This window comes from Dipteris shenzhenensis, chromosome 10 (genome assembly GCF_047967505.1).
Source record: "Dipteris shenzhenensis isolate YYH24624 ecotype China chromosome 10, Dip_SZ_1.0, whole genome shotgun sequence".
NCBI lineage: Eukaryota > Viridiplantae > Streptophyta > Polypodiopsida > Gleicheniales > Dipteridaceae > Dipteris > Dipteris shenzhenensis.
In genome coordinates, this window is record NC_141605.1 from 23,119,354 (window position 1) to 23,191,442 (window position 72,089).

The following is a 72,089-nucleotide window of genomic DNA, read 5'->3' on the forward strand; positions in this document are numbered from 1 at the left end:
CATTGGCCATTCCAATTGTATGAGACCACACAATTGGTAGGTTGACTCTCCCCTACGACTTGAATAACCTCCCTTTATCAATTAGACATATGCTTGATGTTGTCTCTTATTAGGTCCAACTCCGTTTGGATTTAGCAACATGATCTCGCAACCACTCCTAGTAATGAGTACCTTCACTTTGGAGTCTTCTTGCTCTTTAAGGGTTAAAGTGGCTATGGGCTTGCCCTCCTTTTGAACATCACTCAAGAAAACATCGGGGGGAGAGAGAGAGAGAGAGAGTCTCCAAACCCTTTTCACACTTTCAAATGTGAGTTGCTTTAAAAAAGATAAGAGATTCTTAAGCCCTCCTTTTGAACATCTCAGAGCATCACTCAAGAAAACACCAAAGAAAAGACTCAATTGCCACAAGAATAATCGTCTAGGATGAGAGAGAGAGAGAGAGAGAGTCTCAAACCACTTTCCTCCAATGCTCAAAACAAGAAAAAGGGGAGAGAAGGTGCTCTCCACACTTTTTGAATGTGAGTAGCTTTAAAAAAGATAAGAGATTCTTTATCTTTTGAGGTGCAAGTTGCATGAGGAGGACCAACATTGTAGTTGTAATCAAATACAAGGTGATAACCAACCACAAGCACACAAAATTCTAAGAACATCTTTGAAGTGGACTTAGATAAATGCATCCCTCAAACCAACCTTCAGTCAAAGTGATTGCCACATCGAGGGTTGAATCATAACTAACTTTTCAAATAGATGCCATCTTATTTCTTAACAACCAAATGGCAAACAATCCACAAGCTCTCACAACCAGTCAGGGTCTAATGAATGCAATCCATGACTAAAAATAGCCCTCCCTTGATCTTCCAAGTTAAAAATTGTGAATTACTATGGTAGATTTCTCCAACCTCATGACAATCCTCTTATAGCATGTGACCGAAGGAGCCCTTAGCTACCCTCTGTGTGTGTTAGGTACTATTCATCTTATGACTAAGGCATCCACCAAGCATTTTGTACATAACAAAATTTCTCATATAGACTACAATTCTCCTTGGCCATTGGTTGACATTCCAATTGTATGCAACCACAATTGGTAGGTCGACTCCCCCCTACAAGTTCAATAATTAAATAGATGTTGCCTCTTATTAGGTCTAGTTTCAGGGTTTTGGAATACCCTATACCCAACTAGGTGTGGGCGCGTGATGGTCTCAATCGTTAGTCATAACTTGATTAAGGGGATTGCATGACCCAAGGCAAAGAACCTTATTGACACAGAAAGACATTCATTTTATGCAAAATGCAATGGCACAGTGCCCACTCACGCAAAATAAATAAACAAATGAAGATAAACAAATGTATATTTGTCCCCTCCGTAGTTGTGTACAACTGTATGCACAATCCTGCATCGAATGAATTGCTGATGAAGCTCTCAGCATGAATGTCCTAGAATGATAATGTTGATGAAAACCATAGGAGCAACTACATATGCAATCACCCTATGAGACTTAGAAGATGTCGAGCTGAAAAAAGTCACAAATGTCTAATAGGGGACCTCAAATTTTAGCAATTTAACAATTCAGAGATGAATTTACACAAATTTCATAAAATCCCCAAATTTACATGTTACACGGTTCAATTTTGATTCAGGAAAAAGGGAAACAGAGTTAGCTCATGAGAATTTGTGAGGAGAAACGAAAAGAGGGGCAAATTAAGGAAGAGATAAGCTATAGGTCGGCGTTTGGAGCTTCAGGAACAAGCAGACTGCCTCAGGAGCATTGATGAGGCTGAAGCAGATGTGGAGTTGATTAGCGGCACATCAATAGGGTAGTGTCGAAAAGTGTTTAGTATAGTTGGGCAGCTCAGGAATCAGTGAGCATGGTGGGTGAGCTACATGAGTAGTAGTTGCAGCTGGTCGGCGCTGTTGCAAAAGCGAGATAGAAACAACGGAGTAGGGAGAGCTCATAATGTCTATGTACGAGTTCTAGGAGCATGGGTTGAACAGCTCGGGCTATTACATGAAAATGCATAGTGAAGAGGAGAGAAAAGTGCACGTAGCCCTGCAGTATCTTGAACTCAGAAACATCAAGTGTGTGCATGCGATGTGCATGTGTGCGTGTGTGCATGCATGTGTGTGTGTGTGTGTGTGTGTGTGTGTGTGTGTGTGTGTATGTAAATAAGGTGACCCCCTCAGGGCCCCAACCCCTTTTTAAGTACCAACCTTCAATTAGTGATGACTAAACCCAAACTCTCTCAAAGAAGATGAGTTTTAACCAATTAGATAGGTTGGTTAAGCCATTGAACTATTCCTAAGAGAGGAAATGTTTGGATTTCACCCTTTTCTCGATAACATCCCATCCTTGTTACCGGGTGCACATAAATTCAACCCTAAGCTAATAATTGTTAATTCAATTCATGCAGCTTACATGTATTATTTATGAATATGAAAAAAAATTATTTATTCATAAGCCCAGTTTTTGTTAAGATTTCATAATCATAATCATACACATGTTCTTATTGATTAGTACATATTCAAATGGCAATAGTCCATGTACATGATAACTCAAACACAGTCATAATTTCTTCCTTAACATAAATATTCAGAAAATGGCTTATAGTTATTCATAAGTAAAGATTACATGAATGGATTCAAGCTGCAAAACATAGCAAAATCCTCATGAAAAGCATGCAATGCTATAATTACTCATGGTACATGTTATGGGTCCCTTGAGGAGACTTTATTTACTTGCTCGAAGGACACATCTTCTTAGAACCCTTGAATGGCCATCAAGGCAGCATTGATCCTTATCAATTTTTAGTATGATACCAATGAATTATTCATGTATCTTGCTTGATTTCTCATCCCACCATCCATTGGGGAAATCCATGGAAAAAATATATCTAACTAAGGGAAAGAACTTCCATAGCATCTAGATAATCATTTAGAACTGAAGGCAGTTTCAACATGCCAATAACATGAAAATTGAAAACATATGGAAGCATTCTCAACCTACCTATAAAAAGAGAGGAAAGGATCTCAACCAAGAAGAAATTGCAACTAAACTCAATGTTATAACAAGATGTTTGTCACAACATAACTTACAACACTCAATATAGGGTAACGTAAGAAAGCACACAAAAAAAAAACCTGAGGAAGGCACCAACCAAGAGATGTGTTCACATATTTACCATTTCCAAGTCATGGAGGAGGCAAAGAGACACTAGAAATAGGGGTGACTTTGAACAAGGAGCTCTCCTCCACTTCTAGGCACTTGCCAATCTCCAAATGTACCTCCAACATGTAGTCTCATGGTGAAAAAAAGGCATCACCATGAAGAAGAGGTTGTGGGGTGTATGTGTGCTTGTGGAATCCCATAGAAATGTGATGGGAAGGGACACCTACAAGCATGCAAGAGGGGTGAAATAGGAGGTTTTATTTCTTTTTTTCAAAAGATAGGAGGTTTTTTTTCTAGCAGCATTTAGGTTCGTTGGCATGGGCTTAATATCCTCTAAATCAATGGGGATTTCCTTCTTTTATGCGCAAATTTTTGTTGGAGTGTAACTTATTTAGTTCCTTAATTAGACTACAATCATGGGGAAGAGGGGTGAAATAGCAGGTTCCCTCTCTTTTAGCATAGTGTATCAGCATGGGTGGAAAGTCAATAGGGATTGCCTTCTTGTATAGGTGAATTTTGGTTGAAATCTAGCTTAGTTAGTTCCTTCTTTAGTACAATAGTTGGGAGCCCAAAATTGGTTGCACATGGTTTTGGTGCCCATGGTTTAGAACATGGATTTGTAAAAACATGGTTTCAAAGTAACTGAAGTGACTTGGTTATATCCAACTAGCTATTATTCTTATTCGATTGCACCCAATTGGTAGTTATTCTTGTCCAATTATATACCAATTCTATTCCAATTGGTAATTATTCTTGTCCAATTATATCCCAATTGGTAGTTATTCTTATCCAATTACATCCCAAGTTGGTTACATCCCAACAGTTTTTATTCTTATCCAATTACATCGCAATTGGTAGTTAGTCTATCCCATTGGATGACTTACCAATATAGGACACCAATTTGGCAAACTAGTTAGCTCATCTTTCTAGTTAGCACACAAGTTGATAGCCCACAATTTGGTGGTCAAAGCCACTACTTCCCATGGTTTTGATAGAAACAATTCATGGTTTTTTCTCATAGCTTTGATAGAAAAAATTCATGGTTTTGGCTGATGGTTTGATAAGCTATGGTTTTGGTTCATGGTTTTGGTAAGGGGTACATAGATTTGGCAATCCATGGTTTTCCATGTAATCAAACTGGATGGACTTAGTTTTGATATAACCAACCTAGATGAACTTAAGATTTTAGCCAAGTTAGATGGACTTAGTACCTAAACTAGTTGAACCTAGTTCCCTTGTAATTATTAAACTAATGGAACATAGTTTCCAAGATAAAGTTTGCCCTAGTCGAAGGGTCTAGTCTTCACGTCATAAACTAAGGGTTTTTCTTCAACTTGCCCTTATCCATATGCATATAATTATCAAGGTTCCCATTTCTCATAAGTGTTTCCATTTGCAATCTAGGTTATTAATTTCTCCCAAAGTCGTGGCACATGTTTAGTGTAGCATCAAACATATTCCTTCTAGCCTTTGGCCAAGATTCAAGTTAATATCCTTTGTGAGCCTATAGCTCTTAATACAATCAAAACTATTTGGGCATTGCAAAGTTGCTTGGTTGTGTCTCAACCTCAACCTCCAAGCAACCATTCTAGTTGTTAGTAGAGGTGAATGGGTTAAAAAGGGATCATTAATGTCCTCTACTTTTAACTGCAACTCCACCTTTAGGTATATGGCTATGTAGCATTGAAAGGGAGGTCCTATATGAGGGGAAAAAATTCCCAACCAAAATTTGGACACCTAAGTAGTGAGGTGGCCCAACTTAGTAAAGTGAGTGGCCCAAAGCCCAAATGCTTCAATTCATCTCCACACGGTCTCACTCAACAAAGTCTCAAAACCCAAACTTTTAAAGACTTTGGGTCTTTCATAACTTGTGCAATAGTATAGACACCCAAAGCCCAAATTCTTTGATTAATCATACACCCTCTCACTCAACAAAGTACTAAAACCTAAACTTTAAAGACTTTGGATCTATGTAGCATAGACACCCACCCTAAAGAGGCAAGTGGCCCAAAGCCTGAAATATCTGAAACCCTCTCACTCAACCAATTCCCAAAACCCAAACTTTCAAAATATGTTAGTAGGTAAGTGGCCCAAATCGCAAATTCTTTAATTCATTTGATCGATGGTTCGATGTCTATTTTTTTAGTTTCATCTTTGATGATGTCATATAGTGCATCAAGGATGACAACCTTTCCTCATGTCATATAGTGCATCAAGGATGACAACCTTTCCTCATCAAGGATGACAACCTTTCCTCAGGCTATGATTAAAAGGTGCAAAATAGTACACAGTTGGAAGAATGACACGCATCAAAATTGAAACAAGGAAAGTAATTGTAGATACCCATAACCTAAATCATAACCATAAAAGAATGCAAGCATGAATGCTTAGAAGTTGAGGAAGCATCTATTGTAGACATTGAAAACAAGCTATTAGCAATGAACATTCTGGCAATATTGGCCATGAGTAGTAACACAAGTGTTGCCAATGGATGTAGAGGAGCCAAAATTGGCATTTCCAAAGGTGTTCACCACAGATGGAGAGAGAGAAATCAAAGAGGAGCTTATGCATTGCATTAGCCAAATCAACGGCAATGGTTGTTTCATTGTGGGGCTAGCTACCATCAAAGAAGTCAATGTGGGTTCATAAGAAGAACCAAAGTGGATATAGATCAATGGGGAACTACTTGACAAATTTGCCGAGTAAGCCTAGAAAAGCTTTTTGCAATACAAATGTGTCTACACACAAACCTAAAGGACCTTGATTCAACATCAAATTACCGGGATGCCAAATGTGAAGCCAATTCTAACTAAGCAAACTTGGTCGAAACTAAAATTGATCATCTACAAAGAGTAGGATTCATCTATTTGGTAGACCAAAGCCAACGATTGTTTCCCATCATTACCCCAAAACAATGGAAAGATAAAGGGGTGTATTGGACTATAGGAAACTGAATAATCAAACCATCAAAGAATCTTTACTGACAACACCCTAAATAAAGTGGTTGGGCATGAGATATATTCATTCATGAACACATACAAAGTGTACAATCAAATCAAGCTAGCCAAATAAGACAAAGAAAAGGCCATCTTCATCCACAAATTAGAGGCATACTCAAGCAAGGTAATGCCATTCGAGTTGAAGAATGCATGAACCATGTTTTAAAGGTACATGATGGAAACCTTTTAGGATCGTATTGATGAAATCCTAGCCATTTCCTACATGAATTTTCAATGTACAAGTAGCAATACAAAGTCAACACACTTATAGTGCATTAAGTTATAAAGCCAACGCACATAGAGCACCTGAATAAGGTGTTTTAAAATGTAGGTAGACCCAAATCTCCCTTAAATTTTTGTCTTTTTAGAAGTTTTGTTGGAGTAAACTATTTTAAGTGAAGGGGTAGAGAAATCAAAGATTGATGCCATTCAAAAAATGATGAGCCAAGAAATTTTACAAAAGTTCTCATTCCTAGAATTCCTCAGAAAGGCCAAACCCCTACATCAGCTTATGAGAAAAGAAACAAAGTTTGGATGGGACAACTAATGTGCCATACCATTTTAGAGTCTGCAAGAGATGCCAATGAGGGCATAAATACTTCAAAAGTCAAGCTAGACTAAATTTTGCATGTGCATGTCGATGCATCATGATTGGCACTTGGATCAATTCTAGCTAAAGCTGGAGGGAACATGGATTTCCCCATCTTCTATGCAAACTAAATGTTCTCAATGGCAAAAAATGAATTATTCCACCACAAAAAGGGAGCCCTGGTGTACAATGTTCCAAAGTTTTCAGCACTATTCACGAGGTAATCCATTCTTACTCTTTGTATCTATTCGATCAACAAAACAACCACAAAACTAAGACTGATTAGATGGATGCTTCTATTGTAAGAGTTAAATTTCAAGATCATTTGAAAACTTGGTTCATCCCACTATGGAGTAGATTATTTATCTCACACCAAAGGCAAAAGATCTAACAAGGAGATGGATGTTGATCTACCTAATGTGTCGATGAATGAAGACAAGCATGAAGAAATCTTGTAGTACCTCTCCATAACCACATTCCCTAGGGATACATAAAGAGACAAAAGGCAAATGTTTGCACTCAAATCTCGGATATATGCATTGATCATTGGACACATCTATAGGAAAGGCAAGGATATAATCCTCCAAAGATGTGCCTTTCTGCTTGAGAGGGAGATAATAATGGTTGAAGCACACCTAGTGATAAAAGGTCATTTCTCAACTAACATCACAAGCAAAAAGATGTTAGATACCAAATTATGGTAGAGGATGATGGATGCAAACATAGCAAGGCATTATAAAAGGTATGGCATATCCCAATGAGTGAGCATGCCAAAGTTTTAAGATTAGATGTCACTTAATCCCGTACTCATAAGAACCCTTCCAAAACATAGGATTTGATTTCATAAGTGCATCCAAGGTTGCCACGGTCAGGAGGAAATAAGTTCAAATGCTTATTGGCAACTAAATACATCACCAAATGGGCCAAAGAAACAGCCTTTGGGCATAACACGATACAAAGTACGAAAAGGATCTTATAAAAGAATATCATATGAAAATATTGGAATTATGTCAAATCAAAGAATACAATTCACCAACTTAGTAATACAAATCATGAAATAGGAATTGATGATTTAGTATAACACATCAACTACTTACCACCCAAGGTTGAATGGTCAAGTAGATGCCACAAATAAAGTACTTTGAACCATTCTTTACAAGATAGTTACAAACACCAAATGAATAGGAACATAAGCTCCTTATAAGCTACAAAGCATGTTATGGGCCTATTGCATAGCCTTTAAGGTCATCATGAGGCCCCATTGTAACATTGGAATTTATCATGCCCAACTTAAGGGTAGTAGTACAACATGAATGGTCACGGGAAAGGTCTTTAGGAAAGATATGGAGGAGCCCAGCTTACGGGTAGCAGTACAACATGAATGGTAAAGGGAAAGGTCTTTAGGAAAGATATTGATGAATTAACAAAGATTGACAAAATGCAACTAAGGGAAACCTGGTTGCAAAGCATAATCCAAAAGACGAGGAAGGCATGGTGTGACTTCCATGTTAAAAAATGGAACTTTATGGAGGGCATGCTCATTTTTCTTTTGTGTGCCGAGTTGGGATTGAAGAAACAAAAACTTAATCGATTATGGCTCAGGCTAGATCAAACACTATTATAATAATGGGACAATAACTTTTGAAGACATAAAATGAAAGGAATTGCCAAACCCAATCAATGGCATGAAGATCGAGGAATTTTGGCCCAAGGAGAATTCATTAGAGAAGGCACCCATGATAATCAATTAAATGGGCAAAGTTGGCAGTTGTTGGTTGTTTAACATCAAATCAAGGTGAACAAAATAAAGGGTTTTGATCACGAAAGAGAGAAGCACCAAATCTACCGAAAATACTTAAGATCTAGAAGCATTAAAATCCACCATGCCATGAATGTAATCCCATGATAAAGAAGATGTTGGGTTAGCTTGTAGCTAAGGTGGTTTGAGAGTAGTGCTATTTGATGGAGTTGGCAAGTCCATAGAGCTAGGATTGTGCCTTGGAGCCAAATAGGCCCAAGATGGTTGTAAAAGAATGAGGAAAGAGAGTGGTATAAAGGGAATAGGGTTGGCCCTCCTTTCAAAAGGTGACATGTATAAAAGGCCAAGTGGTTGACTTTGGTCTTCAGTGTTGGATGCACAAATTTGGAATACAAGGCTCTCCCTCTTCTCTTCCAAGAGTGCTTTTGGGTGCTCAATAGCGCCTCTGTGTTTTACACTCCATCCCCATTCATTCTCCTCTTCTCCTCCCCTTCTCCCTCTCTTCTCCCATCTCCCCTTTCCCTCTTTCTCTTGTGGAAATACATTGCAACAATATGGGAGCCGCTTGAGTGACAATTGCAGATGGATCGTGCTTTGCATTATTCTCACAAGGAGTAGCTTAGAGTGGAGGCTCCATCAGCATTCCTTCAAGATCCCCACAACACATGAGTCACCATTGAGACTACACAGGAGTGAATTAGTGCATGGGTTGAGAAGGGATTAGTGGAGGTATGGGAGGATTAGTGTGCTTGGTGTGTGGGGTGGTTAAAAAGAGAGTATACAAGGGGAGATTTCACGGAGGATACATACAAAAATAATTCATAGTTGGGGAAGTATACATTTGTGTGTGTGTGTAAAGAAATAAGTGTCTATGTGTGAGATACATTTACTAATCAAAATTATTGTGTGTGCATGTATGTGTGTGTGTGTGTGTGTGCATGCACACACACATGCGTGCCTATGTGTGTGAGTACAAATAGTCCAAAAATCTAAGATCTAAGTTATCATCCAACTTACTACAAAGCTTATTTTTCAAGTAACCTAGAGCACTAAAACACCTTTGATCCTCAACCAAGCCAAGAATAATTGATTGACATAAATTTGTAAGCTTTAAGTACACATAAATGTTATCTTGTAGGAATGTAATATGGGAGAGCTCACTCCAAAGTCGAACCATGGAACCTTGCATTTGAACATTTTCTAGTGAATTACTTTGCTGGTGCATGACTTATTATCCAAAAAGTGAAAACTAAGGGAAAGCTATGAATAAAACTTTTCAAAATCCAACAAACCATTTTATTTTATATTGTCCATGTCGATGTCCTTTCCAAAGTGTTTTTTGAGAGCATCCAAATGATTTTTTAAACGATGTTCTTTAATAGTTTCACAAGGTCTATTGACCCAAAAATGTGGGAATATGATTGTAAATTCTTCCATTAGGTTATTTCATGGGAACCTACTTCTGATCTCATCCACCACTGCACTTGCAACTTCACTAAGGGTAATGGCAGAGGATGTCCAGCTCATTACTTCAGGAGAAAATGGCATGGAGTTGTACATATGAATAAATCAGAAAGAGGAGGCTACTTGCTCTGTTTTGTAGAAATTTACATCAATCAATTAGGTTATTTCATGGGAACCTACTTCTGATCTCATCCACCACTGCACTTGCAACTTCACTAAGGGTAATGCCAGAGGAAGAGAAGGGATGTTCAGCTCATTACTTGAGGAGAAATGGTGTGGAGTTGTACATATGAATAGATTAGAAAGAGGAGGCGACTTGCTCTGTTTTGCAAAAATTTACATCAATCAACAGAAGGGCAAATGCCCAGTAAATGGGGCGGCACACTTCTAGAGAAAAATCAACTAGAAATTTAGCAAGAAGTGTTGCTCCTCAGAGCAAATTGAAGGCTCAGTAAAAATGGTGTCTTTGACAGAGTGCCAACAGCCTTATGTGAAGCCTTATAAGAAGCTTTGATTCCCCTTAATCTAGTCAATCCTAGTGGCTAATAGGTAGCATAAAATTGATGGATTGTTCAATTGAATGACAAACTCCTCTGCTGCAAATGGTGGATTTGAAAGATTTGGACATTGATCATGTTCCATCTCAATTTTTCTCTCAAGCATTTATATCACCATAGCCAGCAAGCAATGTGATGCAACAAATACCAAATTCTTCAAGCGAGAGAGAAGCCAAGATGAGTGTGAATTGTGATGGTCTCCCTATAGTCTTCATCTCCATACAATCAAGCAAAAGTGGTAGTCTACTCTTGTGCCACAAATAACAACAAAATAGGAGCTCTTTCTCCTTTAAGAATGGATAGAAAGTTGATAAGCTTTCCCTTGCATTGTGATGCTGCAACTCCATGGTGAATATTAAGCACCCCTTCACCCCCATGAAGTGGTTTACAAACCACCCAGCCCCTCTCAAGTCTGCCCAGTAACTGGGTTTTTCTACTCGCCCCTAGCGGCTTATGCAGCAACTAAGTTTTCCCTCTAAAACTTCCCACTGCATGGATTGGTTCTAATTGAGAGATAGCATTCACATGATTGAGACAATGGCGCGTAGACTCCTTGATGTGATAGGCACATACAATGTTGCCATTGAAGAGCACATTCCCACCCGATGCCTACATAGCATAGATGTTACATTTTCTCTCCGCCATCATGGTTCCCGTGCAATGCCCCCTAAAAGCTTGGAGCCAAAATGTGTTATTTTCATGCCCTATTGGAGACACAAAATCTCTCTTACTACAAGAGCATCCGAGTGCTCTTTGATAATAATCTCTTTTGATTTTATCATGTAGCATTGTGCATCCCATTCTAGCCAATCATAGCAATCAGTTTTGTTTTGTAGGATTTGTGTAGGGAGGGGTCCCCATCACTCTAACGAATGAGTGCTCAAGCGGACAAACAATGGGGTGGGGATAACTCACTACTCACTACTCTTCGCCGTTGCCCACTTCTCTTCATCACTGACATTAGCTATTGCTCAAGCGGACAAACAATGGGGTGGGAACAACTCACTACTCTTCGTCAACATTAGCTATTGCCCACCACTGCCTACTATGTGGGCAGTGAGTAGGAACACCCTCTTATAAGCTGGATGGCCTTACCTTCTCACACTCACACACATTCATGGACAAGGTCACACAATATCTAACACACACTCTAAACACACAATCTTTCATGTGTGTGTGTGTGTACACACACACACACACACACACACATGTGCTAACAATGACATTATTGTTTGATAATGATTCACTATAAAGTGCACTGTAGTCCCCATACCACTAAACTAGATGGAAATGAGGATGATCGATTGTGGTCGGCCAAAGTCTATCATTACGTAAAATTCATGGAGCCTCAAAAGTATGCCTCTCGACTATTAACCGACCAATTCTAAGCGCCATATGGGAGTAAGACCTAGCTCTACCCCAACTCAGTCCATGGATTCAAGACTATATATACAACTCCACCCATCTTGTTGATTGTTTCCAGGCAGTCGTGTACTTAGTGTGTACTTCTCGGCCACCATCCTAAGAGCCAGGAAGGGCATGGGATTCATATGATTAATCATACGTGATTTTTTATGAGAATGCTTACATGAAGGTGTTTCAATGTTAGAAGGTGAACCGACTGAGTCAGCTTGGGCATGAAATGCCTATAAAAGGTTCCCATGCATAGCTGATATCTCATAGAGGTCTTTTGCCTTTTGAGCTAGTGCGCTATTCTCATAGCTACCAATGTGCTTCTATTTGCTGTCCTAGCCATAGCTGCCTCCCATACGTGATGATCGAGTGGTCGCTAGATTTGGAGAACTAAGCGGCTGATAATACTTTCCATAAGCTTAGGATCTTCAAGCACGTCACAAAGGACAAGACTCTAGAAGGCAGTTCCCATAGTCAAGGCGATACCCGTATTCATAATAGCATGCTATGACCTGATCGTGCTATTGCAAATGTTCCATGACCTGCCAAACATTTCTCACGGGAGTACTTTCAACGTTTGAAGCTATGTAGAGACACGATGAGTACACTATTGCAAATTTGTATGTCTCTTATCCTTATTTATGCATTATGTAAATGGATCATGATGTTATACTACAACTTAGGTGAATAATTTGTAGCCACTTACTTATGTCCTAATCTCCTCACTAAGATACGGCTAGCTTGGAGAAATATTAGGTTGCGTGATAGCAACTCGATAGTCCATGTGATGGTTTGTCTTCTTGAAGGAGTATTTGGAAGAGCTTGCAAGTGCTAGAGGAAGGGTCAAGTATAAAAGGCACATGGAATCAGCTATACATGCTAAATGAGAGCTTGATTTATAGGAATACTTAATTTCAAAATGATGAAAACATTTTTAGTATGTGTATAAAATGAATGAATGACGTCTTGCCATTCACTTGGAATTTTTTAACTCCTATACCATGAACAATCATAGAAAGAAGACTTGAGTTTCTACTAGGCCCTCTAAGGTGACAATCAAGCCTTGCACCAAAACTAAGAGGATTGCCCTAGCACTTCTAGTGTTTGAGGTATGATCATCTTTCTATCTACATGCAAGACATGGCATGGTTTGGCATATTCCATGCTACATGGGTTTATGATGAAAAACTATTTTTAGGGAGGATACACAAGGTATACCCCATATTTATGGAGCATTTGGAGGCTCGTGAATCTAATACAAAAGTGTCACATGAGGCACCACCCACCAAGATGGTCGAGACTTTCTAGCTTTTATAATATATGATATTGCGACATCAATAACAGTGGAGCTGTGCTTTGAAGCCTGTAGTCCCACATTAAAAGTGCTTGTTCTAACATGACTTTTTCTGGATGGATGTAGGTGAGTGGAGCTCCTTCAATGTCATGTGTTATTTTGGTAATGCAAAGTCCAATTCTAAATATAAAGAACCTTCTTCTAAACTTTATCTTGTGGCTTCTCATCTTCAAAGGATTGAAATGGATTATGTTTGTCTTGAAATGTCTGAAAACACACACACACACACACACACATATGTATGTATGTATGTATACATGTATGTATGTATGTATGTATGTATGTATGTATACATATATGTGTATATATATATAAAGCTAATATTTGTTTGTCTCTCTCTCTTCTCTATGTATGTATGTATGTATCTATCTATCTAGAGAGAGAGAGAGAGAGAGAGCTAAAATTATGGTAATCCTCTATTTTTTTTTTCAACTTTAATGATTTTCCCTTCTCTCTCTCTCTCTACACACACACACGCACGCACGCACGCACGCGCGCGCGCGCGCACACACACACACACACACACACACACATGTGTGTGCATGCATGCATCACTACATACAAATCCCTTTATAAATATTTCTAATGAAACTGATGGGCATCAATATAAGCATCCATATTAAGCATCAAAATAGCCATCAAATAAGCATCGATATGATTAATCTAAGATAAAACCTACTACAAACTTGCAAAATATTTCATGCCTCATTTTGATAAGATACATTCTAATGTCTTATAGTCTATTGCATGGAATTGTTTATAAAACCTTTAGTATACAAGAAGCTTGATTTAAACCATAGTGTAATCCATGAATGCATGAACTTTCGAAAGACAAGTATAGAATTACAAAATTGTGTTGCATCGTTAGTTATGTGAATAATTAGATAAATGTTATGCATGATCCTTTCATCATGTGCTAAGTCTTTGATATCCTCCACATCAAAGATTATATCCTCTAGATATAGGTCTAAATAATTATCGAAAGAACTAAAACTGTAATTATCTTTTGGAGATTGTATAGCCACTAGTCGATGAAAAAGGGAGGAGGAGCATTGGAAGTGCTTACTTAATCTATTAGTATCCTTTGGAGTAGTGTATAGTTACTGGCACATGCAAAAGGGGAGGAGCATTGGAATTGCTTGCTTCCATGGCATCTATTACGACATTTTTCATCTCTTCCTTAACATCCTCATCTTGAATGACACGTCGCTTCCTTGGTGGAACTTGAGTAAAATACCATTGCTTTGCATCCAAGCCATCCATTGAAGATTAACTCGAGAACAAATTATTAAGCTCATCGAGAATTAAAATATCTACACATGAACATTCATTATTAGGTGCATCAACAATCATCATATCTACACATAAACAATCATTATTAGATGTATCAACAATATCAATGGTCCAAACCATGCAATAAGAACAATACAAAAAATGTACATACCTATTTGCAATGATGATATAGCACAAATGCATTTGTAACCCGATCACCCCAAAATTCGGTTGAGTCAATGGAAAAAATCCATTCAAATATTTTCTCACGGTTGATTGAGCCCCTTTACATGCAACTTTGAACCTTTCACATCCAAGGTAGACATGTTGAATTTTCACAACCTCACTTTCCACTGTATGTATCCCTTGCACTAGCAAGACCCTCTTAGGATAAGTTTCCCATGACTCCATAATCAAGTATGTTATGCTTCACATCAGCCTTCTTTATGAAAAAGTGATGCCATGTGACTACATTGCATTGACAAAATTGCCCGCCCATTGTTTGAATCATTCATCCAGAACCGAGCTGCCAAGGCTAGAAGTGAGCATTTGATATCCTAAATATGAAATCAAAAGGGAAAATAGTATTTCAAAGAGATCAATGTTATTTCCAATATCTCATCAAGGGAACCATAAAAGGAGGAGAGTACCACTACTTACATGAAGATCACAACCCTTGGTAATTTCTTGTTCCCTACTAATTACAATCTCTCCGCTCTGATAGGCCTTTGTAATTGCGTCTTGAAGCCATTCAGTTTTGTGTTTGCTTTGGCAATAGACATAAATCTTTGAATACCTAACCCCCTTTATTGATTCTTCTAAAATATCTTCTGTCTTCTTGTTTTCATTTTGCCTCTTTATATCCTTCCATCCATTTCTCCATTCCCTCATAGTTATAGAGACAAAATGTGTTTAACTCCAATGCAATGCTCATCTTTCTTTGCATCCCTTTCCCTTGTGCTGTATTTCCTTCAACCCTTGGATCATCCCTATCATCCCAAAATCAAGGTACTAAGGGATTCCATTGCATGAGAAACTTTGAGACATAAAATGTGATTTATGGCCTACCTTGTAAGTGTATCTTTCCTTCCCTTTTCATATATCTTTATGTACTTTTTTCTCATGTATCTTACCATCTAATGTTTTGTGTGTATAGAAGCATGTGGCAAGCCGAGACTGCACCCCTAGCTTCCCATGTTCAGCCTGATGATGAGGACGATGAGTCTAGACTTAGAGGAAGGAGGACCACAATAGTGGCTCCAACAGTGAGTAGCAAGGATGGCATGCTACTTGATTTGTAAAAGAAGGCAACCCTTCCATTATGAACCTACTTTATTACACGTTTGTAAAGTTACCACCCTAAATATATTGTTTTATGTATATGTATACTCTAGCTAGTGCTGCATGTCACTTGAATAAGGCTCTTATGTTGATGATGTGGTACATTAACCTTCCACATGTCCTTTGTTAGGAGGTATGCCACATGGTCTTACGCAGCATTGGTCTATGGCTATGGAGAAGGTGATAGGGGAGTGGGAACTCCCTTGCCTATTGTGCACCAGCTTGAACTAGTTAAGGTAGAGAATGAGAAAGGAGAGGTGGAACTCAAAGAGGAGACCAAGATGAGGTAATGTGCATTTTGTGACACAATGGAGTGGTAAGGATGGCATAGATAGTAAGAAGATGATGAAGGAGTTCGAGATTATGTAGTTGGCTTTGTCTATGGTGGGCTAAAACTATGAAGGAGGTCATGATTATGCACTTGGCTGTGTGCTACAACTTGTTATGGAGTTGTCATCATGGGGCTAGCACTTTTGTGATGTAGCTCTCAATGTTGATGGAGCTACATGTACTTGAAGTGTCCTTACGGACCTATAATTGAGGTCACGGAACTGAGGAGTGGGGCTATTGTTGCAAACTACATTGCTAGTGTTGTTTTTTTTGAAGGAGCTATCAATGTGCAATAGATAGATATAGATATAGATATACATACATACATACATGCATGCATGCATGCATGCATACACACACATGCACACACGCACGCACACACACACACACGTACATACATGTGTGTGTGTGTGTGTGTGTATATATATATATATATATATATATAGAGAGAGAGAGAGAGAGAGATGTGTGTGTGTGTGTGTTTAACTAGCACCACCATACATGCTTTTCCTCCAACTAGATTCTTATTAATACCTTGAAGTTTGGACTCCTAAACACTTGCTAAAAAAAGTAAGCTTCACCACCCTTCTTGCAATAAAACAATTAGTGGCCTAACATTCCTAATCACCTGCATGTAGTTTTATCCTTGTCATAGCATCATCTTAGATTCCACGACAGCATAATTGTTGATGACAACACTGTGTTTCTTGGCTCCTCCCCTCCATACCCTATGTTATTGCATGAGGGCTTTTAAGTATCTCTAAAGAAGTTGAAATGATTCCCTTTTCTACTACTCGAATTTCTAGCCACCCTCTTGATGTGCTTGGGAACAGTTCTTGCAAGATGATTTCATTCAACCCACTTGTGTCCTTAAGAGGCTTCTTTTGAGCTTTATCTTCGAGCACCCTTTCTTTTTGACTAGCCTTTAAGAGAACTTCATTAGCAGAGCCATGAATAAGCATCCACCTAGGTGAGGTAGCAACATCATCCACCCCGAGTCTTTGCACACATGCAATCCCCTCCTCCGATTGCATTTTCTCCTTGATATTCCCCCTTCTCAAATGTCCATAAACCTCCATTGCCTCCTTACCCAATTTAATTGCAACATGTTTCTCTTTCTTGCGTTGTCCATCCCTCTAATTGTGACTATATGAGGGAAGCTTCCACCTTTGTTGCCACTCCCTTGGCCCTCTAAAATGGGGTAGCCACCATCTCACTAGGCACCACACATGCATCACTTTGCTTAGGATCGTGCATAGCCATGCCATCGCCCTTCTTAACATGCATGCTGACCACATATGCATGTACCTCTTGTGGCACCTTTGTTGGACAATTACGAGCAAAATGTGGCCACTCCTTGCACTCAAAGCACATATTAGGAGAGGCACCAAACCAATATTGTTGGGTATAGACCAGCCCCTTTGAAAACTTAATATCCATATAGTCATATGGGGCTTCTTGGGCCCAATCCCAGAGGATCCAACCTATTTTAACCCCAAAGAGGGACTTCACAGAAGGGGGAATGTGCAACAACTTGCGCAATGCACATGCAAGGTATTCCAGAGAGTCCTCAAGCTACAATGGAAGATTTTGAAACGTAACCGAAATAGGCACTCATGAAATAGAAACTTATCAATATTGATGGATGGGCTTCAGGGATGATCAGCACAGTTGTATCAACAAGCATAAAAGAATGCCCCACAAGCTCATTTGTAAATAATCTCAGACAAGCATCACAACAAATAAACCCCTTTACCAACAAAGTGAGCTTCATATGCAATAGGGACCCCAAATTGGTGAAAAATGCTATTAGAGCATGAGAGATGGGGGAAGGGGGGGGCATGGGAAGGGATAAAAGAAGGGGAGGGATAAATTGCCACATGTCCCTTTTGGACTTCTCTGCACTGCCTTGCGGCCCCTCGTCGCTCTTCGCCTTCACCGTGCTTGACATATGCCCCGAAGCCCGATCCTCACTAGCCCTGTTGGTCGATTTCTGTTGCCTCAAAATGAAGCACACCCTCATAATCCTTCTGGTTGCACAATGCTTCATTTCGGTTGCCCTTGTAATAGACACTTCCTTGATTTTTGGAGCCTACAACAAGCTCGAAACTCCATCAGACAGTCCCTTTTGGGGTCATTTGGGGTCCCTGCTTTGTCAACTGAAGAAAGAAGGAGCAGGGACATGAGCCACCAGGGGGAGGGAGGAAAGAATTAGCAAGGAGGGAGATAGAATAGGGGTAAAGAGCAAGGGATGGGAGAGGAGAGAGATAAGCCACATGGGAGAGGGGATGAGGCAAGGGCAGATGAGCTGCCAGAGAGGGGCAGTCCATTAGTTGGAGAAAGTTTTCAAGGTCTGTGAGGTGGATGGGCTTACCGATATGTTGCAGTCTCACACCGGTAGAGTTGCAGCAGATGGTGAAAGACGTGGATTCTGGTGGCGATGGCTTTGTAAATCTTGCCTTAGGTTAACATGACCCCTTTATCCTTTAATTTTTTTGCATAACCCCTTTAGCCTTAGCTCTTAATATGATTGGTTTTTGGAGTGGAGGGGAGCTAGATAGGGACCCTTAGTTGATGATCCAATGTAGTTTTTAAATGTGGAGACAATTGAGACACAAAATTACAAACCGGATGGAACAAATCCATGGAAATTCGATGCTTGACTACAAAAATCATGAAGTTTTGAGATTAGTAGACCTATTAGGGTTAGCTAGAAATGCAAATGTTATATTTGTGAAATGGCAACTCACATTCAATATTCTAGTAGCCTTTCAAGCTCTTCAAACGAGGGCCCCCGCTAGTGCAAAACAGATAATGCCCCCCCTGTCACGAGGGCAAAGTTTCCCTAACTCTTTTTTTTTTTTCTCTTTTCTCTTTTCCTTTGCTCCCCAGTTTGGTCCCCTACCGGGATCCCAAAGTACCTGCTTGACCTCTAGATTTGCAGCTGCCTTACTGATGGGAATCCACCTGACTGACTGTCCTTCACCTTCCCAAGGTTCCCTGATCCTTCAGATGCTCAAAGGAATCGACTAGAACTCCTTCCGAGAGCTACGGCTTTGGAGAACCGCTCCTTCGCATAATGCTTGCCGAAGCGTCGCGTAGCAAAAGTAATGCCCGAGGCTTACTCTGGAAACTCAGGACAAGAGGGTGAACATGACTGTGAAGTCTGTTTCCAAAAGCCCTTTGTCTGGTTAGTTGGGACTTACTAAATTTAGCCGAGACTAAACTGTCCAAACCGCCAAAATGAACTGGCCCTGCCTCTAGACTTAGCAGACTGTGCCAAAAGATTAGGCCACCTGTCGGGACTCGAACTCAGGACCTCCAAGGAACTACATGCAGAACCTCTCATTGAGCTAGCCAAGTGGGCTTGTCTTAGTTAGTGTAACTAAAATCACCCACTTATACATATCATGTACTTTCTTCCACGCGCGCGTCCGAAATATCTGCACAGCCGCACGGGGTATTCGAACCCTCGACCTTCATGGACATACTCGAAGGGCCAACCACCGAGCCAATTGTTCGTTGATGTAACTAGGCGAGGCCACCAAGTTATATCCTCTGCTTACCTGAACGTGGGCGGGGCCAAAATGTCCGCGCTCCACCGCGCTCGGGAATTGAACACAAAATCGTCGGGAAAGGAACCGCAATGCCTATCGTTGGGCTAGCCACAGGGTCTTGTCTTGGTTGGTGTAACAAAGTGGGGTCTCTTGGTTATATTGTGTACTCTGGAGACTAGCAAAAAGGGGTCGGCCCCCTCGTCGACTCACGCTCTGCACCCCCCTTGACCGGACTCGAACCCGCGACCTCTGTGAAGATGAACGAAATACATCACGGCCCTGCTATCACCAGGGCTGTGGCCTTGCTTGTGACTCAATCCTATCCATATGATTTTATAGCAGACTTGGGTCGTTGGAGCTATGGCGACCTCCCCGCCACCATGCACACGTCGAAGGGCCGATCTCTGGCGTCGCATGTCTTCTACAGGTAGGTGGGTATTCGCATGGGAGAGGGTGATGGCAATGGTGCGCTCGAACGACCAGGACGAAGCTCCTCATCCTTTCCGTCTGGTTCTGTCGAAGGAATCCGTCGATGGACGAGAAGTCCGTCGGGTTGGTGCTTGCAAGCCGCAGCATGGCTATGATCACGGGCCCGGCCCTGTGATCTCAATGGTGGGGCACCTCTCTGTACTCAAGGGCTTGATCAAAGGAGCTGTGGAGTGCCTGTATGAAGCTTCCCAAGCTTTGGCGAGACGGAATTGCAGTTCCGTCCGATTCCGTCCGTCGATGGTGGGATCTCAGACGATCCCTTCTCTGTCGTCCGCGCTTCGCGGGCTCTACTGCTTTGTAGGGGCGATATTGAGGAGGGTCTTTTGATCCTCACGAGCCTCTAGATCGAACGGGTCCCTACAGAGGCTGCACTGCTCTCTGCATCGGCCGCACGATCTTTTGAGCGAACACCTCGATGAAGATTGTGCCTTCCATGAGCTACCGATCGATCTGCCCTTTGGTAGGCTTCTTCCTTAGGCCAAGGGGAAGCCCTGGCTCGAAGATGAGCTTCAAATGTGCCTGCATACTCAGAACTTAACGAACGAGAGGGGAACGATGCTTGTCATCTATCTACCTCAACTTTTAGAGCAAAACAACAACGAATGTTATGTATTCAAAAAGAAGAGGCTCTGTGGTCAAAACACCACAGGGTAAAGATTACATGGAGGCATCTCGTAGATGCAGAAGAAAATCCTCACACTCTCTCAGGATTACAGCAGGAGCTCGCAGCTCACGTATTCTCCCTAGCTCCCCCTGGATTTCGAATCCTTGTGTGTGTAAGTTGTTTGATTTTTGGAGGGAGTATCCCCCTTGGTTCCAACGTTCAGCTGCCTTCATTAAGGCTTCATTCCTCATTTGGTACTTTCCTCCCAACAGATACTTTGAAGGGCCAATCAATTCAAATATTCCCATTTGAATTGAGCCCTTTAGAGCCATAGTTGGGAGTCCAACCTTACCATGGGCTGCTCCCCTTGGTTAGGTCCTAGGGATGTTAAAGGGTTGCTCCCCCTTGACCCAAAAGAGGGCAAGGACTTCCTCCTTGCTGTTGATGTCGAATCCGAAGGTGATGAGGAGGGGCTAACTGAGACTCGTCCCTTGTCAATGGGCCACCTGTTACAGCCTCCCCCCCAACAAGCTTCTCAAGCTTAGGTTTAACCTTTTCCATAGGAACTTTATAGCAAAAAGAGTGTTTACAACCCAACTCCTTCCACCCTTTTCATTCTGCCTCCTTCTGATCTCAACTTAAAATTTTTGCATGCAAGAGGACTTAGTTTCCTTGTGTTCTAGAGTCCCGAATTCTTCCATTAAAGAAATGGTTCACATTATCTACCTATGTACAAAGGCAGACTTGACTCGATTGCCCCCTTCTTCTCTTCTACCCCCAAAACCACCACAACCCCCCTCTCCTTCTAATCAAGACCCTGAGACATTATGGCCTTTGCCAAGCATTCCTTGAAAATATCATTGAGTTCATGATGGCAGTTAGCACTCATTGCAATAGTATGAGCCTCCCCTACAGCCCTGTACAACACCCTTCTCTCCTATGCTTAGAACTCTTTGAGCATAATATCTCATATATTCTTGCCCCATCTTAATACACACTAGTAGGAAGCCCATTTGTTATTGTGGGACAACACGATTGTACTTGATGTGGCAAGTGGAGTTTCTAGCAATTGTGGAGGATGTACAAAAGCACAGAATGGTCTTGGATTATAATTTACATGGTAGAGGAGAGTATCACTATTGGCTTGTTAGCCTAGTGGTCAAATTTTGGTGGGTGGCAGGCGACCACATGGCAAGCACTGTGGTCGCCTTCTTTGCACTGGTCCTTGTGCACAGCTAAATCGCCACATGGCAGTTGTGTGTTCATTCATCTCTTCTCCCACTTTCTAAGCAACTTGCAATCTCTTCATTTTTTATACACCTCATTTTTGGGAGCTTTTTGAATGTGACATGTGTAGAGAGAAAGCTTTAGTTCTAGAGAGAGAACAATGCCAATTATATAAGTACAGATATCTCTCTTATAGTAAAAGAAAGACATGCTCATGAAAACCAAAAATCTTGGTTACTTTATTTACATTCTCCGTTGCAATGTTTCTTCTATAACATGGATACTCACCTTTATCCTATCATTGAATTTTGAAGTATAGTATTAGGCTCCTTGGTGGCATACTTTGCATCTTGTGCCCAATATTTCAAGGTGGGGAAACTTGAGATGTTGCATCCTTTAGGTCTCTCCTTAGATGTTTCTTCCATGACAGCGATACTCACCTTTATGCTATCATTGAATCTTGAAATTTTGACGGCTACTTGGTGGCATACTCTGCATCTTGCACCTAGTCATATTCCAAGCCAAACAAACCGAAGGTGTTGCATCATCCTAGGAAAACCTCAGATGGTGCAAGGTTGTTCCATGACAAGGATACTCACCCTAATGCTATCATTGAATCTACAAATGTAGTAGGCTAAAGGGTGGCATACTCTGCATCTTACACCCACCTTTATGCTATCATGAAATCTCGAAATGTGATAGGTTACTTGGTGGAATATTGTGCATCTGTGCACGCAATGGTCATATTATTCCAAGCCGAGAAAACTTGAGATGTACATGGATGACCGAACAGACGAGAAGTAAATGGTAGGTGCATGAGAGTGAGGCTCATTCTAGCCATGGTTAGAGATGTTGAGGGTGGGAGGCAAGGCAAAGGTACATGAATGAGAAAGAAAGGAAGGGGGAGAGGGTTATGAATCCACCGAAAGAAATTTGGATAGAGGATAGTTTTCATGGAGCGGTTCAAGATTGAAAAGAGAGCAAGACCTTAAATGGGTTGGTCGCCACGGCAACGTTAGTGAAAGGGCTAAAAATTTGAAGTCGTGCTACCAACAAGCAAAGCTTGGAATTTGATAGTACGAGCGTACTATACGTGCAGGCCAAATCTAAGTAAAGACTTTTCTTCTTATTCTTCTTCACAATTTTTGCAAAGGATCGTGATTCGTCTCCCCACCTAAATTAATATCAACATCTTTCCAGCCTGGTCCTCTGGTCCCATTGCCAATTTCGGTTCCCACCCACCCTCTCCATAATTCCAATTACCTCTCCTCCCTTTCATTCCTTATCACATGCTCCTGCTTTGCTTTCATCTACTTTGTCCACTCCAACTACCTCTCGGCTTTGCTGATTCCACTCCCGATAAGATAAAGGTGGATCATGAGCCAATTTTGCAGCCTTGCGTCTCTGAAGAAACTTTCACGCTGTACAGGAATGCCACTTTGAACTGTTGCGCGGTAAAGTTTGATGTATTAAAAGGAATAATTACAATTCACCTTCCCGTGTGGAGGTACTATCTTAAACCCACAGCCTTGACAACGCACTACAAGCTTCATGTAATGGAGGCTGAATTTCATTACTGCAGCCTCCATGTTTGTCTGTTCTTCCAGACGTTTTCGATCACTACTAAGTCTAAACTCACTGATTGATCTTGCTTCCATACTAAGATCCATATTGATCGTGGATCCGTCCTCCAATTATCAGCGATTGCTTTGATCCGTTGCCTAAGCTTTGTCGATAGGCATTAGGTGAAAATCAACCCCAACGCAAGCTTTGTCGGTAGGAATTACGTGAAAACCAACCCCACTGCAAGCTTTGTATGATCATGTACAGCCTTAGACTTCTTTGACTAAGTCCAGCTCTGATCTACATAAAGTTAGGTGAAGACCACCTCAAGCACATCGCCCCCACAATCAATTAGATTACGACGTAAGAACCTTATCAAACAACTACGTTAAATCCAGCCGAACAAGGAACAGAGAAAGCCGAATCCGAAGCAAAATCGATTGCTATGTTATTTTGCTCGATTGCATCACCTAAAAAACCAGACAGTGCCTACAGCTTTGTTGATTCCACATTCGGTGTAAATACCAGCCCACAGAAATAGTTTAATATACATGAGAATGAAAACGAAACTAGGCCCTCTGCCTCGGTTTTGTCGACTCCAGCTATGCACATCACAATAATTGGATGATAGATGGACCCGGAGCCCAACACGGTGAGCACCCACTGTTTGTTGGTGTGTTGATGAATCTACCTTCATCTTCACAATTACGATGCGCTGCCGGCACAAGTAAATGTGTAGATGCCAAGCTCCACCACCTCCATGGGTGCCAACTACAGAAAACACCTGTTGTCAGCGCACGATCAGCTGGAGGACCACAATCCTCAACAGGGACCGGGCAATGGGAGGGGCTGGTTGGCAGTTGTAAGTTGTAAACTTGCGATGAACTTGTGCTTTTCTACAAACATCGATGATCGCAGTTGGCAGTTGACATGAATCCGGAGACTCCTGCAGGCTCTTTTAATAGTAGAATATGGGAGCTACATGCAGCTCCCGACTCCCCAGCAAACATCCACCAGTGGCCATACTCCGTCCCTCTTTATGCGTGCATCCCACGAGCAATGGATTATGGATTCACAGCTGGGAGGCTGATGCCAGGGGCCTAACAGTTCAACTGTGAGCTCTTCCACCAACATATTGTAGCTGGCACTCCTCAAATCCTGCGTTCTCCATAGCCTGGATATGCCTCGTCATACCTTGTCACGTTCGTAGCCTTCCATCTTCTTCTCCTGCCGATCTCCTGCCTCCTCTTCTTGCTTCATCCCTTCACTCCCTCCTCCAGCCTTCAATCTTCTTCTTAACCATCTCCCCTCCCTGTCTCCTCTTCCTCCCCTTGTACCCTTCCCAAGAGCTGCTTTGCTCCTCTCCCACCCCGCACTCTGCTTGGCAGTGCTTGCGTACTCCACCTGCCCGTGCTCCCTGTACCTTACCTGTCTTGCACATTGCTCTCTTCGTATCTTGTGTGGAGCACGCTCATATCCAGCGAGCCCACCTTCGTATCTTCCTCTCTTAAAATTGCTGCCCGTATCTTGTCTGGTGCACGCTGTTGTGCTGGTATCCTAAGAGCCCAGTTGCTTAACTTCCTCCCGCGAGTGCCCTCTCGTGACCTGCCTCTACTCCCTTCTAATTCTTTGTCCAAGAGGGCAAGCTTAGTGGTTAACCAAGATGGCATTCCGACGCTCCTCGCGCATTCGGCAGTCCCCTCTCCCTGTTAGAAGTACTCGTTTTACTGCATTCTCTCCGGGTCACCGTGCTTGCTCTGATCATTTAAGCGCCCAAGCCAACGAAAGATGACCGCCCATATAGACAGGTTCCTGCAGTCTGCCTGCCTCAAGTTATCGAGGCATGGGTTCCTCGCGCAATTCTGCCTGTCATTATATTTGTTAAGCCCGTTGTCTTAACTGGTAACGAATGACTCCGAAGGCGACCAATTCTCAGGCTTTTGCATTTGGATCAATCAAAGATGCTGAGTACGTCCGACCCTTCCTGCCGTGCTGAATTCGAACTGCAGATGCCAGGCATGCCGATCGCGAAAAGCATGACGCAGAACATGGTAACATGCGTGTATCAAACTAAGCTGGCAGGATTGTGCCGACATGTGACGGTCACTTGGGTGAAAAACGTAATGGGTCAAGGCCTCTGTGTGACAGTGGACGATCCATCTTGCCAGTACACTTGCAAGGTCCAAATGAAGCCTTGGTACTTCTGGAGAAAGCAGGGAGTGAAAAGTTTTGAGGTTTGTGGCAGCAAGGTGGAGGTGTTCTGGGATCTGTCATCTGCGAAGTACGTGTGCGGACCGGAGCCTCAGCAAGGATTCTATGTGGCGGTTGTGTCCAACGAGGAGGTGGTCCTGCTGCTGGGGGACAAATGCAAGGAGGCCTACAAGAAATCGAAGGCCAAACCGTCCATGATCGAGGCGACTCTAGTGTCACGGAAGGAGCATGTTTTTGGGAAGAAATACTTCTCCACCAAAGCCCAGTTTGATGAGTCAGGCAAAGCTCATGATATCGTGATCGAATGTCAGACGAATGCTCCCAAAGAGCCTTATCTGTCCATCAGGGTAGACAGGCAGCTCGTGGTGCAGGTGAAGAGATTGGCGTGGAAATTCAGGGGAAACCAGACGCTGTTCGTGGATGGAGTACCGGTGGAAGTTTTCTGGGATGTGCACAATTGGCTCTTCAAGCCGGGTGTAGGCAATGGCATTTTCATTTTCCAGACGTGCGTTGCCTCGGAGAAGCCTCTCGGCAGCAAGGATACTGCAGATGTACTGAAATGGTCTGGAGATCTTAACGGGAGGATTTCTGTGATGAAATTGGCTGGATCTCGCAGTGTGAAATCTGCCAAGGAAATGACAAGCTTCAAGGGGTTCTCCCTGATGCTACATGCATGGAAGAGCGAGTAGGATGCCGGATTGGCAAAGACCGTCCGCCCTCTGTGTACATATCGCTGTCTTGAGAGTATTATCTCCTTGTTTGCTGTACGCGTCTACTTGCTCCATTGCCATTCATTAGAGCTCCCTCTTTCTCAGGGAGTCTCTTCTAATGAATAAGTTGTTTCCTTCGACAATACAATTTTGGCAAATCGACTGACAGCTCGAGAGAATAACCCTCCTCATACTGTCTCAGCTGCTGTCAAAGCAGCAGACGGACTGCCATTTCTATGATGGAGGGGAAGCTGATTCAGCTAGCAACGTTGCCTGTTTTTCCTTTTAGCTTGGTTTTTGATTGTCCGATCACCGATCACTGGTTTCAAACCACAATATTCAAGGTGGTGTGTAGTGCCATCGGAGGCTTCTATCCTCCTTCTCCCTTTGTAAAGTGTTTACGCATTGTTTAATTGTCAACAGATCTGACATAGAGGGACGACGAGGGGACGACACCCACAATCACAACTTGTAAGCTTATGAAATGCCCGTTCTACATTGAAGTAAATGTTGCCTTCCTGCAGGTAAAACCATTGTTGTTACCGCTTTGGATGGTATATGCGTAACTGTGCTATCATTTTTGATACGCAAGCGCATTTATACGCAGTGCTCATACAGTTTCTTGGGGTGGAAGGGGCTCGTTATGCTGCAAAAATGCAGGCAGAGATGGCCAATCCCCGATTACTATATCGCTTTGTGTGTGTTCAATGGGCTTTGCAATCCCGTGTATGTTGAAGAATTGAGTTTGATACCTGCAACAAGGATTTTGTGCAACGATTATATAAGGTCCCTCGTTTGAGCATGACACGAGGTCTTCGCACCGTGCATTTGGTGCTTACTTGTGAGAAATAGGAAACATCAACATATTAGTGAAGAATAGGGGAATGGGCCGGAAGAGCACTTTCCTCCTAAGGTCCCATTCTAAGCACTTTCCTCCCCATCAAGTGCTTCTCTTGTCCATTCTCCCACATGTAGGACTTTGAGGGAGGGTTTCAATGCTTACCTTGGGTGAAATTTTTAATTATGGATGATGATTTAGGTACTAGGTATGTCCACATCTCTTCTCTTATCTCCTGTGTGCCACGTGGCCCCCCTCGTCTTACAGGAGAGAATTCTACCGGTTTGGAATGTAGGCGTGCCTCCAACAACGAAATTATTGGAGAGAATTCAAATGCACGTGCCAAGCTAGAGTACAGACCTCGAAAGAGGAAGAAAGAGAGCAGCAATTCAGAGATAGGGAGAAGAAGAAGCAGTCGAAAGAGAGAGAGAAGGAACAACAAATTTCGTTGGGAACAACATATGTGAGTGCAGCAGGTGTGACACCTTCTCACACAATTTTGTACTCCAATGGTTTTCACTTCTCTCCTGTTGCATTGAGCCAACGGACCGCTTGCATGCAACGAAAGCTTTTGACGCTTGGATAGGTAGAAGTTGCTAGAGATATTACGACACTTCAAGATGATCGATGCCGTGCATATAAGGATTCCTTACAAACGATGTGACGGGAGTTCATGAGTGGCCTGGAAGAGGTTAGAAAGGGTAGAGGAGAGTCGTTCGCAGAGGAAGTGCAACCTGATGTGAGTAGTGAGAGACGCTATGCGTGGGAGCGTGCAGAGGCGGTGCTTCACCAATCAACATACATTTCTCCACCACCACCATCAAGTCTTCTGGGTTGAAGGTGACGGTGCAACGGCTCACATCCCTTCCCCATGAGTCTCTGGGCTAAGTCCCAATTGTCTGGGCAAAGGGCTCCAACTGTGTAGTTCATGTACTCCTCTGAGTACTAAGCTATGATAGCAGGCGTGATCAACAGGAGAGACCATATTCTCCTCTCCGGTGGCAGGATTTCTATCGAGGGGAAGCTGCTTCACCGCAAAGTACGCAGTAAGCTCGGGGCTGTGAGACGTTCCTCAGCTGAAGCTATTTACAAATGCGCCTCCCTCAGCCGTAGGTTGCTGTTTGGTTGAGCTTGGATTTGGACGCGGGTGTCAAGCACCTCCTACCATCCAGCTCCCCGTTTTGGAGTCGAAAACCCCAAAGTAACGGAGATCACCGTAACTCGGAACCTATAAAAGCGAATCCCAAACATGAGAAACTAGCTGTCCATCCAATGATGGCAACAAATGGATGAAGCTCAACTGGACTTCCAAAGGGAATGAGAAAAAATGAAGATGGCCCAGGTAGCACTCAAAAAAGCAATCGAAGTAGCCAATTCCAAGACTGCAGCTGCTAAAACGGAGGCTCAACGTTTGAAATCCTTGCTCATGCCCTGCAAGATGTCACGCCTGACGTCGCCTGCACATTTCATGGAAAACAACCTGAATGGTACAGAAGGGAGGCCTCCAAGAGAGCTGTCCAGGTATTGTCTGCAGGGAGAAAGCCTCTCCCCAGCACAAGCAATTGGATGCCGATGTGTTGTGTCACAACACCAAGTACCTCCCTCGCTTCACTGAGTCTATTGTGCAGTCTGTTTCGCAGACTTGAGGAGAGCTCCTAATCCACCATGCAGCCAAAGATAAACGGTGGTGGACAACGTAGGTAAACATTTGAGGAGCTGAATGGAATTGTGTGAGACGACAACTGTAGCTGCACAATCTCAAGAGTCGCAGCAGAATAAAGCCAATATTGTTGCCGTTTTTTACAAATGCCTCATAGATCAATGAACCAACCTCAAACGTGATCGAAAAGAGATTTGATTAGACCACAAGTTCAAAAAATCAAGGGCTTCCAATTGCATGAGAGAGGCTCTCCAAGATCGTCAAGCATCAGGTTATCAGCCTGCAACAATCAGATCCTTTGAAAGAGGAGTACGATGGTGAAGAATTCCTAGGATCCTTACGGTGATTTTGTAGCATCGATCAAGGAGATGATTATGGCCAACAATTTGAGAGCTTACACGGAGTCCGAGGATCTCTTTCGTTGTTACCTTGAGCTCAATGCTCTAATGAACTCAATGCTCCAAAGCATCCTTATTGTCAAGACTTCAAATTTGCTTGCATGCATGGATTCTCTATATCTCTAAAGGAGAGGGGGGCCATGTGGCGCATGGGGGAGAACGCTTCCTTGCTCGCTAAGGCACTCCACATGGCATCTCCATGCAAAGGAGTCTGTTACGCTTTGGAATCTAGGAGCAACAAAATTATGGTTTGGAATGTAGGCGTGCCTGCGACAATGAAATTGTAGGAGAGAATTGAAATGCATGCTTCAAGCTAGAGTACAGACTCCCAAAAGAGGAAGAAAGAGAGCAACAATCCAGAGATCGGGAGAAGAAGAAGCAGTTGAAAGAGAAGGAGAAGGAACAACAAATTTCATTGAGAACAGCATACGTGAGTGCAGCAGGTGCAACACCTTGTTGGTATATGTGCAATGCCCACCTTTCATATGTAACCACCAATGTTCCATAGTGCTCTTTTGTAAGGCCCCCATTATGAGGAGAAGCCATGGTGTGAGCAGGACATTGGTAGGATCCTAGTTTTGACACTATATGAGGTCTCATGGTGACCGTTGAGATGGTAGAAGGATCAATGTACTCTTGGGGGTTCGGGGGCAATGCCCCCAATCTTGGGGTCTGGAGGCAACGCCCCCAACAGTGGGGTCCGAGGCCTACGTTGCATGCGCACGATCATTCACATGTGAATTTGCCCTCACATGCGTGATTGATGGTCGATGGTCAATGGTCTTTGGCCAATGGTGAAAGTCAAGCAACATGTGCCACCGTCCTCACACTTAGTCACACACTGTGCTAAGTCAATATGCCTGTGCCACCACCAGCCCACCATTGTGGTGAAATTGGTCTACTACAAGGGCTATATACGGAGGCCACTTCTCAAGCCTCAGCATCGAATGCCAATACCCCTACCTCCAGTCCTTCTCCATCCAGAGTCTGTCTAGATTGCCATCGAAGCTCTACTGGAGAGCAGACAGGTGGACAGCCCCATCAGTTGTATTTGATACGAAATTTTTATTCAGCTCTATTTTGTCTATCATCTTGTTATTGTCCTATCGTTGTTGTCAAACGATCTCTCCGCTGCATGTATTTCTACACTTCTCACATGATTTTTATACTCCAAAGGTTTTCATTTCTCTCCTGCTGCATTGAGCTAGCAGACCGCTTGCATGCAACGAAAGCATTTGACACTTAGGTAGGTAGAAGTTGCTAGACATATTACGACACTTCAAGCTGATCTATGCCCTCCATATAAGGATTCCTAGCACACGATGTGGCAACACTAAGGAAAAAAGGAGTGGAGTTCACGACAGGCCTCAAAGAGGTTAGACAGATTAGAGGAGAGTCATTCGCAGAGGAAGTGCAACCTGATGTGAGTAGTGAGAGACGCGATGCATGGGAGCATGCAGAGGCGGTGCTTATCATTCAAAGGAAGCATGAGTTCACCAATCAATAGACATTTCTCCACCACCACCATCAAGTCTTTTGGGTTGAAGATGATGGCACAACGGCTCACATCCCTTCCCCATGAGTCTCTGGGCTAAGTCCCAATTGTTGGGGCAAAGTCCAGCTGTGTAGTTCTCCTCTAGGAGTACTAAGCTATGAAAGCAAGTGTGGCAAACAAGAGAGACCATATTCTCCTCTCCAATGGCAGGATTTCTCCTCTCCGATGGCAGGATTTCTACCTAGGGGGAGCCGCTTCACTGCATAGTACACAGTAAGCTCGGGGCTGTGAGGTGTTCCTCCACTGAAGCTATTTACAAATGCGCCTCCCTCAGCTGCAGGTTGTTGCTTGGTTGAGCTTGGATTTGGACGCAAGTGTCAAGCACCTCCTACCATCTTGCTCCCCATTTTGGAGTCAAAAACCCCAAAGTAACAGAGATCACCCTAACTCGGAACCTGTAAAAGCGAATCCCAAACATGAGAAACTAGCTATCCATCCAAGGATGACAACAAATGCATGAAGCTCAACGAGACTTCCAAAGGGAATGAGAAAAAATGAAGATGGCCCAGGTAGCAGGCAAAAGAGAAATTGAAGTAGCCAATTCCAAGACTACAGCCTGCTAAAGCCAGAGGCCCACCATTTGAAATCCTTGCTCATGCCTTGCAAGATGTCACACCTGACGTCACCTGCACATTTCATGGAAAACAACCTAAATGGTACAGAAGGGCGGCCTCCAAGAGAGCTGTCCAAGTATTGTCTGTAGGGAGAAAGCCTCTCCCCAGCACAAGCAATTGGATGCCAATGTGTTGTGTCACAACACCAAGTACTTCCCTCATGGCATTCCCATGTGGCCCCTATATCCACCTTCTAAAATGGAATATATTTTTAAGCAACATAGATGATGTGGTGTGGGTTGACCTAAGTGGAGTTGGCTTAATGCTACAAGCTATGTGTTCGATACTTTTTTGCCAACTATACTCCATTGAGGTTGAGTTATAAACTGAGTTAGGATTTCCTTTAAGGTGTCCATGTTGGATCATGAGTTAAGGTTTCTTTTAACTAATAAAGAGAGAGAGAGAGAGAGAGAGAGAGAGAGAGAGAGAGAGAGAGAGAGAGAGATTTCTTGAAAAAAAATCTTTGCATGTTGTATTGTAGGGACTCCCATCCGATTCATCTCATTACACGAGGTTGGTCCTCCTTTGTGTGTGTGTGTGTGTGTGTGTGTGTGTGTGTGTGAAACAGAGCATGTGTGCACAAATGCACATGTACACATATACAGAGATATATAGAGCTATATGTGTGTGTGTGTATATATATATATATATAGATAGATAGAAGAGAGAGAGAGAGAGAGAGAGAGAGAGAGAGAGAGAGAGAGAGAGAGGAGGAATGAGACGTATATAGTTGTGTTTATTATAGGAGATGGTCGGACGTGCTTCAAATTCAGTACATTGTGAGAGGGCAAGAAGATTGCACTTAACACATAGGGCACACTATGATTTTGCAAGACAAAGAACCATGTGCGAAATACAAGCTAATGGGATTCAAAATTTAAGTGGAAGGATGCAATTGGATGCAACTAGGGCTCAAAGGCATTGCCATGCAAGATAGCACAGTTTCGCCAACATTGCTATAGTTTTCCATGGTGCAATGGGTTGCCTCTCTATTCTACGTCAATTTCCTGTATGAGATGATATAGGGCACCCATCTATGCTTCCATTGGTATTTTGTGCTCCTACTATTCACTCACTTGGACCTATGAACTAGTTATGTAGTTTTTGTTATGCCCAATTATGGAAACAAGAAACAAGAACATATATGCAACAAGCAGTGGGAAAACATTGTTGTGATGATTGGCATGTGTCATTGTTGCCTTTACAAGAACCACTTGAGATTTTGAAAGTTTTATTGCATGGGAATGACGCTACAAGCAGATCATTCAAGAAAAACATAAGAGCATAAAATAGTGTGATGGCTTTTGTCTCATTATGTGCCCAAATTGATGGGATGTTTTCTAGGGATAGAGGTGTACATAACTTTTGGGTCCATGGTAGTGTGTATCATCATGTGGGTAGTTTGCTACCTAATGATACTAGGTAGGAGATTCCACGTTTCACACAGTTATATGTATATGACATAGAGCATGAGTTGCAGAACCGCTTGGATGGGATGCCTGGTTTGGATCCAATGATTTTGGAATCCTTGCAGAGAATGATACATGCATGCAATCCTTATGCCAACACATTGGTAGCTATGGGGAAAATGCTAAGAAGAAATCCACATGCAGACTTAAGGATGGTTATTTGTGAGAGTCGTGCAACCTCCAGACAATATTTGGTTCCCACGGCTAGTGAGGTTGCCGCTATCATGCAAGGACAAGGGAATCATCTTGATGTTGGTAATAGGGACATCCAGAGTTTAAGCCGCAATGGCCGAGAACATCTAACTTGCATCAATCATACATGCCGCTCATGTGTGTTCTTTTGTTTCCTCTAGGGGAGGATGGATGGCATGTATGTATCCCATATGATGATGATCCTGGTCATCACGGGGTACAAAGACAGAAGTACATGATGCAAAGGCAATACTACACTTATCGTTTGCAAGTGAGGTCGGATACAATGCGTGCCTTCTGCACAGGGGAAGATTACTACTGCAGTACATGGTTGATGCATACAGTAGTATGAAGGAATCGAGATTGCTATGGATACGTAATAATCAAGCATGTTGGCAAGTAGAAGTTTACCAAGGATTGATGGGCATGGTAAATGCAGTTGATGGGGCAAACACCTTATTTGGATCTACTGCAGGGCGCATGGTTGTGTTGCCATCTTCTTTTACGGGAGGACCCCGATATATGTGTCGGTTGTATCAAGATGCTATGGAAATTGTACGGAAAAGGGGTAAACCATATTTGTTCAATTACATTCACTTGCAATCCATAATGGCCTAAAATATCTGAAGCATGGCTACCTGGCCAGAGTCCACAAGACCGCCCCGATTTTACCGCTCATGTGTTTCATGAAAAGCACAAGGATATGATGAAATCATTAACAAGGGATGACTTGTTTGGTAAGGTAGTTGGGTACATTTCTGTGATTGAGTTTCAGAAGAGAGGCCTGCCACACTCGCACATATTGCTGATTCTAGAAAGTGCCTTCAAACCAGTAGAGACTACACACTATGACAGATTGGTATGTGCAGAGCTACCTGATGTAGCTTTGTTTCTTGAGTTGCATGATGTCATTAGTTAGTGTAATGTTCGTGGTCCATATGGGGCATTGAATCCCTTTGCTGTTTGCATGATTGATGGTAAATGTTGTCATCATTACCCATGTGCCTTCTGTCAATGTACTATGGTGGGAAATGATGGTTATCCTGTCTACATGCATCGGGATGATGGTTAAAAGATACAGGTGAAACATGGTGTGGTAGACAACTGATGGATTGTGCCATTTAATCCTTTTCTTTCCATGAAATAAAAGATGTTGGCATGAAATGGATTTATAAGGTGAAATACCATTCAGATGGCACAGTTGAGAAATACAAAGCCCGTTTGGTTGCCAAGAGATATGCACAAGAGGAAGGGATAGATTATGAGGAGACTTTTGCTCCAGTGGCCAAGATGATATATAAGGTGAAATACCATTCAGATGGCACAGTTGAGAAATACAAAGCCCGTTTAGTTGCCAAGGGATATGCACAAGAGGAAGGGATAGATTATGAGGAGACTTTTGCTCCAGTGGCTAAGATTACCACCATTCATTCTGTCATCTCTCTTGCTGCATTTTATGGTTGGTCAGTGTACCAGATGGATGTCAAGACCGCTTTCCTCAATGGAGATCTTAAAGAGGAGGTCTATGTATATCAGCCCCAAGGTTTTGAGGTGAAGGGACAAGAGCACAATGTATGTAAGCTCAGGAAAGCTCTATATGGGCTGAAGCAAGCACCTCGTGCATGGTATCAAAAGATACATCAGTTTTTGTTGTCCCAGGGCTTCGTCAACACTCATACAGAGCCAAATCTATATCTTCTGCAGGAAAAATCAGAATTGGTCATGTTGGTACTATATGTGGATGACATCATACTCACTGGCAATGATTTGCAACAAATTACAGCAATGCAGTCCGCTTTATGTCAACTTTGACATGACAGATTTGGGCCTATTGCACTATTGTCTTGGCATTGAATTTTCATGATGGGATTTCTATGGCACAGACAAAGTATTCGAAGGGGTTGTTGCAAAATTTTAAAATGGAGAATTGTAAGCCTGTGGCTACTCCATTGGAAAAGGGACTCAAGCTGAGTAAGCATGATGCTGCTGAAAAGTTTGATGGCACTTTGTACAGGCAGTTGGTTGGCAGTTTGATATATCTATGCTCCACATGGCCTGATATTGCCTACGCCACAGGGCTTTTGAGCCAGTTTGTCCCACAATCACACATTGGAATGCAGCAAAGAGGGTTCTCAGATATGTCCATGGCACTCTCTCTCTTGGCTTGCATTATGCTTCAGATTGTGATCTAAGCTGAGTGGTTTCACTAACTCAGATTGGTCAAGGGACATTGACGACAGACGGTCCACTACTGGCTATTGCTTCTCATTGGGTTCAGCCTGTATCTCATGGCTCAATAAGAAGCAAGAGCAAGTCTCTCTTTCCTCCAGTGAAGCAGAGTACAAAGCTGCAAATTCAGCCACGACGGAGTTAATGTGGTTAAGGAAGCTTTTGCATGACTTGCATCATGCACAGGATGGCGAAGCAAACTTTATCTTCTATGATAGCTAGAGTTGCATTGCCATAGCCAACAATTCTGTCTTTCATGCTCGCATGAAAGACATTGAAAATCATTATCATTATGTACAGGATCGTATTTCTGACGGCTTCATTGATCTCATCTATTGTCCATCTGAGGACAATGTGGCGGATATCTTCACCAAAGCCCTGTCAACAGATCTTTTCTTATGACGTCGGTGTGGCTTGGGGATCAGAGACATTCTCATAATGTCAAGGGGGGTGTGAAGTGATTCACAATGACATTGTTCTCATGTACTCCCTTAGGTTGCATATCCATCTAGATGAATTTGTGCAACCATGGTACTTTAGGTACTACAGGGTACACCTGAAATGTTTCCAGGGTACTTTGAGCCATATCTTTGAGGGGGGATTTGTAAGAGATTACAAAGATATGGTGTTGTAAGCATAAAGTCAACCCTATGGTTGACTAGTAGTACTTGGGTACTATATATACAAAGTACTTGTATTGTTTCATCTGAACATTTCTATTGGAGCTTTCTTGTGTGTGCACTCTTGCTCACTTGTGTTCACAACCTGTCGCCACTTTGTTCCTATAGACACATGCATGGACAGACACTCGCAATGCATAGAAAATGAGAGGTGGAGGGAAAAGTAGACAAGGTAGAATCAGGAGATGGACAGCACAATGCAAATGGCCTACAATGTACATTTACCATTATCAACACGTCTTATATGCAAATGACATGTGGATGGGGTTGCTTACCTTGTCCCCTACCCATTACCACTATACCCACACACTAACTTACGCATGTATACAACAATCTTGAGATCATAATACTACCTATTTCGTACTCTCCCTTCAATTGAAATTCTCATATGTTCTTGTATCTATAGTACATAGGAGCTCTTTGAACTTCTCAAACTTCAACTATGGCAATGCCTTAGTGAATAGGGGGTGCCAATTAATCTTTTAACAGATATTCGATATGTTTAATTTAGTTTTATGGTCATGAGGTGTTCTCTTTGGCATGTATTGTTTAGATATAAAAGTTAATGCTGAGTTGTTACTTTAAGGTACCTTGAAGTTTCATCAATTCCAATGATGCACACATGGATTTACGATGAGATGATTGACCAAGCCTGTTGGATAATTAATTTTTCTCTAGTTAGCATCCAACAACTTAGTTGCAAAATGCTTGTCAATGTAGTAGCACATTAAACTATTCAGCTTAACCATGTTAAAGGTGTTATGATTTGCTTCAATTAAAGTGTTGGTAGGTTTGCATTACATAAGTCACGTATATTGCCGCACATAGCCTTGGCTTCCGTTTAATGGCTACTTATTAATTTCTCAAGCTCCGGCAAAAGATTGCCATAGTAAATGGGTAGCTCGGGCATAGTCGGCTTTGGCAGCTGGCATACTCTATAGCAAGAATCAACCTACGCTTGGTCATGAAAATATTATGCTATCGTTGAGCACGCTCCTCAATCAAAGAGTTGAACACCCTTATTGCTTGGTCATATACCAAGACTACTGACTGCAATGTCTGGATGCGTAGAATGGCTGGAGCAGACATCTCTATTTCTTTAGTTTGTCGATACACCCGGTAGCAAATGGACATCCCCGAACAAGACGCAAAACTTCCATGGTTGGAACTGCACTTGGGACATCCTCGGATGGCAAAATGGGCTCAGCCTCAACTATTGCATCCCTATTTCTATTGTCTTGTCAAAAAGAGGACCTGCACTGCCGCATCTTCAAAGCTGTAGTCGGTCTAAGTAGCCCACTTGGTGCTCTATGCTCGGCCTACTGATTGTAGCATCAGGAGTGCTTTCGCCAAGATCCCTTCTGTCGCCTTTGTTTGCAAGGCACCTTCCCCCTTCAATGGAGTGTTGTCTTGAGATGCCCAAGTTCCCACTCATATTGGGGAGAGGCTGTGCACACTAGCCTCTAGCCATTTGCGCTATCATTGTCTGGTTTTTGTGAGCGAGGTAGCTTATTTGGATGCTCATCAGGTACTTGAAAAGGATGAATTTAGAGATAGCTGACTGTATCTCTCTAGCCTAGCCTTTAGTCATGTATTATCCTCCTTCAGTGCTTGACCCTCCATGGCAGCCTTCCTTAGGCATCCGTTTTCTTGCTCCAAGGCTTTGAGTTGAGCTCGATGTACCTACTCCTCCCGATCTTCTGAGGCCTTTATTTCAGGCACTGTAGGGCATGCTGTAGGTTTATGTTCTTCCCGAAAATGGTTATAACATTTTCTTAGGCCTTGCTCAAGATTGCCTTTAGCCTGTCCACTTTGCATTGCAGGTTACCAAAGTCCGCTTTAGCTAATTGTGAGCCTGCTACAATTGCGAATCAACTTGTCATACACCACGGTTTCATCCTCGAGTTGCTACTGCAGTGACTTGCACTTTGCTGATAGATCCTCCTCGTGATGTAGGTTGGTAGTCTGCTCCTCAAAAAACCTCGTTACGTCCTCCCACGGGGTAATTCATTTGTAAAAATAGGTTCTGCTCCAGTACCTAGGGAGGGCTCCACTGATGGGCCAAAAACTTCAAGGCCTATGCTGCATGCACCATGTTTTTTACTGATTAGCCAAAAACTTCAAGGCATGTCCTGCATGCACCATGTTTTCCTTGAGTACCTGCCACTGGTTTTCGATGGCAGCTCGATCTTGAAGATCATTCTTTGCGAGGAGGGGGTCTAAGGGAAAGGGTTCCACTTGGATGAGGCTCTAAAGAGGTAAAGGAGGTAGAGGCAGAGTAAGTGGGTCTAGTGATCAACGAGCCACCTTCTTGTTGCTCGGCCTTTTGCGAAGGCGCGACATCACTAGCTCAAACTTCCCTCTGCTCCTGGGGCGTGATTTCACTATCCTCTAATGTCCTCTCACCCTCCTCCATTTCATTGTCCTCGGAGGTGCCTTGCTTGATGTTCCCCTTTGGATTATCCTTCTTTGGTCCCTCGGAGGTACCCTTAGCACAATTCCCCTCTGGGTTATCCTATTTTGGCTCGGAGGTGCCCTCAACATTGTTCCCCTCTGGCCCTTGGGTCTTTCCTCCTTCCTGTCACCTAGTGACCGACTCTTCCTGCTCTTGCTCATCCCCGGCCTGCTCCTTTGGTACCTCCTGCTCAGTTTCCTTGTCAGCTTTTCTTCCAGATCACCTAGCCCTTGCTCATCCTCAGCCTGGCCCTTCTGACTGCTTGGTTTCAATTCATCATTATGCGCTCTCGATGGCCCGGCTCCAAATTAGTGGCCTTACCAACATGGCCCTATAGCTCATTGGTATGAATTAGTGGTATCCTCATCCTGACTTCCCAACATCAAGGGTCTCTTTATCACTTGTTATGTCTTTGTCACCTTGTGACCATTGAGCTGTCTAGATGACATTGTTTGTCATACAATATTTCTTGTCATACCACCTTTTGCACTCTTCATCACACATGCCAGCCACCTTTACAGGGGGATGTCAATCGGTGCATTCTTCATCTCCCTTCCACTCTAAGGCAAGACACAACCTTTACTCTTTAGATGCTATGAAATCAATTCAACTGCCGACATGACCACGCGATTGTTTATACAGTAGTTGTTACAACCCCTTGTGACAAGTATTTCAATTTTCCTCTGGCATACAGAGACTTCTTTTAAATTGAATCTAACATTAATCCACTTGATTTGTCGTTTGTTTTAAAGCATTATATTACAAATCTCAAGAAGATTTATACTTCAAGCTCAATAAATCCCAAGGACGATTCTTGTCCATCCTAGATATGAATAAAATGTGAATAGGATTCTATATGTAACCCTTGTCTCTAATTGTCTTTTTCTCAACCACAAATGTGACATAAATGTTTGAGTATATATCGGTGATACAAGAAGCTTTTAGCATCTTTCTAACTTGAAGCCCTTAAGGGAACGATGTGTCTTGTAGGTGCATGGAAAAGTGTAGGTGGGCTATGTCACCATACCCAACACATATTATACAATGAGGGAATAAAAAGCAACACTACAAACACCATGATTGAAAATGAATACACTTAAATGATGTGCATACCTTATATGGAAAGGATAATGGTGCGCTCTGCATTATTAAGCACCTAAACACATTTTGGCCCTTGTATCTTTTTAGTTCTTCACTATGACTTAATACCCTTGTATATCAAATTTGCATTAGAAAATAGATCTTATATTGAAGCATAGGTTTGCAAGTCCTTTTACAAGGTGAAAAAAATAAATGCGATGTTGGTTAAGCCAAAAAAATCAGAGAGAGGACTATCTGTGTCGTTTATAATTTTACAATTCAATTGTGTGTGGCCCTGTCATAAGTATGAACCATGAAATGCATGAAACAAAATCTGCAAATATGTAATCCTCACAGAGTAAAAACCAAGGAGAAACCAAGCATTGTATGACTCTCCTTATGACAAGTAAATGATCCAAATGTGAAAATATACAAAGTTGATATAAATACATGTGTTCCATAGAAGTAATATGAGGCTTTCACCCTACTACATGGAATCGTCCCAATTATTTAGTAATGTTGATAATTAATCTAAAAAGGTATTTTGCAATATTCTAGTGGTTTCAATGGAAAACCTTAAAGCTTTGTATAATCTAGTTTCATGGAAATAATCTCCATTTAGTTGATCCTTCTTAGAATGAATATATGGGAGCATTTTGTGGACATGTGCATGTGTCTATAAAGAAAAACCACTTATATATAGCTACAAAAGACATTTTGGTAAGGATGACGGATGCTACTTTGCAATTTTCATATAAATAAGCCTTTTTGCAATACAATGGACCATCATTTTTTTGGCAAAGGTTGGTATCAAGTTTGTGTTATCCTACATTTTGCATGCATTTCCAATCTGAAGTACTTGTATTTAGAAGCATTGTTTGTTGCATGAGCAAACACTTATCTGTTTATCCTCAACATTGATTCAACATTCCCTGACCTTCAACTTCACTTGCTTTTCTTTAATATACCTAGCCTTTATATAAGCCAGGTGAAGGCAACACTCTCCAATGCTTATTGTCTTATTAAGTTCCATTGAGTACAACATTTTAAGCATCTTCTATATGTTTCACAACTCAACATAGTGATACCCCCATCACCCTTATCACATGCAACACTTTATGATTATGATGTAACTTCAAGTAGCCCTTGAACTCCTTATGCATGTTTGATACGCCTTGCCTATCCCAATTTATTCATAAACTCCACATTCTTTGATTGACACTCTTGTCCTTTGAGCACTCTCTCTTCTTCTATCTAACAATGGCTTGGCTCAACCTTAAACATGCAATGTTCCTCGTCTCGACACCAGATGGTGATGTACCATGTAGAGATGTGGACCGAGTTTGCAGTGGGTCTACTGGGCTCGGGTTAGTGCTTGAAGCTGGTTCTCGAACACTTTGTCAAAGATGTTGAACCAGTCTACCATCACCTGGTCCTCCACTACAGTGACCACTTGGGCCACATACTGCCTTGACACATACGTTGCACCTTCTTCAATCTGATGACATGGATAGTGTGGGGGTTAAAGGTCACTGTGCCTTTACCCCAGTTATGTACAATACTCAAACACATATATAAATGAATGAAAAAGAAGATTAGGGTATTCCGCACCCACCAAAAACTTGTGTGGCTCTCTGTTTCTCTCTCTCCCTCTTCTGTTTTGCTTCTGTTGAGAGCACTCTCAACTGGTATCAGAGCCCGGGTGATCTAGCTGAGCGTGCGTGAATGCCTGGAAGCTCAGCAGCTCTTTGGGAGGAAGGAGAAGCTCTGTGGGAAGCTTTGTGGGTGATTTTACTTGCATCCGAGTGCGTAGAGACCTTGAAGGAACCTTTGGAAAAGTCACTTTGGTTTCGTGAAGTGGTTTTGAGAGCCTGTTAAGTGTTTTCAAAGAAAAAGTCGTTTTTTTAGATTTTCCCTGTTCCGTTCGACGACAGAGACTCTGTATTGACTTGTAGAGGCAACCATTGCCTGCTTTTGGTGTCCATTTCACTTCAGGAGCTTGGAAACACCTTCATTCTTGAATTTGGGATCATTTCATTGGATCTCCGACTCACTTTGTTAGTTTCAAAGTTTTTTCTTCCCAGGTGTTGGAACTCAAGTTTGGAGTAACCATTTGCAGATCTGTCAGTTCCGGTGGACTCAGGAGGTCCTAAAACTTCTATGTTACCTATCATTCGCACTCCGGTGGAGTTTACAAATAGTTCAATTTTCAAAAACGTTTTTTAATCTATGTGTTGGACCTAGTGATTGGGACCACGTTTTCCAAAATCGTCTATCCCATTGCATTTCGGATGCCTAAAGACCCCTACCTGTCAGTTCTTGCATGATTTGATGGAGTATTTTTAGAGTTATAGATCTCTGTATATTTGATTTCATCTCTCTGTTATGCATTTTTCATTCTAAGGTTTTGAAATCTTAGATTTATGCCACATGGCAGTGGATAAGTGTTGACTCCCATTTCTCACTCATTGGTTGGGATTTTGGAGTTCCAGTGGAAGAGAGATATTTGCAGATTGTCTTACTAAGTCCAATTATGCAATGGCACCCATGTTTTGAGGCATCTCAGGTTCTACTTTCAATAGCGGTCATTGCCATGGGACCATGATTTCTTGAGCATACCTTATGCAAATCACTCTAGTTGCAGTTTGAGCCATGTGCGCTCATTCGTGGTGTGCATTAGGTTGCAGTGGGTGATTTATAGGCCATTTGGATGCATTGCAATCCTTATTGGATGCACTGATAGGCCCAAATTGCCTTGTGGGATGCTATTTTTTATGGACGCTTTGCACATGGATCCTATTTTATGCTGAGGGACAGCCATTTGACACATTGCAGGTGATGCATTGATAGTGTTATGCTCTCTTGGATGAGATATTGTTGATGCATATGCCCATGGACGATGTTTATGCTTGAGCCATTTGGCACTTATTGGCATTTTGGTTTGCCATTACAGTTGGCATTTTCTTTTTGGCCTAATTTGCTCATATGGATGCATAGTACATGCACATGAGTCAGGTGTATCTTTTGATGCTTTGAGCTTTGAGTTTTGGTAATATTTCACTCCATTGTGGCATACACATTTGGGTGCACCTGATATTTGGTGTGATTCTCTCTTGCAGGCACTAGCATTTGGGATTTTGCTTTATTTGCATCATGGCATCCTCTTCCATGTCTAAAAAGGAGTTTTTCAGCATTAAAAAGTTTGATGGGACAAACTTTTCTTTGTGGAAAGAACAAATAAGGGATGTGCTTATTTAAAAGAAGCAGATAAAACCCTTGCAAGGGATTGCAGCTAAGCCTGTAGCTATGTCCACAAATGAATGGAATGAGTTGGATGCATTGGCAAAGTCTACCATTAGACTTCATCTTGGGGAGACAGTTTATTTCACAGTAGTCACTGAAAAGACTACGGAAGCTTTATGGAAAAAGCTATGTGCTACGTATGAGAAAGAGACTGCCTTAAACAAAGTCTATCTCATGAAGCGATTGTTTGAGCTGCACATGGAGGGAGTATCCATAGCTTTGCACTTGAATGAATTTAGTATCATTTTCAGTTAACTTCAAGCTCAAAAGCTAAATTTCGATGCAGAAATGAGGGCAATATTTCTCTTATGCTCATTACCATCCTCATGGGATACTTTCCGTACTACTATCAATAACTCTGCACCTTGTGGAGTATTGAACTTTGATGATGTGGTTGGTAGCTTGTTGGTCAAGGAGATTAGACGGATTCAATGGAAGGCAACAAGCAGGATGCAGCCTTAAATGTGCAAAGGGGCAAATCACAGTCCAGGGTGAAGTTTCAAGAAAGAGGGAAGTCCTGTAGCAGGTCCAAGGCACAGAACATTGAGTGTCACTATTGTGGCAAGAAGGGCCACATGAAAAAGGATTGCTACAAGGTTAAAAGAGAGCAAAAGGATAAGAAAAAGAATGCAAATTGGGGTGCAAATCAGAAGGAAGAGAGTCCAGGGGAGAACAAAGGAAAAGTGAAGATCAAGGAGATCAATGCAGTCACACATGATAGTGACAATGACATTTTCTTCATGTCTAGTTTATCTGCAGAGTTGCTTACCACTTCAGATGATGCATATTCCTAGGATTGGATTTTGGATTCTAGTGCTTCATTTCATGTTACTCGCCATAGGGAATGGTTCTCCAATTATGACACTGGAAAGACAGGTTGTGTGCATCTTGAAAATGACTATGCATGTGACATAGTGGGAGTAGGCAGTGGGAGTAGGCGACATAAAGTTTTCTTTTGTAATTGGGTCTGCATTTATTTTGAAAAATGTGAGACATGTGCCCAAGCTGACCAAGAGTCTCATTTCAATGGGTCAGCTAGATGATGTTCGTTTTCAAACCATCTTTGGTTCTGGGAGATGGAAAATTCAGAAGGGCTCTATGCTTTTGCTAAGGGTGCCAAGTGTGGGACTTTGTATCCCTTACATGTATCAAGGGTGTTTGATCATGTTGTTGCAATAACTGAGCAGCCAAGCACTTCTTTATGGCATTGCCGATTGGGCCATATGAGCCAAAATGGGATGAAACTCTTATGTCGTTTGGGTTATGTACCGCATTTGAGTTTCTCTGATTTTGAATTTTGTGAGCACTGTCTCTATGGGAAGTAGACTAAATCAGCCCATAAAAGAAGGGAAAAGAAAGAGTTTGAAAAGCTTGATTTGGTGCATTCAGACGTATGTGGTCCCATGCCTACACGGTCATTAGGCGGGGCTAAATACTATGTGACATTCATTGATGATGCAACTAGGAAAGTGTGGGCTTATGCTATAGCTCGGAAGAGTGATGTGTTCCAGGTATTTCAGAAATGGCTGGCCTTGGCTGAGAATCAATCAGGTAGAATGCTTAAATGCCTACGGACTGACAATGGTGGAGAGTATCTCTCTCATGACTTTCAGCATTTCTGTGATACACATGGGATTAAGAGGGAGCTCACATCCCCTTGTACTCCAGAGCAAAATCCAGTTGCAGAAAAGATAAACCGTACCATTCAGGAAAGGTTGCAATGCATGCTTTCCAATGCAAGTCTTTCTGGTGGTTTTTGGGCTGAGGCAATGAAGAGTGCAGTGCACGTGATCAATAGATCACCTAGTAAGAGTTTGGATGATGGTATTCCTGAAGAGGCATGGAGTGGCAAGAAGCCCTCTTACTCTCATTTGCATATATTTGGGTGTGAGGCATATGCACATGTGCCAAAAGAGCTTCGAAAAAAGCTAGATCCTAAGTCTAGGAAATGCATCTTTCTGGGTTATGGTGAAAGTGGAGAGATGGGCTATCGTCTTTGGGATCTAGAAGCAAAGAAGATCATACGCAGCCATGATGTAGCCTTCAATGAGAAGAAGATGCATAAGGTACCCATGAGGGATGTTGAAATGAGGATAATCACTTTCCAGGATGTGAATCCACCTACATATGTTGATAGATAGCAAGTTGTCCATGCACCAAATGTGCAAGAAATGGTACCACCAAGTACTCCCACAGGTATACAATCAAGGGTAGATGATGGATCATCTATTGGTGGAAATGATGAGCCAAATGTGGCTGATATGCAGGTGGGACATCAAGCTGAAATGCCCTTGAGAAGATCATCTAGAGTGTCTAGACCGCTTGAAAGGTTTGTTCCAGGGATAGACTATGTGATGCTTACTGATTGCGGGGAGCCTTCTTGCTACAGAGAGGCTATGATGCACGAGGATCAACGCAAATGGGAGTATGCTATGCAATCAGGATGAGTTCACTTATGAAGAATAAGACTTGGGACTTGGTTTTTTTGCCACATGGAAAGAAAGCATTGCCATGTAAATGAGTCTACAAGATGAAGGTCACAGGTGATGATGTGCCTAGGTACAAGGCCCATTTGGTCGCTAAAGGGTTCAAGCAAGAGAAGGGTGTGGACTTGATGAGATATTCTCTCTAGTTGTGAAGATGAGCACACTTAGATGCATGCTTGGCCTAGTGGTAGCAGAGGATATGGAGCTTATGCAGATGGATGTCAAGACAGCTTTCTTGTATGGGGATCTGCATGAGGAAATTTACATGGTGTAGCCGGAAGGCTTTGAAGAAAATGGCAAAGAGCATTTAGTTTGCAAGTTGAAGAAGAGTCTCTATGGTCTTAAGCAAGCGCCTAGAGAATGGTATCAAAAGTTTGATGCTTTCATTCAATCCCAGGGTTTTAAAAGGAGTGAAATCGATCACTGCCTCTATACTAAAAGGGCTAAGGATAATAGCCTGATACTCTTAGCACTATATGTGGATGATATGCTATTGGCTAGCAAGAATACTAATGAGCTAGATGCATTAAAGGCCAAGTTGCATGATGCCTTTGATATGAAGGATTTGGGACTTGCAAGTCATATTCTTGGTATGCGCATCACGCATGATCAGAGTAGGAAACTCCTTTGGCTTTCACAAAAGGAGTATGTTACAAAAGTATTGCAGCATTTCAATATGGAGAGGGGGAAGGCAGTGAGTACTCCATTGCCTCCATATGTGAAACTGAGTCATACAGATAGTCCCAAATCAGATGAGGAGAGAGCCATGATGGCCAAGGTTCCTTATGCATCAGCGGTTGGGAGTCTTACGTATGCTATGATAGCTACTAGACCAGAGATTGCATTTGCAGTGGGAGTTGTTAGCCGGTATATGGTAATCTAGGAAAGAGGCATTGGGAGGCAGTTAATTGCATCATGAGGTACATGAAGGGTAACAAGGAGATGTGCATCTGCTTTGGTAGAGGAGACATGCATGTACTTGGGTACACAGATTTAGACTATGCAGGGCATGTAGATAGTAGGAGATCCACTTCTGGTTATGTGTTCACCTTTGCAAGTGGTGCAGTGTCGTGGATGTCTCGTGCACAAAAGTGCATTGCTTTGTCTACCACAGAGGCTGAGTATGTTGCAACCACAGAGGGTTGCAAGGAGGCTATATGGCTTGATCGACTAGTGGGAGATTTGGGGATTCATACAACTGTACCGACATTGCATAGTGATTCCATGAGTGCTATTTAGCTAGCACAGAATCTGGTGGGAGGAGATCCATGCAAACAACACATGGCAATAGACCAAGGGACCTTAGGGAGTGGGATGAAGATTCCCACTACTCGAATCAAAGGACACGGGTCATGGGCAAGGCCCCTTCAAATTGTCCAATAGGGAGAGAGGGCACGGCAACGGTCCAATTGAATGGCCTTCGACGGTCCAGATCCCAACCCACCAAAAACTTGTGTGACTCTCTGTTTCTCTCTCTCCCTCTTTTGTTTTGCTTCCGTTGAGAGCACTCTCATATAGGAATTGGTAGGTCGTCTTCAAACTCTCATTGTCGATCTTGCTGATCAGGTACCTCTGCAAAGATGAGTAACTTCCATCTTCAAATAGGCATCACACCACCTAGTGTCTCCCGAATTTTCCAAGGTTTTGCACTGCTTCAACCTAAAGTCTCTTCAATAAGTCCAAGGTGATCCTAACATGGGTCTCATCGATGATGTGGCTGTGATCTTTCTCATTAGAGGAGTCAAGGATCTCCTTCGCCAGCCCCTCATCATCATCGAGGGTAGCTATGCTAACTTCAGTAGACGATTGGCCTCTAGGATTCTTGTAAGGACATCAATAGAACAATCTTCAATTTTCTCACAATCGACTCCTTCCTATTGAGAGTAACCTTCTACGACAATATTTCTTTGCATCTTTCCACATCAACATCTACATGAAGTTTGACCTTTTAAAACATTCTACAACCTCTACTACATATGGGTCCATTTCTTATGACCTTTTAAATTCCCTACTATGTATGGGGCCCACTTCCGTCATGCTCTTCCAATACTTTCATAGCACTGAGAATGTTTTTTGGTCTCAAATGATGGATCGCCAAAAATGATTATGGAGCAAGGAAACCATCGGTAGGTTAGTTGTTATTTTTGTTGATATTATCATCATTATCTATGTCGATATAGCAATCAATGTTAACATTTCTACAAACCAAAATATCGATGAATCTAATGCTTAATATACTGACCTTATTTTTTATACAAACATCAATATAAATTTTGACATCTATACTAATGTAGTACTAAATTTATTCATAGAAAGTAATTTCATATATCTCCAAACATCATATTGCCCAAGATTCAATATAATTTTAAGGATAAAAATAGTCAACATATCCACCCCAAATATGGGATTAAATTACCTTCATATACTTATGACTATATGAAAATTTGAACTATCATAACATAAGTACATATCATATGGTAGAGAATGAAAATCCTCTTAGAGATACATTAATCATGAAATAGTATGTACATCAAAGTTTGCATATTTGACCAAGTCCATTAGGCCATTAAGTCTATCTATAGTTCTATTCCCACGAGCTCACCTATATCTTTAAGATCTATAGTAGCTAAAAGATGATCTGTGACAACGATGATGATTTAGAAAATGCACTAGAAGATGTACAAGTGATGGTTTGCTCAAAAGATTATGAATTGAGATTTCCATCTTCTTTTATACCATCTTATACATCAACTAAAAGCACTAGCATCTTTCTGTCCACATTTCTTATCTTCAAAATTGTCTTTGGTCATCCTTGGACCACATCTCTTATCTTCAAAATTGAATTACTTTGGTCATACTTGGACCACATCTCACCATCTTGGATCAAATGGAATACGAGCTATAATTAACACAAAAGATGCCATTATTAAATATGATACTTATACATATATGATACTACATGGTCATGAGTGTTTTCATATGTATGTACTTGCTCACATGCTTATGAGATTTGTTCATATGTAGAATCTATGGTAGATCTTACATAGTTTGGTAGAATCTATGGCAAAAAATCCACTACCATCTTAGCATTGGGACCATTGTAGATAGCTGTAAACCAATCACTAAGTTGTCAATATCCAACTTCTAAGATATCTTGTATGGTCCCATGATAATCTAGTTGTGAGGAAAGAAGATAGGCATCTGATGTGCCTATGCAACCATCTTGTAAGAAGTTACCATGACCCCTCAATCAAATGTGCTTCTCTGTGAATCAATGCATTCCGCATGAAAGTGTTACTCATCTGACCGCCATGCATTATAATTTTTTAAACTATAATGAAATCCCATTGGAGGAATGAGGATATACATTATCTTGATTTGTAGCCATGGTCCTTAGGCAAATACAAGAAATGGTTAAACAAAAAAGTAAGACTATTTGTCTTCCTAATTATCATTCTTACTACATCCATGCTTAATTTAGTGTGTCTAAAATGAAAAAAAACCTACAACAATGAAGGAAGGGGATTGGTTGGTAGAAGAGTTGGATCCTAACACACCAATGCCACATGGGCAGGGAAAGGACTTTTATTTTCTACACCCTTCCTTATTGAAAATATTAAAAACATAGCTATCTTTTAGATCCAATGCACATACACACAAAAACAATTAGTGGGTTGTGGAAGCATATGAAACGAGATAAAGACAATTGGAAGCTCATTGGAAGAAATAAGACAACTTAAGCATCATTGGAATAAAGAGAAGCAAGTGGCCAATAGAGATGAATGGGAAGGTGGAGCTACCAAAGGCACCGTTGGTCTTTACTCCAATGGAGGATAGGTATCTCAAAAGTGTAATGTTTGTGAGCTTTTGTATCCTAAGGTCTCTGTGGGAGGTAGTGGTTTATCCAAAGGGAGACCGTGAGTGGCACCAGATTGAATGCATTTGTGGCACATGCAAGCATTGCAGTTTGAAGCTAAAGGAGAAGACATTCAATGTATGTCCAAATGAAATGAGGGAAGACAACCACGTTATTCTAAAATGGAGGAGATTTGAAAATGTCAATGTTGAAGGATCCGATAAAAAGAGACGGCTACTGTCATATAAGAGCACCCAGCCAAGGGAGCTTGTAGGTCACCGTGGTTCAATCCATCCCAAAATATGTGCTTCACAATTTCATGACCAACTGCTGGTAGGATAAGCAGTTCAGGACATGCCTTGCCAATTTTCCCCATGACACTATTGTATCTGTCATAGATTTTGCAAAAAGTTATTCTTTTCAAGAACAAGATGGGATACAAAGTGCTCACTGGTATGACAAGCAGATAACAATTCTTGTGCATATCACATACAGTCATTTGCTTGATTCTTCAATGCCTAATGCCAATCTGCTTGTTGCTGACACACAAGAGTCCAGGTCAATGCAACGCACTTACCATTTCTACATTTTAAATGATAGGGAACATGACACCCTATTTGTGCAGCATGCTTTTCTACTACATTAGGAATGGCTGAAAAATGAAAATCCCCGTGCAGAAAATATAAAACAACATTGGGTGTGGTCAGATGGTGCTGCCTCTCAATTTAAATCAGCACGTGGATTCTACTTCATCTTAAGGTTCAAATCCCTGATCTAGACATGATGTGGAATTTCTTTGGATCTAGCCATGGCAAAGGTGAACATGATGGATGTGGTGTTGTTATTAAGCAAGCTTTGTTTAAACACCAATTAGCATGCCCTCAAGAAAAACTCAATGATGCCCATGATGCTGTAACATGGCTTATAGCCAACCTCTCCACAGGCGTGCATTCAACATACAATAAACAAAGCCTTAAGAATACTGTATGAAGTACTGTAGTACACTGAGTGTTCCATGAAGTGAAAGTGGATGAAGTGCAAAGGAGAAGCCGGCACGATTGCGAGAATTCACTCTTTGGGTATGCGTGTGTCTCTCCCTACCTCAATCCTCAGCTAATGCGACGAGACTTGCAAGTTATTAATGGCAATCCTCAATGCATGTGAGACTCTCTTGTCCTTGAGATATTGAGTTATCATGACAAGAGACATGCTCCAAGACCCTCAGGAAGTGGTCATGGTAGAGTTAGATCTTGGTGGAGAACTCCTCTCCCCCTTAGGCCTAGATGTATGGAGCTGGAGGAGGTCCAACTGTATGATATAGTTGATCTCATCTCATGGGATCATCTCGGGTGGTGCGTCCAGGCTGTACTTAAAGGGGAAAAGTCTATCCATCTAAATGCCATGACTAACAAACCATGACTGAAAGGGGACAAGTCTATCCATCTGAATGCCATGACTAACAAACCATGTGGATACCCGTGCATATATTTTGTATCAACACCGCTCTTTGCTAGTCGTCTGGAGGACTCCAATATGAACCTCAATAATCTCCACTGGGGTAAGGACCAGACTCTATGGAGGAACGTCGCTGTCTGAAAGATGGGATCAACTTGGAGAGGGGTCATTGTGAACTTTGCTTGTATAATCTGATGGGGGACTGAGGGCTTACTCCAAATCATCCTGGATCCCATAATCACCTGTGCCTCTCAAATCTCCTCCACTCTTTCATCACTTAATCATCACTCCCCTAGACAGGTGCTGCATACATGTGGCAGTTAGTCTCAGTAACATGTCAAAAAGCCAACCCTTCATCAAAGGGGATCCCATAGTCACCTGTGCCTCTCAAATCTCCTCCACTCTGTCTCGCTGAATCATCACTCCCCTAGAAAGGTGCTCCATACATGGTAGTCGGTCTCACCAGCATGTCAAAAAGTCAACCCTTGGTTGGAGGGTTTTGGAAGTGTGCTTGAAAGCATCTCCTCTCTCTAGTCAGGCCAGAGCACCCCGTCCTCGTGTGAGTTGTGCCGTACCTGCATGGGACATCATGAAACTTGGTCCGATGAACACTACCCCCAAATATGTGTAAGACTGCACTATCTCAATAGGCTCATCGCGATATGTGAAGCTATGGTGATGGGATGCTTCTCGTGAGGTGTTGAAGATCATAGCCTTGTTTTTTCCAAGGCTAACTGTCAAGTCTCTCTCTCTACAGAACATCTCAAGAACCTCTAGATGTTTCTGTAGTCCCTCTGTTGAGGATGATATGAGGACTCTGTCATCTATGTACAGCAATATTTCAAGCACCATCAGGTCAGGCAAAAGCAAACCCTCTCCACCTAGGCAATCGATAAAAGAAGTGATTTCGTTGATATAGAGTTCAAAAAGAGTCGATGAGAGGGGGCAGCCTTGTTTCACTCTAATAGTTCTCTCAACCCATTCTGATAGGCCTCCTGGGGCACGTACCTTCCCTCTGATGGACTCATATAGAATCATGATCCCCCAAATCATGATCTCTAGGAGATGCAACTCCCGTAACCTCCTAATTAGGTAAGAACGCCGGACAGTATCAAATGTCTTATGAAAGAATCATCATCTTGATGGAAGGCTTACTTCATGATGTTGATCTTGAGGGAAGGTATTGACAAAACAATGCTTAACATTATGTGATCATATGTGCGTAGCACTAACCCAATAGAGTGCTATAAAGGAAAGGGTTAGATTCCCTAATCCTAACCCTACAAGGGTTTGTATATATTCTACAATTTCAACTAAATCTAGTGTATAGTTAGTCATTTGTGATGTGCTCTCTAGCTATGCCCTCTCTCCTCATCTCCACTCTTCTCCTCTCCCCTCTTCATATTTTGTCACCATGGTGGTGGTGCTCCAGGTAGGCGAGAAACCATGGCATATGACATGGTTAAACAATTGTGCTAGGATCGGGCTCAATATCTGCTATTTATTGACAAAGTGCTCAGTGTGTAGTCCCTCATGATCTGGTATCTCTGCTTATGAAGTCAGAGAAGGGATTTGAATCTTGTCTCTAGATATTGTGAGCAATTTGGAGGCCACTTTACCCCACAATATGGAGACCTACTCCATGCTCTAGACTTGGGTGCCACACAGAGTCTTATGCATTATGTTGAATGAATCCAACTATAATTGCAAAAACAATTTCAAGTGTTGAAAATTAGAGAATTTATTTATTACAAGAAAAGAAGTCAATTCAAATACTTTTGTGTGGTGGCAACTTATCTAGTGCTGACTTATTCCACAAATAGTGAATTGTTGAGGAATCTATATACTCATCTTAGGATAGCATAGGCTTTAATATAACCTTACTTCATGACGTACAAGTCTTATAACTTGAATTTCATAAAGGATTGTAAAACAAGGGTTTACAAAAATAAACTAGTGCAACACCAAAGAGAGACATTCTCTAAAAACAATGAAAGAGAAGGATAAGGCAAGTATTGAAGAAACAAAGAACCAAATATGTAAAAAACAAAATGCCAACTATGTGAAAAAACTACATTGTACTAGATTTACTCATACGTGTCATGTGCATCTAGATTTCTATGGCAAGCATCTTTGTGAAAAGAAGTATCATTATATAAATCTCAAATATTTAAAAAGAAAAAAATAAAATAAAAATCTTAGATTAACTTAATATGCAAGTACATTCAAAGTATACTAAAACAAAAGTGCAATGTCCTAGTATAGTGGTAAAACGAGAGCTTTTCCATGCAAAAGAGAAACACATGGTTTTTTTTTTAAGGTAATTTTTGAAGGATGATCAAGTTAATTTTTAAAATTACACGTGGAAATTCACAAAAGAGTTTCAATCCTCCACTAGAGCTAAAGGTGTGATGTAAAAGAACTAGAGAAAAAACAACAAAAATGCATCTCAATTATCTCGTTGAAATAGTTTAGCTAATAATGCATTTTTAAATACAATAAACATTTACTTTAGGTGAGCTTATTAGGGCAACCAATAAAGATAAAGCTCAACTTTCTTTCATATCATTGAATCAAAAGGCTTACAAGTTACATCTTCCATATCTACTAAAGTATTTTTGAGCCCCCATGTTTTAAAGACTAGGTAATAAACCTCCTTAAAGTAAGAAATTAGTCAATAAGATACATAGTTGGAATTTGAATGTGATGGTTAAAGGAAAGGAGGTAGGAAGTGGAATAAATTAACATGAATTTTAAGTTTACATAAATTTTATTTAATAATGTTGATGGCATTACAAGGGATGATCAATATTCACAAGCTTAGCCTTCTTACAAGGAAAAGATTTTTTTTTAAAAGTTACAGCGTATTTAGTGTTTCTATGTGATCTAATGTTATCCTTACCTAAATTCAATTTCCTTATTAATATTTTCAATTTCCTGACCTAAATTCAATTTCGTTATTAATATTTTCAAGTAACTTCTATTCTTTATTAAAATAATACGCTCATAGTCTAGATATAGCATACATGATTGCCCATTATCCTTTACATGTGCTATGTCGGTCCACTACAAACTCAAGATTGTCTTCTTCCTTAAGGATTGCCTAATCTAATGTCTTCTCTCTGTACATAGTATCTTAAGACTCTTATATCAAGTTTGTACATGGGGCTTTAGTCTACCATGTGGTAGTAATGCATTCCACCTGCATCTAGCATTATGAAGTACTCATAGCATCAAAATCCATGGACTAAAATATAAAGCTATTCTCAACCCCTCCACTCTCGACTATTGTCCTCGATTTTTTTCCTCGAAGCATTACTATGTGCTTCTTGTCACTCACACTCACTCTTTGACATCTTAGTAGTAGTGGGTGAGGAAAAGTTGCTGCTCTTGCACCAGTGCAACTTACTGATATTTGTCATTATTATTATTTGATACTTGTATTATGTATTAAAAAAGGATTACAACTCTAAGAAGAAATAGTGCACCCTCCTAAAGCAGAAGGCATTAGCATTGTGTATAAAAAAAGGATTACAACTCTAAGAAGAAATAGTGCACCCTCTTGAAGCAGAAGGCATTAGCATTATGTATTTAAAAAAAGGATTATAACTCCAAGAAGAAATAGTAAGAAATCTGAAATAGTAACAAATAGTGCAGCCTCCTAAAGGAGAAGGCATTAGCAAAAATAACCATAAGGCTAACGAGAGGAACGGCTGAGTAGGCCTAATGAAACACTAAACGCTTTCTACCAAAGTCAAAGAGAGAATGAGCATCATTTCCTAAAGTTGAAAGAGTATGTTATGTCATTATTATTTACAAATGATATTGTTATATGTCCAAAAGATTTCGAACAACGCTTGCCTTGTAGAATCGCTTTGGATTATTATTATCACAAAAAAGGCAGGGTGAGGCAACTTACTCTCAAGCTCGTCACATGCCGATATCCGGCGAAAACATCATGGGGCTGATCGCGCTTACCGCGTACAGAGCAGCCATGTCGTTGCCCACTCCATATGGGTCACCCGTTTGATTGAATACTGGAAGTGCATGCTGCGGTACTGAGTTGGAGAACACCGCCGGGCTTCCAGCATTGTTATCGAACATCCTGAAATCGGTCTCCGGCCTGCTTCCGCGTTGCCTGATGCTGCCCCGATTGGGTGGCGCGGCCGCTGGGTTTTGCAACTTCAAGCGGACGGAGAAGGAGAGAGTGCCTTGGTATCGACCAGATTTACGGCTGATCGGGCTCACAGCTCGCTGCCAGTCGAAGCAGAGGGGCTTGCCCTCGGCATCAACTTGTCTGGTGATTTCAGAAAGCGGAATAGTAATGGTGCCCACGAGCTTATCACGCAGGCGACTACCGCAATAGATTTGCATGAGAAGGAAGACGTTGCGCTGCTGCAAGATAAAGGGGGGGACAGGGATGCTAAGCTTCTGGTTCCAGACAGGGTTGGTGCCACCGTTGTGGTCAGGGAGGGTCATGAATTTTTCGAGGGGTTGGCTGAAGGGCTGGTCAGGGCGCTGAATCCAAGCGACCAAGTAGGCATGCATGGTACCGATACGCTTGACATCTTTGAGATCTGAGGCGGAATGGAGGTGAAGTTCGAGAGCATTCATGGCGGAGAGATCTGATTTACGTATAAGAGTATGTGTGTGAGAGATTGAGAGAGAGAGAGAGAGAGAGAGAGAGCGAGTTTTTTTCAATCCCATGAAACATCATGTCGCTTCTCAACGCCGTTTTGTTGTTAAGGTTAATAAATTTTGCGTTAATACAATGTCATTCATAATTTTATAAGGACTTAAGCTCTATTCATAATTTTGCGTTAATACAATGTCATTCATAATTTCATAAGTACTTAATCTCTATTCTCAATGCCTTTCTGTTGTTGTTGTTGTTCAGGGTAATCAAAGTCATTTCATAAGGACCTAAACTCTTCTCTCACATCCTTAGGGTTTACACACCACGTAATAAATTTTGCTTTCATACAACGTCATTTCATAAGGTCCTAATTTATTCTCTCACATCCTTAGGGTTTACACACCACGTAATCAATTTTGTGCTCCTACAAAGTCATTCATAAGGACTTAAGCTCTACTCTCACATCCTTAGGAATTACACACCATAGCCTTAGCATATGATACATTATTATATTCTTGTGCCTCCTTATTTGAACATGGCACAATGGCGGCTATCCTCTCAAAGGGGACTTGGCCTATTACCCTCGTTTGAACCTAGCCTTACTTTTGCACGCTACAGAGGCAAAATGGCTCAAGTTCTATTCTATTCTATATGGATGCTAATCCCAAAGGAGCAAGAATAGAGGTTCGCCAGAAGCTACGGAATGAAACAGAGGTTCGATGGAGGCTCGGTGGGAGAGGGTAGGTTCCACAGAGAGGAAGGAGGTTCGGGGAGAGAGGAGGAGCTCTGGAGAGCCACATGGCACCACTTGCGCAAGGCAAAAGCAAACCTAGATGAGATGGCACGGAGTAAATACCTCAGTGAATGCCTCGAGGCATGTCATTGGCTTTGGTTCACTGTAGGCTCTATCAAGAGACACATGGCATGACAAAAGTGCAGAAAGGAATAGAGGGCCGGGTGGCAGTGCGAAAGGCGATGTGGGTCCCTGAGGCGGATCATGTAGCGCGAGCATACAGAGTCGTGGCTACATGTCATGGCATAGTAACTGCCATGCGAGCACTGGATGGGTGGCCAAAATCACACGTGGTAGCTTTGCATAGTGCTAATCACATGGCGACACGAGAGTGGCAGAGGGCTAGCACGAGCACACGTGGCGACACGCGATAGGTTGCAGGTGACTTACAACTGCTAGCAACAGCAGATGGCTAACACAAGGATTGATTACATGGCTAAGGTCGGCCGAGAGAGAGAGAGAGAGAGAGATAGAGAGAGACAGAGAGAGAGAGAACATAATATATTACATTATCTATAATATAAATATTATAGTATATTAATTTATATTTAAATTTAAGTGATATATTATATAATACTTTACATAACCTCTTTTATATATATATATATATAGAGAGAGAGAGAGAGAGAGAGAATATTATATTATATCTAATATATAATAAATATTACATAATTTATTTTATATATATATCTTGTTTATGTAAATGCGCGCACACATGTGTATGAATATAGAGAAACAGCGAGATAAGAAGAGAGAGAGAGAGAGAGAGAGAGAGAGAGAGAGAGAGAGGGAGGGAGGGAGGGAGGGAGGGAGGGAGGGGAAAAGAGAAAAGAGAGAGAGAGGGGGGGGGGGGGGGAGGGGGGGGAGCGAGGGAAGGAGGCAGGGAGCGAGGGCTAGGGAGGCACAAAGAGAGAGAGAGAGAGAGAGAGAGAGAGAGAGAGAGAGAGAGAGAGAGAGAGAGAGAGAGAGAGAGGGGGGGGGGGGGGGGGGAGGGAGGGAGGGAGGGAGGGGGGGAGGGGGGGGAAGAGAGAGACAGAGACAGAGACACACAGAGAGAGAGAGAGAGAGAGAGAGAGAGAGAGAGAGAGAGAGAGAGAGAGAGAGAGAGCAAATAGGGAGAGACCCCCCAACATTACTGGGATAGTGGGCCTCTAGAGCAGCTAGCTAGAGGGGGAAGCCTTCATGGAACACACATGGAAATGGAAATGAAAATAGGTGGATGTAAGTGAAGGGAGTGTAAAATGGGGGCTCTCTCGAGAGTTCCCCCAACATAACTAGGATAGTGGGCCTCTTGAGCAGCTAGCTAGAGGGGAAGGGTTCATGGAATACACATGGAAATGGGAAATGAAAATAGGTGGATGGAAGTGAAGGGAATGTAAAATGTGGGCTCTCTTAACAGCCCCCCCCCCAACATTTTTGGGATACTTGGCTTCTCATGTATCTAGCTAGGGGGAAAGGTTCATGGAGAGAGAGAGAGAGAGAGAGAGAGAGACTATAAGATATTTATTTGTATTTTAAGATTTAGTGTTTTCTGTGTGTGTAAGTGCATGCGCACTTGTTGGTATGTATGTATATATTTTTTTTGCAAATTTTCTTAAATTTCCTCAAAGTTTGAGATTTATAAATGAAACCCTAAATTTTATTAAACGTAATAGATGATCGCAACTTTGAGACCAAGTAGATCGGGTCTCTAGCTTGTCATAGACAGGTCAGGTTACTCATCCTTACAAAACCAATTTAAAACTTTCAATTTACATGTCCAATGAGCATGATACCAACATCGATTTTTTATTTTTTTTGCTTTAAAAAAGCCATGTTGAAACCCCAATTTGTATTGCCTTTTGTTAGTTCAAATTAACTTCATTAGGGTAAGTGAATTAGTATTAGTTTAGCTCCCCCTCCCCCAAAAAAAATAAATAAATAAATAAACAAGGTAAGGTTAAACCCCCTAATTCCCAAATTATATAATTAATCATACTAAGAGCAACCCCCCCTCCCCTTTCCCTTTGAGTCTCTCATCACCCTACTCTCTCCCTCCCCTTCGTAGTGCCTAGTCCCGCCTCTCCATGATTTTCTCCCCTACCTCCCATAGCACCCTCTCCCCTGCTCCCTCTACCTTGCCTCCCCTCCCCCTCTCAGGTCTCCTACCCTCTCCACGCCTCCCTTACCTATTCTCGCCTCTCCCCTAGTCCCTTTTCTCCCTCACTCTTCTCGCCTAAGGAGACATATGTAGTGCACAAATACCAACAATATAAATTTGTTCACCGTGAACCAATTGAACTAACTAGAAGCAAACAATAAAATGAGATTTCTCTTTAGGCAAACAGCTCTGTAAGCCATTGCATCAAGCCACACCTTCAAGAATATATAGTTACCACCCTGATGCCTCCATACATGTTCCACCTCAAAGGCATTAGGGGTCATTGTTTGCTTGCGTATAGCCATTTTTTGTGAGGTTCAAAGAATTTTCTATATATAGGTATCTTGCATGACCTATAACTTCTACATTGCTCAACGAAATTCGACAAACTTTGTCTTGAAGTTGTCGTACACATTCCAAACTTAACCATGCGAGCAAAAAATTATGGAATAAAGATTTGAAACTAGACTATGAAATCATTACAATTGCTATGTTACATGTGAAGCATGCGTCGTGAAGAGTATTGGAAATAGCAATTTATTCAAAAACATCAAAATTTTGTTATGTACATACATACAACCAAGTAATCAATCAAAAGTACACTACATGAGCTTCTCCTCAACCCAAGGACACACCTAAATGAAAACATTAGGTATGGCTTAATGGGCCTCCAATGTTGTACTAAAGTTATGCACACCCATTTGAGGGCACGCTCCATAACTATTTTATTTATTTATTGAAAACCAAAACAGATTGAAATTTTGGAATAAAGCTAGTGGGACTACTGTATGGTGGTCTTAAAACATTGATAATTATTAATATTAGTATATAGATTCACCTTAAAATCAAAGAACTTGAAAATGTGTAATTAGTGCATGTGCAAAGATCTTTTAATAAATCCAACACTATTTACAACTTTGTATTATTTCCATGCACTTGCTTGCTATATGGCTCATAAGCATGCCAAAGATCATTGCATTTCATAATACACATCATCAAACCCGATAGCATGCCCTTTGGCCTATTTGTGTTTTGAAGCATTTTAGGTCACATTGCACTTGTTTGGGATATCCAATTCTATTGAGGTGTATCACCAAAGAGGGGAAACCCAATGGCTGAAAATTTTGCTACTCTCATGAATTTTAAATTTTCATACCTCCCGCCCATCGAATCTTGGATGTGCCCCGCAACCCGCACACACCTCAATGCGACCTTGCACAAACTTTGGTTTGGCATTATCGTCTTTCGGGTAAGTTGTCTTCTATTCCTTGCTTGCCTTATATGCTAGCTTCTCTCTGTTCTAGAGGGTCTATTATGGACTGATCATCTCACCATCATTAGGGGAGGAATAGGGTCTCAAAAGGGCCTCATAAGGAATGGATTAGGGGAGGATTATGAAACTCAATCTCATCCTATGTGGAGGGGTCATAATGGAGGGTCAAGTGGTTTTGCTAGGCTAGAGGTGGTTTTCCAAGAAATAAAGAGGGAGGGGTCAAAAAAATGTCGAGCAAGTTATAAATATATGTAAGTGGTCACCTTATATGTACACATGATTGGTTATTAGCTTGGTGGTACAGGTCCAAGGGTGGTGGTTGTGGTTTCAATTGCAGTTTCAAAACCTATCGGGCGCTTTTATATTTCTTGAAGGGTGGCAAGTTTGGTGGGCGCCCAAGGTAGTGGATGTATGTCACCTATCCACATGGCAAGCCCACGAGAGGCGCGGCTTGCTCTCCTCCCATTGTACTCATGGGGGCTAGCCACTTGCAATTCCCCTTTTTCACCGTTTGGGGATGCCATAAATGCACCCCTTCCCCACATTTTGAATTTTGGGAATACATGGCAGCACACTTTTCTCCCTCCCTACTCTTGGTGGTTTTCTTTCCCAAATCCATGGTATTCTTTTCCCCTTTTTCAAATTGAAACCAACTTTTTTAAATTGAAACCACCTATGACCTAAGCATAGTAAATGCCACATGCCACCTCAAGATACCATTGCCCCACACCTTCTAGCACTCTCATTGGTACAACACAAATCCCTCTCTAATCCCTTGAAATTAGGAAGCACTAATTGGAGGCCCTTTTGAGACCCTAAATCTCCCCTAATGGCAACTCACCATGGCTTGCAAGAGAAGCTGAAAGAGGCTGCGAGACAGAAAAGTAGAAAAGCTTGCTCAAGGCACAAGGAACAAATTGCGGGTCGAGAAAAGCAATGGCACAGTATCGAAAAGACAATGAAATACGCTTTTACAACGTTTGCAAAGGGAGAAACAATGAGAAGAAAGAAGACTCAGCAGGAAGCAGTTGTTGCACATGCACGCATTCGATCATTGCCATCGAAGTGAAGAACACGAGCTCTGGTGTCACAATTGGTGAGAGCATTTAAGGTAGCAACATCAGGCTATTCAGGTAAATACCAATGTTAGGTCTTCACAAGATTTAGCCTCCTGCACCTTAAAGTTTGTAGAGTAACAACCCTACCAACACCTCAAGAGATGCACACCCAAGAGGCGATGCTCTCTAACTTGAGAAATGGCCTACAAAAAGTGAAAGGGGTGCACAACTTAGATCAACTACCTGCTGCAAAGAGGGTGACATTAGCTATGTTGGTGTCCCCTAAAACAAATGAGAAATGGCTTGGACGCCATAGGTCAGTGGTTGCCTAAACCATACATGTGGTTGTTTGTGATTGAGCTTTAGGATAGTTTACTTGTTTCATTTTTAAACCAGGTTGGCTTGGACTTAATGTGATTGGCCTAAACCAGCCCGATGGTTGGAATATCATGCAATTGTGGCTCGTTCAACTCAAACACCACTTATGTGATTATTCTAAAGAGTCAACATTTGCTCGGGTGTAGCCAATTGCGAAACTATTTTCAAGGCCATTTTGGGGCCATGATGCGATGCGCTTCTAGGTGAATCTTTGAATTTTGCATGGACCCGCGTTCTCGTCAAAAATTTTTACAATGCCATGAGCACTGGCGTAATAATGAGACAAAATCTATTTATTCCAAACACCGCATAGCTCAACACACGAAATCTCTACACTGCTTCGTGCAGCACAGTCTATGGCCAAGAGCCACCTGACCACTTATCATTGCGTAGCCTTTTGTTGCAGCTTTGCCACCTGTCACAGGGCATCGTGCCCATGCTGATCTCATTAAAATTAAAGGTTGGCTTGGAGAGACCACTGCGCTAGTTCTTGGTGTAATAATTAGATGCAATCTATCATTCTAAACACCGCCCACCATAGCACGGTCTCAAGCCTTACCACGCGTCATTGTGTAGTCTTTTGTAGCATCTTTGCCCATGCAAATCATAGGTTGGCTTGGAGAGACCACTGCACTAGTTTTTGGCATAATAATGAGATGCAATCTATCATTTTGAGCATCGCCTCATCACAATCTCTGGCCTAACGACCTGTCATCGCCCAGAATTCAAGGTTGTCTTGCAGAGACCACCGCGCTAGTTCTTGGAGTTATAGCTCCGTTACCTATTTTTATGTATTACAAGAGGAGGTCTATGATAACCAACACATTGGCAAATAGAAGGAGATCTATGATAGCCACCGTGCTGGTTCTTGGAGTTATATATTTGTGTACCAAGGAAAATGTATTCCGTTGTGCAACCAAGCAAAATGCAATTGACGATATGGCCCTTGAGGGGTCTCCTCTAGGAGGAAGGGCCATATCGACATGCCATTTCTATCCAGTGGCATCTTGGATATTGTATAATGCATGTCGATATGGCCCTTGCCCCTATAGGGGACCCCTCAAGGGCCATATCGTCAATTGCATTTTTTTAAAGTTTAATTATATTTTTCTATATGTATCTCCATGCAACCACAATGGTCGATCGTTGGAGTTATTTTAGCGCTATTTTGGTCATAAACCAAGAAAATTGTACTCCTTCTTTACTGGTATTTTAGTCCAGGTTGCACTGATGTCTAGTCTCCTTCTGACCTCGCGTCCTTGAAAGTCAGGGTCTCAATCCTAAACTCTCTCAATCCTCTTGTTGCTTGAATGAAGAAGTCTAGCCATCTATGGTTGTGTCTCATGGTGGATCTCATGAGTTTAGACTTGAGTTGGATGTTGAGAGACCACGCTCAACATCATGTGATTACATGTGCATAGCACTAATGCATATAGAGTGCTATAAAGGAAAGGGTTAGATGCCCTAACCATAACCCTAACCCTAAATGGATTTGTATATATTCTACATTTTCAACTAAATCTGATGTATAGTTAGTTTTTTGTGTGCCCTCTTGTTGCGCCCTCTCTCCTCATCTCCACTCTTCTCCTCTCCCCTCTTCATATTTTGTCATGGTATCAGAGCTCCCTTGCCTTCTGCTGAGGCATTGCAATCCTTGAGAGATTGAGAGTTCTCTTGAGTGTTCTCTATGAGAGCACTTCCGGTGAGAGATCTTCATCCATTCTTTGATAGAAAATTTCAATCCATTTGAGAGGAATTTCTATCCATTTGATTGAAAGGATTTCTGTTCAATTTTGATTTGAGAGAAGGAAAGATTTCATTTCTTGATTTTGATGTAGTATTCTTCCATGAGAGCAAGAGAGAGTGATCTTCTTTGAGAGCTCAAAGTTCATTGAGAGACTTGTGAGTGCTTCTGGAGAGATTCAGTGAGAGAGCAGGAGGTTTCCAACTTCGAACTTGTGAGAAAAAGAGATATGTACTTTCTCTGAGTACTAGTGAGCCTTTGAGGGAGATACATCTCTCCTTGAGCTTCTGAGATAGCTCACGACACAGCCAATCTCATAGCCATGAGTCTTCAAGTGACTCGACATCAATCAAAGATCTACAAATAGCATCTATAGAGTGCTCTACTAGTAGCATCGACTCAGCTTTGAGCCTCGACCCAAGTGGCTGGAAACTCCATCTACATCTACCATTTCTACAGCATCAATTCTCAGCTTCTATAGCCTAAGCTCGCAAGGCAGTTTCTCAGCATGGGCAGCAACCTTGAAGTGACCAGCGGCTCTACTCCCAGGCCTTGCAGCAACTTCTCTATCAAAGAGCTCCTTCCCGGGCAGCTCCAGCAAGCAACTGGCTCCAGTGTTCTTCAACTCCAATGGTGCTCCTCTGCAACAACCCAAGCTCCACGAACCTTTTGCATGCAAATGATGCACAGCTCAAACTAAATCTGCTACAACTACGACCCGACAGCTGCCTCTCCATCAAAGACTCCAACAATTGGCTCTCCAACAGCCTCGCCATATCCAAAACAGCACTGCTCCAACCAGATCTGCCATGCCTTCTCCCAAAATGGCCTTCAGTGTAGCTAACGGATCTTCTCTAGTCTCTTAACAGCTTGATTGAGTGCTCACAATGACTCACTTGCTCTAAGCAACTCACGGACTCCAAACCTCAGGTGGAGACCCAGGCAGACGTTGAGAGAGCCATGCAACGCACAAAGATCAACTGAGACAAGCTCGAACAACAAGCAAGAAGGGTAGCAAAACGGGATACAAAGAGTTGCAAGAGGTGCAAACTGCAGCTACAACAAGCAATAGAGTGGTGGTAGAGTGAAAAACAGGAGCTACAACAAGCTACAAGAGGCTCCCAACCAACTGCACCATTGCCAACGAGCCTCTCCAAAGCCACAGATGGCGACCTCCTTGGATGACAGAATATCATAAGATTCCGTTAGCACCTCCGAGATTCTAGCATGGTCCCTAAAGCACCACGTGGCACTCACCTTATCACCAAGGGTTTGGTTACAGTTGTGACACATGACACACTATCTGCGTCCTCATCACACAAGCCATGTCACTAGCCATGTACGCAAAGCCACGTCAGCATCCTTAGGTCTCAGGCCATGTCATCATCCACATCAACACATTGATGTCATCTGCCATGTCATCATTGACTAGTTAAACACTGGTTAGGTCAACTTGACTCTAGTTAGATCAACCTGACCTTGGGTTAGATCAGTCTCCTGCCACCTCATCATTACCATGTGGTAATCTTGTCAAGAATAGTTACATCTTACAAGGCACACACAGGCACTGCATGTGAATCCCTGTGCCACCTGACCATATAGTGCCCCAAAGGCACACCCCTTGGCAAGCACACCCCTGCATGTGAACATAGTGGCCACATGATCACTTTGCACTCCTTTTGCCCCTCCACCTAGATCAAGCCGTATCTCTTGATCTAGGTAGAATTTAAGGGCGCTCCAAAAAGAAAAATCGCTTAATTTTTTGTGTGTTATGTGCTCGTCACATCACACGCACATTTTGGTACAACTATCGCTCACTTTTTAGCCTTGCTGGTGACAAATCCACTTCCTTCACGCACATCAACCTCTACATCAATGCATCTGACCTAGCACATAAAAAGAACCAAAGAAAAAGAAATTATTTGTTTTTCTTTTCTTCGATCGACTGTTTGTCTAGATCTAAATCAAAGTAGACTAGATCACCATAGTGAAGACGATTTGAATTTCTCCAAGTTACCAATATAAGCCATGCCCAAAATTCCCGACTAGTTCCTACTCAGAGTTAGTCCCTATGCTCACATACGGTTTCACATCATCACATTACTTGAAACTTGACATTCATCAGTTTAATGAGCAGACTTCAGAGTGTTCAGAAGCATTGACCGATTGTTCAGTGGGCAAATAGCACATGATTTGATTTCATACACATATGCCATCATTGTAAAGCCTATTTGGCTATTTCACAGCATTATGCACCAAGTCTATGACTAGCAACCTCAATCTGGCGACATTTGCTAAGCTATACAACTCAAATGATGGCACATGAAAATATCGAATGGAGACCATTCTTGTACTTCAGGACAAAGGGAGTATGTCGATGGACAAGTATGCATATCATCTGATCAAGCAGAATGTGCAAGATGTCATGCTAGGATAACTCAACACCGTCAAGACATCAAAAGAAGCATGGGATATGTTTGCAGCTCTCTACGAGTCCAAGAACACCTCCAAAATTCTCACACTGAGAAACCAGATCAACCAAAGTTTTCCCAACAGTAGTGAAACAGATCATGCTTACATACTCAGGATCAAATACTATAACAATCAACTCGCAGCAATAGCAAGAGAGACCATGAATCCAGCAGAAATAGTTCAAGTCATCCTGAATGGACTAGGAGAATGATACAACAATCTAGTCCAGAGTATTACCATTCAACGGTAAATTCCGACACATTGGAAGAACTTCTGTCAGTTTTACTTGGTGAAAAACTCAGGACTTGGGCCATTCATGCACGCAAAGGTCATTCCAATGAACAAGCATTCACTACTTCAGATAGAAGCTTTCACAACTTCAGATAGAAGCAGAGGCAAAGGCAGAGGCAGAGGCAGATCATTCCAGTGAAGTGGTCATCATCAGCAACAACAAAGTCATCAACAAAATCAAACTCAGCATCAACATCATCCTCAGCAACATCAAAATCAGCAAAGAGAAAATCATTCCAATCGAGGAAGATTCCAAGGATAAGGGAATGCATCACCGTGTCAAACATCCAGTTCAACTACTGTCATAAGTTTGGACACTATGAAACAGATTGCCGCAAGAAGCAGTACGACCAAGGCTGTCAATCCAAGGGAATTCCCGTGCAAGCGGAAATCATTGTGGTGGACGTTCTAGTCATAGTCATTATGCAAATGAACATGGGAATATGTTCCTTGCAAATGAGAAAATGCAAAAGACTGATACATTGTATCTAGACACTGATTACAATTCAAAAGAAGATTTCAATTATCGAGTCGACCAAGAAGACCAGGATCCTTGGTACATCAACAGCGGTGCATCATCTCATATGAGAAAGCATCAGGAATGGTTCACTAATACATCGAGTTTAAGGGATAGGCATTATCCCTATGAACAATTTCACTGGTATGAAAGGATTGGTGATAGAAAAATTTCACTGGTACGAAAGGATTGGTGATAGATGTACTCTATGTTCCAAAGCTCAGCAAGAACCTCTTGTCAGTAGGTCAAATGATGGAACATAACTATCGAGTCATCTTCAATGGAGATGAATGCACTATCAGAGACAAATCCAGAGGATTTTAGCTAGTAGGAAAAGGAGTCAAGGAATGACATTTGTTTCTAATGCTAGCTACAGTACCTGATTTGCATGCCATGTCAGCTCAATCACAACAGATGCCACTATTTGCAAAATGGCACAAGAGATATGGACATGTCGATTTCAAGAGCTTGATAGATCTCAGGGATCAAAATATGGCCATTGGGATTCCTAAGCTACAGTTTCTTGAAAAAGTTTGCAAAGCATGCTGCTTCGGTAAACAAAAGCGAACCAACTTTGGCAGAAGTACCTCTCGAGCATGAGGTATTCTTGATTTGATTCATACAAATGTATGGGTTTATGCCCAGACCCACAACATCAATGGTTTACTTTACCACTTGACTTTGATTGACAACTATAGCAGATATTGTTGGGTCTACTTTCTGAAAGAGAAATTTGAAGTCTTTTCCTGATTTCAAAAATTTAAAGCCATGGTAGAAAGATGTATGGGTTTATGCCCAGACTCGCAACATCAATGGTTTACTTTACTACTTGACTTTGATTGACGAGACTACAGCAGATATTGTTGGGTCTACTTTCTGAAAGAGACATTTGAAGTCTTTTCCTGATTTCAAAAATTTAAAGCCATGGTAGAAAACCAGATGGGCAGCAGAAAGATCAAAGTCATGAGATCATACAGAGAAAGTGAATCCATGTCTGCAGCATTCATGAACTTTTACAAAAGTCATGGCATTCAAAGACAATTCATTTATGCAGATACTCTTCAGCAGAATGCAAGAGCTAAAAGGAAGAATGGTACTTTAGCAGACATAGAGCAATGCTTAGTGAGAAGTATCTTCCAAATCAATATTGGACAGAAGCAATAGCCACTGCAAACTACTTGCTTAATCTGATTCCTACCGAACCGATTCAGGGTATGACACCTTATCAAGCATTCATTGGATGCAAGCCACGCATTGGGCATCTCTCCATATTTGGTTGCATAGAATATGCGTGCATACATGATGATCATCGCAAGAAATTGGATCCGAAGTCACGCAAATGCATCATGGTTGGCTACAGTGAAGAAAGCAAAGCATACAAGTTGTATGATCCCATCAACCGAAAGGTCATTATCTCTAGAGATGTAATCTTCGATGAGGAATCATAATGGAAAACCTCAAATACACAGGAGATAGACGCACAGATTTCACAGTCATCTACAAGAATGGTTGATAAAGAAGAGCAAGAATTGCTAGAAGCACCCCAAGTAGAGCCACAGCAACTCAGACGATCTACTAGGGAAAATAAACCTCCAGCCAAATTGATATATGCTCAGAAAGGCAAAGAAATTCAAGTTGAAACCACCAACTATGCTATTATGACTACCATCATGGCTACAAAAGAGCCAGTGTACTTTGAAGACGCAGTAGACAAGCCAAAATGGCAAACTGCTATGAATGAAGAAATGGATACTACTTGGGAATTATGTGACCTTCCCTTAGGAAAGAAGGCCATAGCAAACAAATGGGTATACAAAGTGAAGTACAATCCAAATGGAAGTATTCAAAGATACAAAGCCAGACTAGTTGCAAAAGGATTTGCACAGCAATATGGTCAAGATTATGATGAGACCTATGCTCCAGTAGCAAAGATGGATTCCATACGGTTCTTGATATCACTAGCAACACTTAGCAGATGGAATGTGTATCAGCTCGATTTCAAGAATGCATTTCTCAATGGTCATCTAGACGAGGAAGTTTACATGCAAGCACCCAGAATTTGGTACAACAGAATCGACAAGTATCTTGCTAATCTGGGATACATAAAGTCCAATGCAGATCATACTCTCTACTACAAAGTTCAAGGGGAAGACATCACTATTACACTTTTGTATGTAGATGATCTGATTGTGACCAGAAGCAAGGATAGCTTCATCAAAAAGCTAAAACAAGACTTATCTGCAGATTGCAGCCACTCCCATGGAATAGAGTTTGAAACTTACTAAAGATTCAAAAAAGCCTACAATCAATGACAAGTACTACAGGCTCATTGGATCCCTTATATATCTGACTATCGTACTGCCAGATATTTGTTATGCAGTAAGTTCACTAGCACAATTTATGGCAAATCCAAAACAGTCTCGCTGGAATGTAGCCAAAAGAGTCTTGAGATACATTAGAGGTACAAAACACTTTGGGATAGAATACAAAGGAAGTCATCCAAGGTTGTATAGATACTATGACTGTGACTATGCCAAAGATCATGAGACCAGGAGATCCACCTGTTAAAGACGTCTTGGATTATCCAATGAATCTCTTGTTGTGCCACGTCTTGCCTCAATCTAAAACCAATGGGATGATCTCATGAGTGGTGATCCATACTACATTAGAAAGGTGCGTATAGGTGATTGGGTGTTTAGATGAAGCCATCATCGCTCAAACGAAGAAAATACTCTTGGTAGAAGGTGCTCTTGGTTGCGAGTTACTACAATGGTGGCGAGATCCATGTCCAATGAATGTATACCTATTATAGATGTCTCGGATTATCTAATGAATCTCTTGCTGTATCAACAAATATAAGAAGGGAACATCAAGTGAGTGCTTATATGGCAATGAATGATCAATGTCCATGCGTTGTGAATTGAACCATCTAGAAACACGTGCACACCAACACTATGCATCTCCCTTTGATGTGCAAGCTGCACAGGTGATGAGATGACCCTGTATGGTAGTCACTAATGAGAGGACCCCCATTTAGTCATTGTTACCCTACATTGGTCCACCTAAGCTATTTGACTCTTTCTAGATCAGTGATTATCTAAATAAGCAATTTTTGTTGATGGATATCGCAACAAACTTTGCTAAGATAATGTTGTGGAATGTGCACCTATGTTTGTTCTATTAGCAGCATATGCACTTTTGTGTATCTTATGAGTAGACCCATACATCTTGGCCATCAGGAAGCCCACACTGCCAGTCCCAGAGTTCCTATTAGCATCATATGCACTTTTGTGTATCTTAGGAGTAGACCCATACATCTTGGCCATCAAGTAGCCCAAATTGTCAGTCCCATAGTTTCTTGCATCCATGGGATCTCTTAATCTTTGAATGGGTAGTGGGGAAGCTCATATAGAAAAAATCTTGGATAGGACTGGAGCACTTCCTCCCAACCATGGGTTAGGAGTCCTACTTGAAGGCCCTTCTGATCCTTGGCCCTCCCCATTTTGTAGCTTCTTAATGGCCTCTTTTAGGCAGGTTGTGGTGAAGAGTGTGGAAGTAGTGGCTTCGGGTATGTCTTCCAAGTGAAGCATGGGTTGGTTAGGAATGCCAAATCATGTTAAGAAACAACAGCTTCTTATCCCATCAAGTAGATTGTATAGTAGTAACCCCAAAGAACTTTCGGTTGTCCACTTCAGGAACCTAATTTTTGGAAAGCTTTTACACTCAATGTTAGTACTCTTTTTCGATACAAGCTTTGTTCAGGTGTGCTTGTTTGGTCTTAAAGTGCCAATAGTGCCTAGGCACTTTGCACTCATAACTATTCCAAAGTACAAACCCTTCAAGTGGATTTATTTTGTTTTTGACTACCTAAGGGAAGGACTATTAGGCTACTACATGAAGAGAATTAGTTAAAGGGAGGGCTTTGAGATCAATATCTAGCTCATCATCTATGAGGAGAGTGGCAAGATAACTCCCATAGATGTGTTCTAGAGAGAGACAGACAGACAGACAGACAGACAGACAGAGACAGAGCTCTAAGTTCAAGCAAAGATCTTGCAAAGCAAGTACAAGAAGGTGAATAGTACTAGCTAAAAGGAATTGCTATAGTACTAGCTAAAAGGTGAATAGTACTAGCTAAAAGGAATAGTACTATTAGGCTGCTACATGAAGAGAACTGGTGAAGGGGAGGGCTTTCAATATCTAGCTCATCATCTATGAGGACAGTGACAAGATAACTCCCATAGATGTGTTCTAGGGAGAGAGAGAGAAAGAGAGAAGAAGAAGAAGAAGAAGAATATATTATCGTCCTCTGAAGACCAAAACCGGCCTATGGGACCTGGGCAATACAATATCACAAGTACATGAAAGCTCCTCCCGAAGATGGGAGGGTAGAAAGAGAAACCACCTTCTAGGATTCAGGTGGATTCCTATGCTTGAAGAGCTTATACACAAATGTTCCTAAAGCTGAAGGTGACCCTTTATGCAGCAAATCAGCCAGTTTGTTATGTCCCTCAAGGAGGTGATTGAACTCTTCCCTAATGTGTGCATAGTGAGGGCATATCATTACCATGTGTTCTTCTGTTTCAACCATACCTTGATCACATAGTTGGCATATTCTACTCTCCCTTGGCATCTTTTTCCATCCCCCTGTTTCTATTTGCAGCTGGTGTGATCGGGTGCGAAGTGAGGCTAAAGCCCTCCGTTTATGCACTGCTATAGGTGTACATATGTACTTCTGCGTTGTTGTCTCCCTTCTTGTATAAATTGACCAATATTCAAGCAAAGATCCTGCGAAGCAAGTACAAGAAGGTGAATAGTTCTAGCTAAGAGGAATTGCTCTTTGCTAGAAAAAGCTCCTCACATTAAATTTCCTTTTTTTTCTAGAATGCATTCCTTACTAATAAAAGCTTAAGATAGTTTCAAGTACTCAAGGACACAAGATGTAAAAATGCAGCAATGTTTTCTTATCAAAATTTAAGATTTAGACTAATATTTCAAGATGTAAAAATGCAACAATCTTTTCAATCCAATTTGATAATTGAACTAAGATTTCAATTTTCAAATTTAGGAACAAATGCCACATTTTATCCAAGGAAAGTTGTTGACCTAGTGGGCAATTAGCTTGGTCTTTAAACCTTAACTTTGTTGCATCTAGAATTGGGCTTGGGTTTCTCTTGTTTAACATAAGGTTATTGTGCCTCTCCAAGCTTCTTCTTTTTTAAGCCAAAAAAGATATTTGTATTATATTGTGATAGAAACGTTTTTACATGAAGCACCTTTGAAAATCATCCTCAGCAAGAGGAAATGCAAGTCATCAATGCAAAAATCAAAGCTATATACTCTAACCATGACTACTAGAAACAAAGGGGTAGCATGTAGTAAGCAAAACAACAACATCATTACTAGAGAACCATATGAGACAAAAGAGAAAAAAATCATAAACCAAAAGACTATAACCAAGAATTCAAAGTCATTCTGAATTAGATTCAAAGGCCATCTGCACAATGTCTTTATACTAACATTCTCTTGCATAATTGCTCTGATAAGCAGCAACATCTTCATCAACGTTTTGCAAAGCTGGTCATGATCCTTGTTGAATAGCTTGATAGCTTAGCTTGAGATAACCTTAGTTATTCCAAGAACAAAGCTTTAGCATGAGATTCAAATATATTAAATTGGAATGAATTGCTAGCAAGCCAAATGAACCAAAGTGCATGTGCACTGATAAGTATCCACTGAGCTTTTTTCACTTTGGCAAGATCACTCAAGAGAATGGACTTTGAATCCAGGTAATAAGCTCCCCTATTTGCAATTGTGTCAACTTCCAAATCCTTTTGGCACTGGGACATCGAAGGAAAAGATGAAATTTTTCTTCTCAATGCCAATGCATCTTTTACATTAACCATCCCTGTTA

At 41.7% G+C, this 72,089-nt stretch overlaps 1 protein-coding gene across 1 annotated transcript; it reads left to right on the forward strand.

Annotated features, from left to right (window-relative positions):
• Positions 1 to 24,640: 24,640 nt before the first annotated feature.
• Positions 24,641 to 27,088, forward strand: LOC147897572 (uncharacterized). Its single transcript, XM_087380390.1, has one exon. It carries the CDS (start codon positions 25,644 to 25,646, stop codon positions 26,580 to 26,582), a length of 939 nt encoding a protein of 312 aa, XP_087236516.1. The 5' UTR covers positions 24,641 to 25,643; the 3' UTR covers positions 26,583 to 27,088.
• The last annotated feature ends 45,001 nt before the right edge of the window (positions 27,089 to 72,089 follow it).

Bases quoted from the DNA above. Each gene is read 5' to 3' on its own strand.
- LOC147897572 (XM_087380390.1), top strand. From the start codon at position 25,644: ATGCTGAGTACGTCCGACCCTTCCTGCCGTGCTGAATTCGAACTGCAG.